Source organism: Orbicella franksi, chromosome 6, assembly GCF_964199315.1.
Source record: "Orbicella franksi chromosome 6, jaOrbFran1.1, whole genome shotgun sequence".
NCBI lineage: Eukaryota > Metazoa > Cnidaria > Anthozoa > Scleractinia > Merulinidae > Orbicella > Orbicella franksi.
Window position 1 is genome coordinate 7,367,875 of NC_138150.1, and position 68,781 is coordinate 7,436,655.

Sequence of the window (68,781 nt, forward strand, 5' to 3'; positions counted from 1 at the left end):
CAGGTATCCACGGCAACCCTGAGAGCGGCAACTATTAGGTACCGTCACACTGACAGAGTCAGCAGAGATCCTTACCATCCCATATACTTACCATAACCAGCGAAAGGGAGGGAGGTGAGGGAGCAAAAGCACTCGACAGGCAAGAATGGCACTCAAAGGCAAACTGCGTGATCTTGCACAGCTGGAGAGCAAAACACGCAAGCTCTGCAGAACCCCGTATGAGACCCCACCGAGCGTGATTGCCCTGAGAGACCGCTGACTAGTATTGGCTCGACTCAAACTTTGCTTAAATTACATTTAGCCCCATTATATATTTATTAGGTTTTTTATATTATTTGAATGTTATATTTTGATGTTGACAGGCTTGTTATTTATAGAAGTCACATGTTCTAATTATACAGGACCCCTATTGATACCTGCCTAGTGTTGAAAGGGCCACCCAGCACAATCAAAGATGGCGTGAATTGACTTGAAACAAGAAAGAAAGGAACGTGTTCTTTCAGCCCAGAACAAATGTCACACCCTCAAAAGACTGTTGAGATACTGAAGGATAATATATCACTGAACTTGTTTGAATTCATATTTACTGTTTATCCATCATAACGCCCCCACCCCACCCCCTTCCCGGGAAATATGGGGTCTATATATTTCAAGTACATTATTGTGATGGGCAGGGCTTAGTATAAATAATAAATGATTCTTACTGTGTATGAATTTGTGCCTGGATAGCCTCGGTAAAAAAATGCACAGGTAATACGGTATGACATTTATTGTTTTGGTAGTAAATGAGATTTTTGACGGGGTCTTCAATAAGACAATTAACGTGATAAATTCCTTGCTCTATGAAGGGCGCTGTTGGCTGTCACTTATTTGAGAAGGAGGGTTATATAGTAGATTCATGATTTATGGCATTTGTTTTGGTCAAAGATCATAGCACACAGTATTTGTTAAATCAAACCCCACTATCGCCCCCTGTGATGGCAAAGTTAAACAATGATAAAAAATCGAAACTGAACTGCTTGTCATATCACACACAGGTACTGTATGGAGATTCATGTAAACCTTTCTGAAGGGTACTTTGGATTAAGATGGCAGCTGCTGCACCTTCACCCTTGGCCAGCTCTGTAGAGAAGACAAATGGAGCCAAGCTGAGCAGACTTCTCATTGATGGTGGAACGACAGTTCTGAGGAACGTGTTTGATGGTTTTCATCCTCCTGCAAACCTCGCAGCTGACCTCAACGCCAACCGTCTGATCTTAAACAATCTGTTCAAGAAAAAGGTTTTACATAAACCTCAGTGGGATTTACTGTTCCCACCTGGTGGAGCCACACCAGATTCTAGCACCTTTGATATCACGCTTCTCTTTCTTCTTCTGACCAACATTTGTGGACTATCCCCTCCCCCCTCAGGGTGGCACAAACCACCACCTTCAAGTGACAGCTCTCGTGAGGCTAACCTTGCTCGCATTAAGCTGTATCGTAATGAGCTGTATGGCCACGTGACATCGACCGGCGTCAAAACAGCTGAATTTAACATCAAATGGCAGGAAATCAGTGCTGTTCTTGTTGCTCTTGGACTAAATCCAGCAGAAGTGGACAGATTAAAGGCAGCACCTTGTGGGGAAGATTATATCAGCGCTGTAATCGAGTGGGTTAAAAGTGACGAGGAGATAAAGTCACAACTGGCAGATGTACGCAAGACCCAAGAGGAAGACCACAAAACTCTTCAGGATACACACGAGGCAGTTGAAGATGTACGACAGATCCACCAAGATACGCACCAAGTGGTTAAGGAAATGTGGATAACACAGCAAGAGGTACACCAAAAACAAGAAGAAGATCACAGAACTCTGCTAGATACACACCAGGCAGTTGAAGATGTACGACAGATCCACAAAGATACACACCAGGCAGTTGAAGAAGTGGTAAAAACACAAAAAAAGACTCTTGAAGCACTACAAGAAGTCAACGAGAAGGTTGAAAAAACGAAAGAAAAAAGTAACGAAGACAAAGACGATGAAATTCTCAGACAACTAGCAGAGGTTAACTCCCAGAAAGTTATCGAAGATCACGCAGAAGAATACCAAGAAGGAACACGTGTATTTTTCTTTGAAAGCGTCGAGAAATGGTTAGATGACAGACGTTCTCCAAACCGAGTAATGGTGATCAGTGGAAATGCAGGAATGGGCAAATCTGTGATCGCGGCTGTTATTTGTAAAAGAATGCAGGAGGCTGGCAGACTGTCAGGGAGTCACTTTTGTCAGCATGACAAAGCACGCTACAGAAATCCCAAGGTGATGCTTCAGTCTTTGGCTTGTCAACTGTCTTATTCCTTGCCAGAATACAAGGACGCGCTTGTGAAAACGCTCTCCAGAAATCTGGGCGTAGAGCTCAACAATATGGAAGTCAAGGACCTCTTTGATTTGCTGTTTGACGAAGTTCTAAGCAAGTTGGAAGACCCGGGCAGGAACATTCTCTTGGTAGTAGACGGACTCGACGAAAGTGAATATCAAGGACGTAATGAGCTGCTGGATGTTATTTCCAATCACTTCATAAAGCTTCCAGGTTGGATTCGATTTCTAGTTACAACCCGACCAGAGATAAACATTGCGGACAGTCTTGAAAGTTTCAAACCTCTTCAGCTGGAGCCAAACGATGCAGAGAACTTAATGGACATAAAGCTGTTATTTGAAAAGCAACTAAGCGATGTGATTCCACAGGACCATCAAGAAACCATCATAAATGAACTTGTTAAAAAGTCCGAAGGACTCATTTTGTATGCTTATTTGCTTGTACATTTCATCAAAGAGAATGTCTCACTTCTCACTCCTGAACAGCTGGACAGCACTTTACCCGCGGGTATTTCATCTGTTTACCAAACATATTTTCAACGTCTGGAAACGGAGCTTTGCAAAGAGCTGAAGATCAAAGAAGAACAGTTTTTAATTTTCCTGAGTGCTCTCACAGCTGCAAGAGAACCGTTGTTGCTTGACTTCGTCAGTAAATTGATGCTTCCGGGTACAAGTTCTTCAGCTGATCGGCGGAAAGTGAGGGAGGCGATCGCCTGTATTTCAACACTTTTACCTGTACGAGATGACCGTATTCACTTCTTTCACAAGTCCGTTAAGGACTGGTTGACTGATACCTCTTGTTATGGGCAGCACGACTTCACAGTGGATGAGACAGAAGACCATCGAATCCTTTCCGAACTCTGCACTCACGAACTTGATGATATTAAGCGGAAAGGTGTTCGTAGTACACAGTTCAGTAGCGCTGCAAAGTACGCCCTGCAACATGGCGTACAGCACAAGCTACATGTGGAAGAAGATGCTAGAGCGTGTGAGGTAGTAATGAAGTATGTGGTAGACTTAGAGCTCGTGTATGCAAAACTGTGTGTATCCAATGCAGGAGCATCTGAAGATATTTTATGGATTCAAGACCTAAAAGTATCTCCAGAGCTCTCTGAAGATACTAAGGGTATGTTGAATACCTTAATGTTCTTGTTACGAAAGCACTACAACACATTTAGAAGTCATCCTTGCGTATTTTTCCAAACTGTGCTGAATGAAGGAGGAATAGCACTATCTCCTTTGGCATCGACCCTCTTGCAGACTAAATATCCAGAAATAGCGTACATGGAATTCGTTCACAAGCAGACGCAGCAGGGAGGTCGTATAGCGCAGTTTCAATGTTCATCTGAAGTGGCTTGTTTCGATGTTTCACCACAGTCAGACTACATGGTGTGTGAATGCAGAGACGGAACGATACAGCTGTGGTCGCTTCATACTGGTAAGCAAGTTTGGATACGTCCTGTGATTGTTCTCAAAAACTGCTGGGATGGTAATACGGCGTTTAGGAAGCTTATGTTACCGCTCAGTTGTTTTTCATCCTGAAGAGAATATTGTCTTACCAGGAGTCCTTAGCCATGCCTATACTTTTGACGGAGATCTGAAAGCATTGTTTCCACAAAGCCTCTGCCGTTTCAAGATTTGTTCAATTTCAGGAGACAAGACCACAATGCTGACTGATTGCCCTGACGACACAAAATGCATTATTATGTGGAGTCTTAAGAATGGTACAGAGATTACTCGGACTACCAGAAATGATGATGTTTTATCTTTTGCGTGGTCACCAGATGGAAGGCTGCTGGCTATTTCCCATTCCACGGGTTTAATTTGTTTTGTTGATGTCAGGGATGGATTTAGAACAGTAGCAGAACACTATTCTGAAAACGATCGAGGTTGTGGAATGATTAAGTTCTCACCTGCCTGTCGATCTCTCATTTGTTATCATGGGACAGTGAGAGATTTCACTCTTTCTCAAGATATTTATCGTTTGAATGTCAATATAGCGGAACACCACAGCTGTACCTTAGATGTTTTGAGTGGCTTGCGGTCTTGGGAATTGGAATTACCCGGTGTGGCTGGCTTTTTGTTAGGAGATCCTGTTTTGTCCTTGGATGGTGGGTTTCCTTTTGTGTTACATGTAGATGCGCTAACAGTATTGAAAGGTCATCCCGTCCGTACTGTCTTAGAGATGTGGAATATCAATGAACCACGCAGAACTGTGAGGAAAACAAAAAGTGACGAAGAAATTCATTGTTTGCCCTCTCTGTTTCACCCAATGATGAGAAGGGTCGCACTGTCTTTGACTGGGGAAACCGTTTATGTTCTCAGTGATGGTGGGAGATATGGAAAGGCTACGGCTTGGGACGTTTCAAGTGAGGAACCCCTTGGCCAGGTCGGTATATCCAGGTATTCATGTCTTGAAGCTCGCATGAAAGAAGGTGTCCTACTATCAAAAGTAAGTGGTTGTCTTGAGATGTGGAATTTTGAATTGTCAAACTGTATCCGACGCTGGCCTGACTTGGTTCAAGCCATGGTAATCACACAGATAGTCCCCATATCAGAAGAGCGGGTGGCGTTAAGTACTTGGAACAAAGTGATCATCCTGAATACCAGAACCTCGGAGATCGTGTCGATTCCAGTTGATCATGGAGATTTTGTCACATGTAACAGTAAATGTCAGCTCCGATTCAGTTCAGTTGTTAGATGGACAAAGTACTCTCTGGAAAACCTATCTCCGTCCCCCAAGCCTGAGGATAAATTTACCCCCGAATGATTCCATTGGAGCGTTTTCACTTTCTGAACAGTTTGTCATTTTCGCCAAACCAGAAGAGAGTGACCGAGGAGTGTACGTCCTTGATGCATTTTCAGGAAGAATATTACACATTTTATGCAAAGGCGTTTGTCGTCTGTCTGATTGCCAATTTGTCAGTGAAGAGGAATGTGTTATCCTCTCCGAGGGTGCCATAGAAGGTTCTACTCTTCGAATATTTAACGTTGAGTCTGGTGACCTGCTGAGTGTAATCGACCTGGAAAGACAAGTGTCTCATTTAGCAGTCTGTCCTCGTAAACGTCTGCTCGCCATTGACCAAAGTGGCTCTAAACTCGGAGTTGAACTGATCCAGGTGCATTTGCCCCGGGATAAAGACAGCAGGAAGAACAAAAGGTAAGCTGTTAACGAAAAAATTAGATATTTTACAAGTCAATAACTCAACAAACACTGTTTTATTTTGATACATTGCGTTACCCAGTATCTGATGTTTTACTTCGAGCTCATGTGCAAACCACAAGTTGCATGTAGTCTATATCTTATGATACAATTTTTCGCTGGATTTTAAATTAACCATTTTTAAGATGTGTTATTGTATCACTCCAGTCGATCAACGTGGAATCTTAGTACGATTTTGAGTGTCACTGATTTGGTGTTACGTAAACCATTGTTGCTTGGCAATTGTGTTTTATTGTAGAAATTTTTCACTGTCTCCCCGTCATCGGTAATTGCAACACAGTTGTTAAATACCGCAAAGGTGAGAAGAAGCACAAAACCACAATGAATTAGAACAGTTTGTTTTACGTTTTAAGTGTATTACAAGGGATTTCAGTGTTACTTCAGTAATGGGTTTACTAGAGCGATTTTCACTTGAATTTGTAAACAATATCCTCCATGTGGCGCGAAGATATGCTCGGATATTTTCCGCAGACATTATCTATTCCGAGAAGCGAACAGCTTCCGAGAGCGTAGCTCGAGGAAAACTGTAAGCTTTTAGGAACAGGTAATGTCCATGGACAAATATCCAAGTATATTTTCGCGCTAAATGGAGGCTATTGTGTTTATCATTTTGCACCACGCACGCAGTTTTGAAAACTGGAGAATATCAATCCGATATTCCTCAGTTTTAGTGACTCGTTTAGACCAATCGCACGCGAGCCAAAATATTTGCTGGATTATAACGACAGTTATCAGCATTTCCTTTAATTTAACTCATTTGCACACTTTTTTTCCCGCGCTTCGCATCGGCTACATGTATTTGTTTCGAGTTTTGATTGGTTCACTGGATTACCTGTGTTCTTGGTAATCTGCACAAGTGATTACTTTGGTTTTGGTTTTACGACACTCAATTGAAAACCGTTGTTAACTCTCTTTATACAACTTCACTTAAAACTATTATTCATAGCATGGAATGACAACCTCTTTCTTCTGTTGAAGGCTCTTTGTTATTATTTTTAACAGGATGCTGGCCAACACACCACGGGTCGAAAAGAGCTCAGGAAAAAGGAGACGGTATGCTCGTAGTGTAGATTTTTTAGGGCCATTTTATCCAATCAAGTTTCAAGCTCAAGCCTATTGCTCACCCAGTTTTTTATTAAATTTCATATTTCTTGGTTCTTTCTTGTTGGCTACTTAATGCATCCAAACTGGATTTCCATGGTCTGTTACATGCCCTCCAGGAGAAAAGCTAAAATATTAAACTCACGTCGTAGCGAAATTGCAGATAGTAATCACGTGATTCGTTTAGACCAATCGCACGTGAACAAAAATATTTGTTGGATTATAACGACAGCTATTGGCATTTTCTTTGGTTTCACTCATTTACACACTTATTTTTACCGCTCTTCGCATCGGCTACATGTATTTGTTTTAAGTTTTGATTGGTTGACTAGATTGCCTGTGTTCTTTGTGATCTGTGTGAGTGATTTCTTTGGTTTTGGACACTTAATTGAAAACCGATGTTAACTCTCTTTGTACAACTTGACTTAAAACTATTATTCATAGGATGGAATGGCAACCTCTTTCTTCTGTTAAAGGCTCTTTGTTATTATTTTTAACAGGATGCTGGGTCAATACTCCACAGATCAAAAAGAGCTTAGGAAATAAGAGACGGTATGCTGTTAGTGTAGATTTTTGGGAGCATTTTATCCAATCAAGTTTCAAGCTCAAGCCTATTGTTCACTCAATTTTTTTGTAAATTTTATATTTCGTCGTTCTTTTGTGTTGGCTACATAATATATGCAAACTGAATTTCCATGGTCTGTTACACGCTCTTTAGAAGAAAGCTAAAATATTAAACTCACGTTTTAGTCAAATTGCGGATAGTAAAGTCCATGCTCCAGTCCACACCCAGTCATGGGTATGCTGTCTTCTTTTTAACTTGATGAACTATTTCAAAATGATTTCTTGAATCCTTCAGGAAACGTGGACAATACCAGACAAAGTACGTCATGCCTAAAACATAACCTTTCCTCGTTCCCAGGACTTGGGGACTGTTAACGAGATTGAACATCACCATTGAGGGTAAACGTTTTGATCTTTGTTGCTTGTGCTCAGGTAGATAACTCACGTATGCTAAAAGTGTGTTTGGTGATGTTCTTTAAAAATGCCCTTTATTTTGATAATGTGGATAAAAATTCCACGGGCCTGCCTTTCTCCCACCCCACCCCTTGTTGTTTTTTTAAAAATAGTTTTGTTAGTACTATTTTCATGATTGCCTTCTGTGCTAATGTCTTCAATGTGCATATCTTTTTTCAGATGCGTGCTTGTGTAGTGGTGGCTGAATGACGTCGCTGCTTGACTATTACGACTGTGCACAACCTTTGCATGCTACGTCCGAGCCTGCAGGACAGACTGTTTCCGGTCACAGCGGAGAGCGTATGGAAGGAGTGAGTAGTGGGTACGAACCTCGCGTTTCTTGTTCCAAGAAGAAGTACAGCTAGAGTTTACCGTCTTTATGACCCCAGCAAACCTCACCCTACCCTCCATGGACTTTCCTTACAATTTACCATGTCTGTGATTGTGAAGGAAGAAGCTGGATCAGGCTCAAAAGAAGCATTGGACTACACGGCTTCTTGACGAGGGCTGCCTTATAACTGAACACGTCAAAGATAAAAGTAGAATCTTTTTGTTCTATACTATGACAGAAAACGTTCAAAACAGCAACAAATATGAACCCAGTTGTTGAATAAATCACCGCCTACGTAGTAAACTTTAAAATCAGTTCAGTAACTCGGGAATACAGCTTGCTGGAGGGTAACCTCTCTTCCAAGTCATTGATTCGAGTAGGTCTAAATCAATTCCTTCCCGCGGCCAAAGGCTGACTTTTTATGTTAAACTAAGCGAAACTTTTCACGATGTTCAATTCATGATCGGCACGTTAATATTCAGTAGCAAGAGCAATTAGTATCTTAGTTAAATTAGAGTAGTGTTCAGGGCTATTTTTGTAAGTAGTGGATGCGGCCCAATTCAGTGTCCAGTTGACCTTGAGCGGCATCTCAAGTCAGTTGTATATACTCGGAGAAAACTTGGCACGTTTTTTGACTTCGTAAATTAGGTAAGATTTTGTTCTGCGGGAGGAAGCAGATATAACAATATTTCTTTACAATCGTGATATTTCGTAAAATTGTTTTTTTTTTTATTTCTCTCGGTCAAGAGGAGTTTTGTGAAGTATTCAAATTACTGTAGTGTACATATTGTGAAGATATCAGTGTATTGCATTGTTAAAATTTTTAAAAGAATGCGTTACTGGCAATGATCGTTAACGGAATACGTTGTTGACACGTGTTTTTACTTCGTAAATTAGATAAGATTTTTTTTACTTCTAGAGTTAGCAGTAATGATATAACAATATCTCTTTACAATCGTGATATTTCGCAAAATTGTCTTTTTCTCTCTGTCAAGAGGGATTTTGTGAAGTATTCAAATTACTGTAGTGTACATATCAGGAGGATATCAGCGTACCGCTTTTTTACAATTTTCAAAAGCCAGGATGCGTTACTGTCAGTAACCGTTAATGTAATAGATAAGCAATTACCTAATATTAACTCGTGAACTTCTAAAAAAAGGATTCAAATAAGTTAGTATAGGAACTTAGGGCCAGAGTTAAGTGATGGTCCACTAGATTCCAAATATAGCGTTGTTGGTTATTGTGCGAAAGACGTTTCAAGTTTTCTTTTGTTGTCCATCTTGACCTGCTGAGTGAGATGTAAGCCTTTCTTCATTCCCAAAACAGTCTTTATCATGCTCAAAATATGACAACATTTCTAATTGGCGAGAAAAAAGAAATCATTAACCCATTGTATCGATATTGTGCCAAATTCTTACAACCATTACGATATAAATTTATTATAATTGTTTCAGTGACAAGCTTTAAAATCAAAAGTGATGAGGAGTTGTGATGAGCTGATGTGGTTGAAGTAATAATCCCCATTCAACAGCCATTACATAACTTAAGGTTGAATGCATGTTTCACAACTACTTGGAAAATGGCAACTTATCATGGAACCAAAATTCTTGTTACCTCCAACACTTGTCTTCTGCCCACCCACCTTCATCAGCAAGGTATCAACCTATTTTTCGGGGTCTTCGCTATCCATTCATGCTATCGTGATTTGGCTGGGAATTTACGGGGAAACGCGCGTTTTCCACTGCTTTTCATGTCTCTCAGGTCGTTGGAAGCAGATATTTAACGATTATTGGACGCGTTTGAGCAAATTATCTTGCTTTGTCAGTGGCTAGCAGATCAGCTATTTCGGCTTCGGGAAATAATTGATCCGCGAGACACTGACAAATTACGATACTTTCTGATAACCGAGTTCAATAATTGTTTCACTAAGTCTTTTCATATTTCAGTAACTCTGACAGCTCAAGAAAGCGATCTGCAATTTTTCCCATAATTATGCACGAGGAGACTTATTTGTGGGCAGTTATTTACAGGTCACGTGGTGGTTGCGCTGCCAATGAAAAGGAAGAAAAAAACCATGAAATCGTGACTGTTTTTTCTGGCTAAAGTGAATCGAGTCTGGAATGCAAAAAAATGTTAGTACGTAAAACTGTAATATTTTAATTCCACTACGTAATTGCATATTTTTGCTGGAATAACGCCAATCTTATAACAAACAAAGTGTATCATTAACTGGGTACACACGAGTTCTAACTGCCACATATGCAATAGTTATCATTATGAATAGGCTTCATTGTCTTTTTATTAACCTTTGAATACCAACTACGCATATATGCGTAATTAATGGTCGTGCTCTTTGTACCACTTGTGACGTCATCAATTTAAATGTCATCAGATATTCTTGATAAGCAGATAGTAGTCCTAGGCTAGGCCTTTCCGCACAATGGTCAGGTTTAGATATCGACGACATTCCGACGTCGCAAATCGAAAAACAACGTTATCAGTTTTGGTGCAAAAACGGTGGTAAAATGGTCCACTACGCCTATGATTGATCAAGGTCCATTTCTAGGCTTCGCCCGTAATTAACATCCAACTTTTCACGGCAGCCAGAAAGAACATACATTGCAAAAGGTAGCCAGTGTAAAAGGGCTGAGAAAAACAGAAAGGAAAGGGGCAACAAACAAAATTGAGAACGGTTAATGGCAAAAAAATAAATAAACAAAAAATACAAAAATAATCTTAGGCTTATTTAGCGTCATTGCAGCTAAAAAAACCTGACTAAACGGTTAGAAACGGTATTTTTTGGCGAAAGGGTTAAACCTAGTGTATTGTAGTTTGGAAATGGACATTTTATGTGGACATGCCTAATTATAGTAAAGGCGAAAGTAAGGTTTTGGGAAAATTGGGAAATCTTCTCAAAAGTTTGGCTCTTTCCATTCCACCAAACATTTTGGAGCTTTCAAAACGGGGAACAAATGGTACGGTATAATTTCCTGGGAAAGGTTCCCAATTTTTTTTTTAAAGGATCAACAGTTTCTGGCACGTTGTAATTTCACAATGTCTTTGAATAAGACTAAACGGAAATGAATTGGGTTGGTTGTTGGTTCGCACTGTGTTTAAAATATCAATCTTCATAGTACTTACAGTATAGTGGCGTCAGGTTGCTTATGTGCGCTGCAAAAACCTAGTTGGGTAAAAGGAGGACATTTTACAGTTCCTTTTCGACTGTAAGCGGCTGAATAATATTGTTTTCCTGCAAGACCCTGAAGCACAATTTCCTACTCAGCTTCTCTTCTGATCGTCTAGATTCTTGGACTAAGATTTTCACTAATTAAACGTTGTTTTCCTCTCCAACAATTTCCAGTGGATTATCTGTTTCCAAGCATAGTCGATTACGGCATATACAGACCGAAAAAAGATTTTAACAAAGGAAATTTCAGCAGGAGTAAGATTTTGACCGGAAGTGGTATTCACGCGTTTCTTTGTGAAGAGAGTTTCACTGAAAGTTCTCCCCGTAAGCCAGTTTCTAACTTCTTGAAGATCTTTGGGTGCTGTGATCGAACGGAGATCACTGAACCTGCGATACGTTCTGAAAGGAAGCCAGCATTAAATTATGAAATATCTCTTACTAACCGAGCTTTTCCCCTTCGATTTATGGCCCGCGCGCTTCACGTTTGGGCCATAAATCGAAGGGGAAAAAACGAGGATCCGTAACTTACAGTACGGACCGAGAAAACGAGGTTAGTAAGATATTTATTATATCTGTACTGTGTGTCTGACGGGCTCAGGAACGATTTTTATTCACGCGGAACGGCTTCAAATTTCTGACGCACTTCGAAAGCAAAACGAGTCAATTTGAAATGTTTTTTAAGTCGTTAGCACGCTTTAAGACACAATTTAGAGTAAAAGAAAGTTTTAAACTTTTACTTGCTATAAAAGTTAAGAACACTTGGCGATATATCACAAAACAGTTTTTCAACAAAACTAACTTCAAATTTGAGCGCGCCGTACAGGGGAGTACAGCCTGCTAAATTGACCAATCACGGCGCGCGTACTAACTAAGAGATATAATAAAAGAATCTTAGTTCAAGAGTCTAGCCTATCAAATAATGTCTCCAGACTTATCTTTTTCCTCGTATTGAGGCTCCGAAGGCTAAACGGGAAAGGCGGCTCAGAGGATGACAACGTTGTTTTCTCGGGGAATCCCATTAGGCCTTGGGAGAGACGCATGGCGCCTCCAGTTCAATTTTTGTTTTCCTGGTTCTATGTTTACTTAGCAAAGACTGAAGGGGCGTCAACCACGCAGGACTCCTCTTAGATTGCGAGAAAGCTCTCTCGGCAGTTGAAAAGTGGATGTCTATTCGCCCATTATTCAAACTGGCACTTCCCAACATGCCTTTCGTGACTAACACCTTTAAGGATTTGGCTTCCTCTAGAAGATGTCCGTCACAGATGAAGGCACGACGTGTAATAAAAGAAATAAAAGATAAGAAACAACACCGCTGTGAAATACAATAAAATGCAATCGTAAGACAATACTATTCATTTGTATCCGGTTCTTGGAGTAAAGATAAAGGGTTTGAAGATAAAAGGACAGTGACTGTAAATTGCAAACCACAAACTACAACAAAACAGTCCCCAATTTTAATGAACAAAAAATATATATTATGGAACTAAACCAAAATATTCAATTTTCGGCCCGATTGTGCTTCCTGGAAAAATTCAGACAAAATTAAAGAAAAAAACAATGTTTCTCGAGACTTACGGCATATACTGTAGACCAAACTCCCATTTTCCACGGTTTACACTGCGTGAAAAATGACGTGATACGGACCCGTATTCTCCGAGAGGACGGGCAATTCCGGGAGTATCGTGTTCCATAAAACGCAACTTGCCCGCCGCTTGTCAGGAACTTTATTTTTTGCCATGCATTGGGACTTTATCCGTGGCAAGGAAAATCCGTTCCCCGGACACCTCATTGAAACGCAGCGTGTCAAGGCCCGGAAATTGTCTTATTCATCCTGATTTGCTAGGAATACCGGCGTACCGCAGGCAAGCACAACCGATCAAGTTCAGAGTATTCTTACTCTCATCACGTATTATTAGTTTGGGTTTCGACCGAAGTTCCACGGTACTGCAAGTCACGGTAAGTGAAGTGTCAGTATCGGATATTTCACGGTACGTTAAGTTTCACTCGAGATTCCCCTATCGGGTATTCCATGGTACGTAAAGTTTCACTCGAGATTCCCCTATCGGGTATTCCATGGTACGTAAAGTTTCACTCGAGATTCCCCTATTGGGTATTTCATAATACGTGAAGAGTCACTCGAAATTCCCCAATCGGATATTCCACGCGGTACGAGAAGTGTCACTCGAGATTCCCCTATCGGGTATTCCATGGTACGCGAAGTGTCACTCGAGATTCCCCTATCAGGTATTCCATGGTACGTGAAGTGTCACTCGAGATTCCCCTATCGGGTATTCCATGGTACGTGAAGTTTCACTCGAGATTCCCCTATTGGGTATTTCATAACACGTGAAGAGTCACTCGAGATTCCCCTATCGGATATTCCACGCGGTACGTGAAATGTCATTTGGGATTCCCCTATCGGATATTTCACGGTACGTGAAGTGTCACTCGAGATTCCCTTATCGGATATTCCACGGTACGTGAAGTGTGGAGTGTCACTCGAGATTCCCTTATCGGATATTCCACGGTACGCGAGGCGTCACCCGGGATATCCTATTGGATATTTCTCGAAACGAAATGTAGTTTAATGAAATTCCCAAAGTCAATGTCTCCTGAAAAGGTACTCTTCATCCGATGCATTCTTCTCCAAATTCCCTTCTCAAACCATTGATAACCATGTGACAAAAAGAGAACAACCAAGCTTAACTTTTGTATCTAATTAGACCTTTTATTAAACAAATAAAGAGGCCTAAGCCGTGTATTACACTGTGATAAAACACGACGGGCATTTGAGAACACGAGGAAAATGTAGAAAACACGAGCAGCAGGCGAGTGTTTTCTACATTTCTCGAGTGCTCTCAAATGTCCGGAGTGTTTTATCGCAGTGTAATACACGGCTTAGGCTTCTTCATTTGCTTTGTGATATAGAAATTTTCAAAAATAATACGACTTTTTACATTTTCACAAACATGTTTCGACGGTACATCCGTCATCGTCAGTGTGACGGTTATGAAAGTTTACAGTGATTTAAAACGTGCCTGTTACAAATCACACGTTCCTTTGCGTTGGAAAACAATACGCTAGATAAATTTCGAAGTTAACGGAATTAAAAGATGCGCGCGCGCGTGCAGCTATAGGGAAAGCGTCAAATTGATGTGTTTGACCTGTTGACTAAGGTCAGGCTTTTCCCACTTGATGTACATAGACTCCTTAAGTTTAACTTGGTACTTGGTAGGTGCAGAGTCTAAGATCTCGAAGCAGTCTAAGTTGCAAGAGGTACGGCACGATTCTGAAGCCTGCAAATGCTTATAAACGTGAGAAGATCTGTCCGATGACAAGTGCTCGTGCACGCGCGTGGAGAAATGTCGGCTTGTTTCGCCAACGTAACAAGCATTACAGCTTGCACAAGAAAATTTGTACACGATGCGCGTACGGAGCCTGTCAGGGAGAGGATCTTTCACATTGAACAAGTTCTTAATTTTAAAGGTAGAGTAAACAAATTTGATGTCGATGGGTTTGCAGAATCGATTGATTAGCTTGCGCACCCTTTGTTGTGCAACACCCGAAAAATGCCCGATGTAGGGGATCTTGAAATAGTGCTTAGGCAACTCCTGTTTCTCAACACTTGTTGAAGGTCGTGTGTCGTTCCCTACTACTGCTCTCGTGACATAACGGTGGAGTAATACGTCTAATACATGATCGGGATAGAGATTTTTACGCAAAATAGTAAACAAATTCTGAATATCATTGTGAAAACCCAACCACGTGTTGTTGATCTTAAAGGTCCTGTCAATGAGCGTTTTAACCAGCCCCATTTTGTAGCAAAGGGGTGTAAAGCTTAAAAAATTTGTAAGCAAGCCCGTGAAGGTCTTTTTGCGGTATACGGTGGTGACAGGGAATTGTGGGGATTTGTTGTTTAATAGCACATCAAGAAAAGGAAGAACCTGGTTACTCTCCCTATCCATAGTGAAATGAATCTTAGGATGTTGATTGTTGATGAAATTAAAGAAAAGGTCAGCATCCCGTTCCGAGTTGAAAAGGCAAAAAGTGTCGTCCACATAACGACGGTAGAATAAAACCTGGGAATCCCTATACTGTTCCAACCAGATCTTCTCTATAGATATAGATATATATAGGCTTTATGATATAGATTTTACACGCGCAGAACAATAAAACACGCTTTTTCTATGCTTTATACTCTGATAAAACTTGGGTTTTTGATAATGGATAATATAATTATTACATTTGCGGATGTTGAATCCGTGTGCACAACAACGTGACTATTCAAGAGTTAAAAGTTCACATTTTAGTACACTGTAACTAACAATAACTATCATTTTAAAATATTACTCCTTAATAAACAACGAATTATATCTTCGTAAATGTATATGGCTGTCTCACAAGGACTGGGAGCTATCAATTCGCCAATTGGATTGGCTGAAATGGTTTTTGACCGCGGTCTAGATTTTCCATCTAGATCGGCATCTAGACTGATTACAGTTTGCGGTGAAAGAGTTCCAAAGTACAAATATATCGACTATTTTCTTTATAAAATTTTTATGGAAGTGTCAAATAGCCTGATGAGAAAAAAAAAAAAGGAAAGAGGACGAGCAAGGCTGTTGTTGTTGATCGTAGTAGATGCGATAATAAAGTGTATTATTGTTTGTCGCACGATGTAGTCCCTTGAGATGTAGATCGAGACGTTTCGACTGCTTCCTGCTGGTCTTCTTCAGGCGATAAGGTCGACTGATTACGCGGCACCATTTATATAACGAAGGTCGGCTGTGAATAGCGCATTTCGATCCTCCTATTGTTCCATAGTTTCAGCGAGTAGCTGTTCCCTCAGCGGCCCGCTGTTGTACCGTTTTCTGTTATGTTTTTTGATCGTGGACATCTATGCTTCGGGAATTTCAATTTCACTATCCCTGTTGATGTTATTAGGTTGATGTCTTATGTGGATAGCTTCCTTGACCCTACGTGTGTACCAGTTAGGATCTCGATCAACAAACTTGACCTTGTTTAGAAACGGCGAAGGTCCAGGTATGGGTGAGTCGCATATTCCTGTCGTGTTCTTTGATCCTCTCCTGCATAGGTCTCCCTGTTTCCCCGATGTAGACTTTGCCGCACTCGCAGGGAATCCTGTAGACTACGCCATCTTGTTTAGCTGTGTCGACGGTGTCCTTTGGTCGCACTAAGTGTGACCGAAAAGGCGTGTCAGACTTGAAAACGATACGAATGCCTTGTTGTTCTAGGCAGCGGCGGAGAGGCTCCGATAATCCTTGGACATAAAGTAAAACAGCAGTGGATTTAAATTCTGCTACGGGCTCTCTTCTTGGGGCTGTTCTCGTGTTTGCGATCTTCTGCACAAAAGAGGAGGGATATCCGTTAGAAACAAGTACAGATGGCAGGTGTTTCTTCTCTCCAGCGATTACTGATGGTTTAGTAAGGAGACGTTTAACCCGGTCATACAGACACTTCACAATACCGCGCTTTACTGACTGAGTGTGGTGTGAATCTTACGCTAGGAACTGATGAATAGGCGTTCACTTCCTGTAGACACCGGTGGTAAGGCGACCATCTGTTTCTTTGTAAACTGACGTGTAGAGAAAGGCAATCTTGCTGTTATTCTCGATCTCCATGGTGAAACGAGTTGATGGTTTTTCACCTGTTTAGGTGTTGTAGGAAGACGTCAACTCTATCCCGATCCAGGATGGTGAAGGTATCGTGAACGTAGCGCTTCCAGATCTTAGGCTTGCAAAGTGCAGACTCTATTGCTTGTTCTTCAAATGTCTCCAGGCTCCCCATGGCTGCGCCGTCTCGTTCGTAAACCGATCCGTTATACTTTCTTCTTCTGACCAACATTTGTCGACTAACCCCTCCTCTCTCAGGGTGGCACAAACCACCCCCTTTATCTGACACCTCTCGTGAGGCTAACCTTGCTCGCATTAAGCGGTATCGTAATGAGCTGTATGGTCACGTGATATCGACCGGCGTCAAAACAGCTGAATTTAACATCAAATGGCAGGAAATCAGTGCTGTTCTTGTTACTCTTGGGTTGGATCCGGCAGAAGTAGCTCGATTAAAGGCAGCACCTTGTGGGGAAGATTATATCAGTGCTGTGATCGGGTGGGTGAAAAGGACGTAATGAGCTGCTGGATGTTATTTCCAATCACTTCATAAAGCTTCCACGTTGGATTCGATTTCTAGTTACAACCCGACCAGAGATAAACATTGCGGACAGTCTTAAAAGTTTCAAACCTCTTCAGCTGGAGCCACACGATGCAGAGAACTTAATGGACATGAAGCTGTTATTTGAAAAGCAATTAAGCGATGTTACTCCACATGATTATCAGGAAGTTATCCTAAATGAACTTGTCAAAAAGTCCGAAGGACTCATTTTGTATGCTTGTTTGCTTGTACATTTCATCAAAGAGAATGTCTCACTTCTCACTTCTGAACAGCTGGACAGCACTTTACCCTCGGGTATTTCTTCTGTTTACGAAACATACTTTCGACGTCTGGAGAGGGAACTTTGCAAAGAACTGAAGATCAAAGAAGAACAGTTTCTGATTTTCCTGAGTGCTCTCACAGCTGCAAGAGAACCGTTGTTGCTTGATTTCGTAAGTAAATTGATGCTTCCGGATACAAGTTCTTCAGCTGATCGGCGGAAAGTGAGGAAGGCGATCACCTGTATTTCAACACTTTTACCTGTACGAGATGACCGTATTCACTTCTTTCACAAGTCCGTTAAGGACTGGTTGACTGATACCTCTTGGTATGGGCAGCACGACTTCACAGTGGATGAGACAGAAGGCCATCGAATCCTTTCCGAACTCTGCACTCACGAACTTGATGATATTAAGCGGATAGGTGTTGATAGTGTACAGCTCGGTGGCGCTGCAAATTACGCCCTGCAACATGGCGTACAACACATGCTACATTTGGAAGAGCATGTTAGAGCGTGTGAGGTAGTAATGAAGTATGTAGTAGACTTAGAGCTCGTGTATGCAAAACTGTGTGTATCCTGTGCAGGAGCATCCGAAGATATTTTATGGATTCAAAAGCAGAAAATATTTCAAGTGCTCGCTGAAGATACTAAGGGTATGTTGAATACCTTAATGTTCCTATTACGAAAGTACTACGACAAATTTAGAAATCATCCTGACCAATTTTTCCAAACTGTGCTGAATGAGGGAGGAACAGCACTATCTCCTTTGGCATCGAACCTGTTGCACACCAAATATCCAGAAAAAGCGTACATGGAATTCATTCACAAGCAGACGCAGCGGGGAGCTCTCATAGCGCATTTTCAATGTTCATCTGAAGTGGCTTGTTTCGATGTTTCACCACAGTCAGACTACATGGTGTGTGAATGCAGAGACGGAACGATACAGCTGTAGTCGCTTCGTACTGGTAAGCAAGTTTGGGTACGTCCTGTGATTGTTGAAAAACACTGCCGGATTCCTTTCGGAGGATTTAAGGTGTCGTCATCTTCACATGTCTATTCATTTTACCGCTCAGTTGTTTTCCATCCTGAAGAAAACATTGTCTTACCAGGAGTCCTTAGCCATGCCTATACTTTTGACGGAGATCTGAAAGCATTGTTTCCGCAAAGCCTCTGCCGTTTCACAGTTTGTTCAATTTCAGGAGACAAGATCTCGATGCTGACCGATTGCCCTGACGACGCAAAATGCATTATTATGTGGAGTCTGAAGAATGGTACAGAGATTACTCGGACTACCAGAAATGATGATGTTTTATCTTTTGCGTGGTCACCAGATGGAAGGCTGCTGGCTATTTCCCATTTAACGGGTTTAACCTGTTTTGTTGATGTCAGGGATGGATTTAGAACAGTAGGAGAACACCATTTTGAAAACTATGAAGTTTGTGGAATGATTACGTTCTCACCTGACTGTCGATCTGTCTTTTGTTTTTGTAGGGCAACTGGTCAGTTTTTTCGATCGTATCGTTTGAATGTCAATATAGCGGAACACCCCAGCTGTACTCAGTTAGATGATTTTCGTAGCTTGTCGGCTTTGCAATTGGAATCACCCAGTGTGGCTGGCTTTTTGTTAGGAGATCCTCTTACGTGCTGGGATTGGTCGTTTCATTTTGTGTTAGATACGCTATCAGTATTAAGAGGTAATCCCTTTCGTACTTTCGTAGAGATGTTGAATATAAGTGGACCACGGAGAAATGGTTCTTACGAAGTACTTCCTCCTTTCCGGGCTCCGCCCCTACCGTCGATTATACCAGAACCACGTTTAAGCAAGACGAGAAACGTCGCATTTTCCTTGACTGGAGAGACCATTTATGTTGTCAGTGATGATGAAAGGTACAGAACAGCTACGGCTTGGGACGTTTTAAGGGAGAAACCCGTTGGCCAGGTCGGTGTATTCATGTATTCATGTCTTGAAGCTCGCATGAAAGAAGGTGTCATACTATCAACAGCAAATGGTTGTCTTGAGATGTGGAATTTTGAATTGTCAAACTGCATCCGACGCTGGCCTTACTTGGTTCAACCCAGGATATTCACACAGATACATGTAGTCCCCATATCAGAAGAGCGGATGGCGTTAAGTAGTGGAAACATAGTGATCATCCTGAATACCACAACCTCAGAGATCGTGTCGATTCCAGTTGATCGTGGATATTTTGTCACATGTAACAGCAAATGTCAGCTGTTAACCTGCAGCTCCGATTCATTTCAGTTGTTAGATGGACAAATTACTCTCTGGAAAACCCATTTCCGTACCCACGGGAGAAGTTTTCTCCGTCCCCTAAGCGGAGATTTTCTCCAGGTAGATTCCATCGGAGCGTTTTCACTTTCTGAACAGTTTGTTGTCATTTTTGCCGAAACAGAAGAGGGTGACCGAGGAATGCACGTCCTTGATGCATTTTCAGGAGGGGTATTACGTATTTTATGCCAAGGCGTTAATTTTTGTGATTTCCAATTTGTCAGTGACGAAGAATGTGTTATCCTCTCCAAGGCTGTCTCAGGTTCTACTCTTCAACTACTTAACGTTGAGTCTGGTGACCTGTTGAGTGTAATCGACCTGGAAGGAGAAATGTTTCATTTCGCAGTCTGTCCTCGTAAACGCCTGGTCGCCATTCACCGAATTGACTCTTACCGCGGACTTAAACTTATCCAGGTGCATTTGCCCCGAGATAAAGACAGCAGGAAGAACAAAAGGTAAGCTGTGAACGAGCATATTGGAATTCAATAACTCATACATTGAATTACCCAGTATCTGTTGTTTTACTTCGAGCTCATGTGCAGACCACAAGTTGCGTGTATTTTATATCTTATGATACATTTTTCACTGGATTTTAAATTAAACATTTTTAAGAAAGGTGTGTTATTTTATCACTCCAGTCGATCAACGTGGAATCTTAGTGCGATTTTGAGTATCACTGATTTGGTGTTACGTAAACCATTGTTGCTTGGCAATTGTGTTTTGTCGTTGAAATTTTCACTCTCAGCCCGTCATCGATAATTGCAACAGAATAGGTTAAATGTCGCGAAGGAGAGAGATTTTGAAGAAGCACAAAATCACTTGGAAACAGGCCTGTTTGTTTGTCAGTTTGTTTTTGGGATTTCAGTGTTACTTCAGTTATGGGTTACTAGAGCGGTTTTCACTTGAATACCGCAAGTTTTTGGGATTTTCTTTGGTTTAACTCATTTGCACATTTTTCTTACCGCGCTTCGTATCGGCTACATCTATCTTCGTATCTGATTGGAGTTTTGATTGGTTCACTGGATTGTCTGTGTTCTTTGTGATCTGTGTGAGTGATCACTTTCGTTTTGGTTTTACGACACTCAATTGATAAGCCGCTCTAAACTCTCTTTATACAACTTGACTTAAAACTATTATTCATAGGATACAATGACAAATGCTTTCTTGTGTTGAAGGCTCTTTGTTATTATTTTTAACAGGATGCTGGCCAACGCGCCACAGATCAAAAAGAGCTCAGGAAATAAGAGACGGTATGCTGTTAGTGTAGAATTTTTAGGGGCTTTTCATCCAATCAAGTTTCAAGCTCAAGCCTATTGTTCGCTCAATTATTTATTAAATTTTATATTTCTTGGTTCTTTTTTGTTGGCTACTTAATGCGTGCAAGCTGGATTTTCATAGTCTGTTACATGCTCTCTAGCAGAAAACTAAAATATTAAACTTACGTCTTAGCGAAATTGCAATTAGTAATCACGTGACTCGTTTAGACCAATCGCACGCGAGCGAAAATATTTGCTGGATTATAACGACAGTTATTGGCATTTCCTTTCGTTTGTCTCATTTGCATACTTACTTCTACCGCTCTTCGCATCGGCTACATGCATACAAAAAGGGACTGAAACAACAAAATTATCCAAAAAAAAAAAACCTGACAGAATATTGATTACGTGAAAGCCAGATTTAAACGAAAAGAATGCAATGATGACGGAAAGAATGTGCGCACAAACGGAAAAAGTAACAAAAGAATTAAATGCAGCCATGCGGCGGCAACACAAGTTTCAAGCGCAACCCTGTTGTTCATTCAATTTTTATTTGAAATTTTATATTTCTCGGTTCTTTCTTGTTGACTACATAATGCATGCGAACTGGATTTCCTTGGTCTGTTACATGCTCTCTAAGAGAAAGTTAAAATATTAAACTCACGTCTTGGCGAAATTGCAGCTAGTAATCACGTCACTCATTTAGACCAATCGCACGGGAGCGATAATATTTGATGGATTATAACGACAGTTATTGACATTTGCGTTGGTTTAAGGTGGCTGGTACCAGTTTTCTCGCGCGGGGAGTAGATCACCATCGTGCGTCACGCGTGAGTAACACGCACGATAGAGGCACGAGATTTAAAACCCGAAAGACCAAACAAATATGGCGTAGCGCGGCTTTTTCATGCAAGGTCACTTTTGTAGTGTTGGAGACGAAATTCGCACATAACGGAGGCTTTACCTGCTAGAACAACTTGAGTCAATTGTGTATATTTAAGGAAAACTGTTTCGGGAATTCAAAGTTTCCCAAATTTCAAAGGCAACTCGATCGATCGTGACAGCCACCGGGAGCTTATAAAGGACTCGCAAAACATAGCAAATCTACCCAGAATTTGTATAGAAATCTTACAGAGTATGCCCAGGAGGTTGTCTTTAACGACAACTACAACTGTAAATGATGTTTTAGCAGCAAACAAAACAAAACTCTTGTTCCGAGCCCGCTCGCCCGCACGGGCAGACGAAGCAGTCAGCGGTAGTCAAAACAGCTCATGAGCAACTGTTGATCTTATAAAGTCTGGATTTTCGAATGCGTGTCTACGCGCGTGGGAATAACGGAACTCGCGAGGGCTTTTACATAAAAAGAAGCCCGGTGACCCCTTCTTTTTATTGTTTTAATATAATATTATCATCGAGAAGAAACGTCAGAAAAAAAAAATTCTACGGAAGGAAATTTGCACTTTGTGCAAATTGTCGTTTTTCGAAGTTTACAAGAAATCGGCTGCGTAAAACTATTTTAAAATTGTTGTGCATTTTCATTTTCAGATGCCAAAAGTTATTGATTTCAAAAAAAACTCGGGGTCACCGGGTTAATTTTTTAGTTATTAGTGACGTAAGCGAAAAATCAGGTCTGGAAAATCCTTTTGGAATGTTGCCATGGTAACTGCTGACCACAAAATAACAGCTGGTTTAGGTCAAGTATAAATTATGTAATCCAAACCTACAAAAATATTACAGTGGCCTTGGTCTGCCTTTTTGTTCTATTCTTACAAAGTTATGAGCCGTCAAAAACCTGAAAACTGGTACGGGCCACCTTAACTCATTTGCACAATTTTTTTTTACCGCTCTTCGCATCGGCTACATGTATTTGTTTCGAGTTTTGATTGGTTCACTGGATTGTCTGTCTCCTTTGTGATCTGTGTGAGTGATTACTTTGGATTTGGACACTCAATTTAGAACTGCTCTTAACTCTCTTTATACAACTTGACTTAAAACTATTATTCATAGGATGGAGTGACAACCTCTTTCTGCTGTTAAAGGCTCTTTGTTATTATTTTTAACAGGATGCCGGCCAACACACCACAGGTCGAAAAGAGCCCAGGAAAAAGGAGACGGTATGCTGTTAGTGTAGACTATTTAGGGGCATTTTATCCAATCAAGTTTCAAGCTCAAGCCTATTGTTCACTCAAGGTTTTTTTTTTAGATTAATTATTTCTTGGTTCTTTCTTTTTGACTACTTAATGCATGCAAGCTGGATTTTCATGGTCTCTTACATGCTTTCTAGCAGAAAGCTAAAATATTAAACTCACGTTTTAGCGAAATTGCGGATGGTAAAGTCCATGCCCCTATCCACACCCTGCCATGGGTATAATGCCCTTTTTGTTTTGATTTCTTGAATGCTTCAGGAAACGTGGACAATACCAGACAAGGTACGTCATGCCTAAAACATAACCTTTCCTCGTTCCCAGGACTTGGGGACTGTTAACGAGATTGAACATCACCATTGAGCGTAAACGTTTTGATCTTTGTTGCTTGTGCTCAGGTAGATAACTCACGTGTGCTAAAGCTGTTTTTGAGTGATGTTCTTTAAAAATGCCCTTTATTTTGATAATTTGGATAAAAATTGCACGGGCCTGCCTCTCCCCCACCCCACCCCTTGTTGTTGTTTTTTATCAAATAGTTTTGTGAGTACTATTTTCATGATTGCCTCTTGTGCTAATGTCTTCAATGTGCGTATCTTTTTTCAGATGCGTGCTTGTGTAGTGATGGCTGAATGACGTCGCTGCTTGAATATTACGACTGTGCACAACCTTTGCATGTTACGTCCGAGCCTGCGGGACAGACTTTTTCCGGTCACAGCGGAGAGCGTATGGAAGGAGTGAGTAGTGGGTACGAACCTCGCGTTTCTTGTTTCAAGAAGAAGTACACCTAGAGTTTACCGTCGTTATGACCCCAGCAAACCTCACCCTACGTTCCATGGACTCTCCTCACAATTTACCATGTCATTGATTTTAAAGGAAGACGCTGGAGCAGGCTCAAAACAAGCATTGGACTACACGGCTTCCTAACGAGGGCTGCATTATAACTGAACACGTCAAAGATAAAACTAGAATCTTTTCTCGATACTATGACAGAAAACGTTCAAAACAGCAACAAATATGAACACAGTTGTAGAATAAATCACCCCCTACTTAGTAAACTTTAAAATAAGTTCAATAACTCGGGAACACAGCTTGCTGGAAGTAACCTCTCTTCCAAGTCATTGCTTCAAATAGGTCTAAAACAATTCGTTCCCGTTGGGGCTGACTCTTTTGTTAAACTATGCGATATATTTTACGATGTTAAACTCAGTAGCAAGAGCAATTATTATCTTAGTTAAATTTGAGTAGTGTTCAAGGCTATCTTTGTAAATAGTGGATGCGACCCAATTTAGTGTCCAGTTTACCTTGAGCAGCATCTCAAGTCAGTTGTATATACTCGGAGAAAACTTGGCACGTTTTTTGACTTCGTAAATTAGATAAGATTTTTTTACTTCTAGAGTTAGCAGTAAAGACGTAATCAGCATGTGAACCACCATGCTTTGCGATCTTTTCTATGCAGTTCCCGCCATGTTGTTTAGATATTAAAAGTAAGTAAGAAGCGACATCGCCTCCTTTATAGCTCGCGGCTATTACAATTTGATGGTTTGAAATTATCATTCTACCCTGCTACGGTTGCAAATTGGGTAACGATTCGCCTTACAGCCCTTTTAGGGCCTTGAAGTTTGTTTTTTGTCCTATGTTCACGCGTGACTATTGGCTCATTAAACATCGCAGGTATCACGACTTGGAAATTGCACTGGATGCACGAAATATCCTCGAATTGATTACTAGATGTGTTTTATATAATTAACGTGGTTTTTAGGTTTACGGGTGCTTTGTGAAGGCATCAACTGAACCTTGGAAACGATTGGGGTTATATGTATCTAATCGTATTCTTTTGGTACGCTTCGGCTCGAGGTTCCTATTTTGGCGAGACGTAGTCGAGCCAAAATACCCTTGGCGAGACCAAACAAGCTTGACATGCCACCAAAACGTACCAAAAGGATACGAAAAGGGTACGATTAGGTATTTACCGCACCCAAATTGAGCTAAATGTCCGTCATAGTGTAGCCATATCAGGTCAGTGACTTGATAGATAGTAGCCACGGCTACTGATTGGCTAATTGCGAATTTGGGTACAAACCAAAATTTAGATCCTTCTGATCTGATATCATTAGCGACTATCTAGCGTAAACGACCGCACAGGCTTGCCGTTTGGGTGGTCGGTTCACGTGAGGGTACACTTCAGTTGTTTAGACAAATGTCCCACAAAAGCACAAAAGCGTACGAGACAATGCCGATTGGTATTATGGGTATTGCATAGTTGATCATTGCTTGGTTGAGGTTCACGGTGTTTCGGAAAGAAGGACAGAGAAAGCATGAATACTCGTGTTCATGCTGTTTCGTTCTATCACGCTGAAACACCTCGAACTTCAATCAAGCAACAGTAAACCACCATTACCCATAATACCTTTCGACATTGTTACATAAGCTTTGCAGAACAAACTTTCTCAAAACGGCTGATATATGAAATGGTCACAAAATAATTGCCCATAATTTTGCAAGTTAATCACTAGTGCATGGCTTGCTGTAACAATTGATTTTATTTTCTGCTCTGATCTCGGATATACTTTTCTCAGGGGAATGTGCAGCTAAAACACAAAAAATGACAGTGATACAAATACAGTCTTATGCGAATAAATTGAAAAATGTCCTTATCATTTCTTAAAATTTACTTCTAAAAAAATTACTTTTTCTCGCGATATCAGTTGTTAAACATCACGTAACGGTAAGTTAAGTCAAGGAACGTTCACGTGTTTAGTCTAAACAGTAACGCCTTATCTTAGAAACGCTTCGTTTTAAATTTGACTTCTTCATGAATGCTACGACCACTTTCGTTTGGCGGTTGGCCCAAAGAGAGTCTCAATCAATCATCTGCGTTATGGAAACCCCATTTAATCAGGAGCCAATTTCATGCAATACCGGTACCACCACCCCGCTACTTTGACAGGAGTGCAGATTTTTTGATAGTCTGTTGTTGGTCGGATTAACGTGGCTTACGTGGCCTCGGAAGTAGGCGCTCTGTAGGGGAGGTTGAACGAGCAAAGTCGGCGGGTCGCGCGAATATTGGGGCGACAGCAAAAAGTCGACGTAGCCGACGCTCGGCCAATCCACCGTCCCCCGCTTCGATGAATTTTTTTGCTCTCGCCCCGATTTTGTACGCGGCCAGAATGCGGAGAAAGCTCTGGCTAGGATTGACGGAGTTCCACGGTATATCAAACACAACTATTCTGAGTCATCAAATCTTATTCTCTGTCCTTTGAATTCGACCTTCAAAGTCTCTTGTAATCTTCTCCTTTTTGTAGCTTCCCAAGATGGATGCAGTGATTCATCGTCACTTTTCCTCTTGAGAGAATGCTGAATTTTGGCATTTTTCCGTTCCTTTGTTCCTTTGGTTTCTTTTGAACTCAGTTCTACTTTCTTCTTAGTTAAATGCTTTGCGCTCTTCCCATGAACCTTTTCCCATTTCTGCTGTCTTGCACGCTGTCCTTTACGGTTCTTTTTTCCCTTCTTATTGACTACTTTTCCCTTTTCTTTGCCCTGTTTGCTTTTCACCTTCATGGACTCCGTCTCTAGGCCAGACATTGTTTGGACAAAGCAAGACTCTAAACCTTTTGGTTTAAGCTCTAATGAAGATATATCGTCAGCATCTTCCTCAAAATCACTTTCGCTGCAGTCTGAGCCAGGCCAAGAGACATAATTTTCATCTTCTTCAAGCTCTGGCTTTATGTCAGATGTAGGGCTTTTACTCATCGTACCTTTTCGTTGTTTAGCTTTCTTTTGTTTCAGCTTTTTTCTTATCCCAGTATCGATGCTGCCATCGTCGTCATATTCTTCGTTCCGTCGTGACTTTCCGGCTGGAACACTTTTAGCCGAACTTCTTTTTAGTTTCACTTTCATTAGCTGTATCTTTGTTGGTCTTGCTGCATCATCCACAGAATCTTTCTCGCCGGCAGAAGCCTTTTCTAAAAATCTCTTTAGTGTTGACGAGTTAATGATCCTGTCTAAAGCTCTCTTGTGAAGGTCAATGTCTGTGTGCGTTGAGTCTTCAATCACTTCATCAATTTTATACCCATCTTTGTCTTCCTTGTTGGTGATTTTGCGAATGATTTCAGCCACCTCAGCGTCCTTTAGAAACTCCAGCTCCTTTTCGAACCGCTCGATCTTTCTTTGGTTCTTCTTCAATTGAGCTTCGGTCCCTTTCTTGTGAGCTAATTGTCTGATTCTCCGCACAAGTCGTTGTATTTCAAATAATTTGGCGCGTTTCACCTCGCGTAACAAGCCACTGATTTCTTTCTCCATTGCTCCTACTGGCGTAATGCAAACTTTCATAATACTTCGCCTTATCACAATCGAATTACTACAAAAACGTACTAAAATTTACGAGTGTTTGGCCAAAAAAGTCATGTATACCAACTAAACACGCCGTGTCCGCCATCTTGTTTTCAAACTGTCCCCCAGGCCGACTCGTAAAAATAACAATACCACCATCCTTTGCGAGTTATTCTTGTCTTTCAATATGGTGGACAGAACGTACAGTTTTGTGCTCTTTCTTCTCCTTTTGTTTCATCGTTTATCCTTGGAAAAGGTAACGTATTCTTTGATCCTGAGATTTAAGGGATGCGGTGCAATTTACCTTCAGCATTTCTAGTGATTTAGTGTCAAAAAAATTTGTTGTCTTGTCAAGTAAGTGGATGTACATGTTTTTTGTCGCCTGACTTGTCTGCCAGGTTGGTTGCTTGGAACCTCGCGGAGAGGAGTTAGTTTTCAACATAGATCACTGCCTAACGGAAGGTAAGCTTCATTTACCTCAAATTATAAATTAAATACTGTATTTGCTGCAAACGTAGTTCCCAGGAATAGGGAATTACCACTTTAAGAATGAGCATGTTTATAGACTCTGTTGTCACGATTTCCCAGTCAGTTAAAATATTTTGACTACTTTTCAGCGTCAAGAAGTGATCAGCATTTAATTTCTCCTTAAAAAAAATCAATATCACTTTTGTTACGAGGAAGGAGTTAAAGGCCTTTTTGGTGTGCAAGGAATGCCCTGTCTGATAACCCAGTGCTAGTACAATGTAGATTTTCCAGTGGGCTGGTGCATTCTGCCAATGTAGGGGTTTCATTAACCTTTTCAGCAGAAGAACAACTGGTTTTCACAGGCGGGCAAAACTGCATGTATTTTATCTGAACTTCTTTATTGGAAAAACTTTCTGCTTGTTGGTCAAACCAGGAGGGCAAAATCGTCCTCACAGCTGGTGCCTGGCCCTTATTAGAACCCCTGCAATGGGCAAGTGAAGTTTCTTGACAAAATATTTGAGAAAATTCAAGTTATTAAAGTGCTGTAAGACGCAAGCTTTGAGGGCTAGTGAGAAGGTTTTTTTGGCTAGTACATCAGTGCTGGAACATGCCTAATGGGCAAGTGAAAAAAAAATAGTTTTCAAGGCACCCAGCCTTTGCGTGACCTGGTCACATGGTACACAATAGGTCATTTTGGGCTCTTTGTTATGCAGTGTGACATCAAAAACAAAGTCCAGTGAAGTTTAGCTGGTATGAGTTACTCTGTTTTACATGTTTCAGTACAAAACTTGCAACCCAGCATAGCTGAATTTTAGCATGTTACCTGGTCATGTAAAGGGCCTGCAATTGATCAGGACTTCTAACCCTCCAAGTTAACTTTTCTTCAGTCTAAATTTCAGCAGATTAAGGTGGCAGAATAATTTATTTTACAAGTGAACTCATAACGCTCCAAAATTCTAGTCACCATGGAGACTAAAATGCTTCCAACTTGGAGGGTTGACTTCTCAAACTACTTTTCTGAAAAATAAAAAAAAAAGTAAATAAAGGAAATCTTGAACCTCATAGTGTTTGGATACCTGGTCTTGATAAGCATAGATGTTTTACGATTATATTTTTCCATTTTCTCCTTAGTGTTAGTTTTGATTGACAAGATTGACTGTACAATGTACATATATCTAGCACTCAAGACCATGTTTGACTACATTTCCAATTAACTCAAAGTTGGTCAAAAATACTGTGATATGTGTCATTTTTTCAACTCTCTTCTAAGTGTTTGGAAATGTGGTCAAGCATGGTCTTTCATCTTTGATAACCAGGAGATCATACAAGTCAAGTCTCATTGTGCCATGAGATGTATAAGGTTTCTTTAGTTTCTATAGTCAAATTGCCGTAGCCCTTTATTTGCAGGCTTACTCAGGGTTCTAGCCAGGGCTTCACAATTGCTGTTGGTTGTGGTCCCGGAACCAAAGTCCTGAGTATACTTAACCTTGAGAGGGTAGTTTTCTGCCAAACTGTTGCCTACCTCCCAAGAACAATGATAGTTTTTTTTTTCTTTTTCACACTATGGAAAAATTAATTGTATCCTGTAAACCCCAAGTTTTGGATTTCTGATACAATGTAGTTACAGTAATAAGAGTACATGTATGTTGTTAAAAGATAATTATTCTATTTTGATATGTAGATGTGTTCAGACTGTTGATGCAAAAAATATGTTTTTTAAGTTATAAAATATCTTGCTGTTTTTTTCCTTTTCCAGGAGCAAATGCCATTTTTAAGCCAAGGTAAGAACAATTGAATAGTGATTTCAAAGTCATAGCCCTCTTACATTATGATGTTGCTGGTGAACTATGTTACTTTTCTTGCTGGTCCAACTTTGACGTGCTCAAATGGCGTTATGAATGAAAAACTACAAATATGACTGCATGCACAGCACATCCACCACAAGATTTTGTCAGGTGTATATAGTAATTTAAGAGGTTATGAACACAAGTTACCATGGTAACCCACGGCCAAATGATCGCAACATTTCAATGCAGCGTATTGCAACATTGTTGGCACAACATGTTGCAGGTGTTTGGCCACCCTGTTGTGACTTGTTGCGACATCTAGAGTGTTGTTGGCACAATTTGAAAGTGGTCAAATTTTTCATGCAACATTTGTGGATGTTGCATGATGTTGTACAGTCATTTGGCCAGGTTCGTGCAACAATGTTGCACCAGAGGCATGCGCACTAGATAAGAGTTTGTCAGGTGTATACAGTAATTTAAGAGGTTATGAACACAAGTTACCATGGTAACCCACGGCCAAATGATCGCAACATTTCAATGCAATTTATTGCAACATTGTTGGCACAACATGTTGCAGGTGTTTGGCCACCCTGTTGTGATGTGTTGCGACATCTAGAGTGTTGTTGGCACAATTTGAAAGTGGTCAAATTTTTCATGCAACTTTTGTGGATGTTGCATGATGTTGTACAGTCATTTGGCCAGGTTCGTACAACAATGTTGCACCAGGGGCATGCGCACTAGTTCAATTTGCAACACCCAACTTGTTGCAAAAAAGTGGCCAAATGCACACAACATATTGCGCCCAACAATGTTGCAATATGTTGCACTAAAATGTTGCGACTGTTTAGCCGGGCTTGCAAATACTGAGCCAACAATGTTGCGATGGGTTGCATTGAAATGTTGCGATCATTTGGCTGGGGCTTTTTGATACCATTGTGCCAGATGTAGACAAACATGTTGCACTGAAATGCACAAGATATTAAAAGTTAATTCTCATCTTTCATGTTTGTACCCTTTTGAAAGTAGTGGATACAATGTAATTAATGCAACCTGAATAATAATAATTGATCTACTTGTATTGTTGTTCTAAGGGGAACCATTTATGTCAAAAGCCTAAAGATGTCCACTGGAGTATTCTCTCAGCGTGAAGGACTCTCTGTAGAAGATATGGATAGCCTAAAGGTACACTAAACCTAAATTTTCAATCTGTGATCCTCTTTCAGTTTGTAAGACTCATTCAGGAGTAACCACATATTAATATTTAATGTTACCACACTTATAAATACACTTACTTCAGAAATAATAAAAATACATTTTCAGAGTTTCTTGACTCATAAGAAAAAGTTAAAAGTTTGGGAAGGACAAGAAAATGCTATGGGAACACAAGCCATGGGCGAGTGTACTTCCACAACGTTACTTTCAGACTGCACATAGGGAAATTTTGAGCTGCTTCGATTGAGTGGATTGTTTCCCAATAACCTAAATAGTGTATTTTGTTGTCGTAATTAATCCAAGAATAGAGTGTGTTCATTGTCACGCAATAAAAAATAAAATCCGAAACTATTCAGTGGATAAAGTCAAGAAATTGTCATATTACAGGCAATAAACAAAGAAGGCAGTTCTCCAAGTTTAAGGTGTGTGCGTTGTCCCAAAGTTGAGATATTTGTCAAAGTGTTCCATGCAAAAGTATAGAGCCTAGTATGGAGCTGCCATGTTGGAGGACCTACTTAGTCCTCAAATATGGCGGTTGGAAAATAGTGTAAACATCTGGAACTTACTTTGGCTATCTAGACAACTGATTATCTGAACCGAACCAAAAAACATTTACACAAGCACTTTTCCAAATACTTTAACTCCTAAAATGGCTAAAAATCACAAGATAAGTGTATGTTTTTCAACAAACACAATCTTAGCTTCATGTCACACACTGCCATAACTCCAAAATTCCAAATGCGCTGGTTTCCAGACGAAGGACGCTATTGAGCTGGAAAGTTGCACATGTAAACAGATATAAATTTAGTGTCTCTTATGCCTGATGAGGATAAAACCTTTTCAAAGGGGCTCTTTAGTTTTGGATTTGAGAATTTGATGACGTCTTGTGAACACACTCTATTATGCAGTTTATTATATTTCAAATACTGTAATGAATTACAGTAGAGCAGTTTTCACTTGACTGTTGCTACTAATTTGCATTTGCTTTAACGAAACCAATTTTTGCCTTCTAATCAGAAGTAATTCCAAAACTAACTGACTATTTATTGTGACTTGCTTGGAGACATTTCCTTATAAATTTTTGCCTTGAGTTTGGATTCGTTCACTGAATTGGTTTTGTAATTTGTGATTAGCTTGATCGGATACTTTGGTTAAATTGATATTACAACTATTACAGTACTACTCTTAGACTGTTTCTAGTCTTACCGCTCACTTCAATATTTCATTAACCAGCAATAAACTAATTTGACTCGTAATTCTTACCTTTATAGGATTTAGCATCAAATAATGGTTATTATAGAATACGGTTACAACCAAAACCTTCAGAAAACAGTGAAAGCAGTGACACCAGTGTTACCACATTTGTAAAAGCTGTAAGTAGAATATACACCAAGTTTGGAATCAAGAGTTGAGGACAGAATCTCATTCGTAACACAGTAAACAAATCAACAGTAAATAAGCTGGACATTGTGTCTTTAAAGATTGTGGGGCAAATGTGAGCTGCCATGAAGGAGAATCTGGCCAGCATTGTCTCAATTTTAACCTCACTTAAAATACAATTAGGCACATGGAACTAGAAAATTGATAGCCTACAAATTCACACAGTCTAGCAATGTTGCATTTGGAATATGTATACTGTAAAGAAATAGAGGGGGATTCATGTACATGTACATGTATCTAGTCAGAATATATGCAGGATTTGAGTAGATGTTAAAGAACTTTTATATCAATTACAATGTTTGAACATTATATTTTTAGTGTGACTACTCGATCAATTGATTGATTGATCGATCGATCGATCGATCGATCGATCGATCGATTGATCGATTGATTGATTAAACAGGGCCACCTGGAAAAGAGTTAACCAATCAGAACATTAAAAGATAGTGATCTGATCCTTTTCTCAACTAAACCACTAACATTGAAGATTATCAACAATAGTTCTTAGCAAAATTGAAAACCCAACAAAGTGCAAACTGTTGCAAACCTCTCAGGAAAAACTTTGTCATTTGTTGATTGGTCAGTTTTGATCGTAAGTTTTGTACACTTTTCAATGGTCTTGGTTTAGTCGTCGCAAAATGAGTTTTCAAGCTAAATTTTTTGAGCGAGATTTATTATTATGATAATTCACCATCAAGTACTGAATCTCTAAGAATGTTTATAACGTAGAGGAGTCGATAGTACTTATGTCTTCATGTCAAACAGACCCTTATAAGTTGCCATCACAAGAAAGCTACTAGTCCATTGTTCTCAGTTTACATTTTGATTGGTTAGCTCTCTTTTAGGTGGCCTGGTTCGTTTAGTTGCACTGTGATTTGTCCTAATAAAATATAATATTGAATTTCTATTGACAATCCGCTAGTAATGTATTTAGTTATTGATACCTCTAAGTACATTACTATTGTATGTAGGTAGCAACTTGTTGAATGTACATTTTAAAATATTGGGTTTCTTCCCTTTTAATGGCAGTGTGCACTGTTTACCTCAAGACTAACAGAGACAATAACACTGTCAGTGGATAGCTCAGGTAAAAATAAACTTCTGAATTTTTTTTGATGTACCTTTTAATTATTTGAGTCATAATTTTATAATAAATTATTGGCTTGCATTGTAGGCTTACAAGAGCCATGCCTTAAATGCTACTGAGGTCCTATTTGCCCACTGGACTGAAAAGAGTTGATGATCATAGAATGACAAGTGCCATGTGCACCAGTACACAGCTCTCTACATGCATTGCATGCCTATGATGCTAGCCAGTTATTTTATTGCAATATCAGGGCTCTCAAAAATAAACTTGAATTCCAGCTTGCCCTTTGGACAAGCAGCTCTGGCATTTTGCTTGCCCTGGACAAGTCTTCGCTTATTAACCTTTTGTTAGCTTTTATTAAGTTGGCAGACATGACTTGCGTGGGCCCTTGCCCATCAGGCAAGTGCCTGGCCAGAAAATCTACTTGTCCCAGAGGGCACTTTTTTCCAGCCCTGAAAACTAAAATGTACAAGATAGCTACATGTAGTACAGTTGCCATTACAATTAAATAGTAATTAAATGTTATAGTATGTTTTCCATATTGTCTCCTTGAGTTCATTCAGGCTTATTTTTGTGTTCTGGTGTTTCTTTTTACAGGTCACTTATATGGTGTTGGGTTAATCATCCCTGATGGCGGCTGTGATGCAAAGACACTCAATGTGGTTTGTAATTCTGTTTGATGTGTATTCTAAAATTTTAATAGTAGTGTCCAGATTCGATGAATCTTCTGTGGATGCAAGTGCCGTTTTTACATTCTTTTATTTATCTGAAAGTTTTTTTCTTTTTTCTTGTACTTTTATTTTTATTAATGAATACTTCATTATAAAAAGGAAACAGACATTTTTTGGTAGAAGTAAAATCAGGATCTATGAAATTGAACCAGTTTTAAGGGTTAACATTTTGATATATGATGTGTAATTCTACTAGGTTCTAAATCATTAAGTGCTGTAAGTCCTCATCTCCTTGTTGTCCAGTAAGAAAAGTAAATATAATTTTATGCCTGAATGCTTTTAGTGGAAGTATGGATATGAAATGGAGCAATTTCATTTTTTAGTGCCTGAGATAACAACAAAAACAATTTCCCACGGGAACTTGAGAAAATAAATTTTAAAGTGCAGAGAAATTTTGAAACACACTGGTAAAACTTCATCATCAGTTTCATTTCACCATTACTTTCAAGTTTTTCATATGAACATCAAAATTTGTCTTTGACCTTTGGTGTTGTTAGAAATGATTTCTTTTGAGAACGTACTTAACATTGTAGTTAAAACAGTCACACAGAGGTTTGCAATGTGAAGTGAACAGTCTCAGCATAAAGTTTTTTCCACTTGTTACTCAAACTTCTTGTGGATTCCTTCTTAAGCTCTCAGCAAGATTTGAAATCTCTTTTGTTGTCAACTTGTTTGAATTACTTGTGTTTTGTATGTAACCGACACTGTAAACTGTTGTCACTTTAATGCCGATAATTGTTTTTAGGATGCAGCACCACTGCCATCAGAGTTCAACACATCAGTTGTTGTCATGCTCCAGGGAACTGGACAGCTGTAAGTTGATGTGTCACCTATTTAGTACTCAAGGGTGTCATTAACATTTTCAGCAGGAGCCCAAGGGCAACTGGTTTGAGACTACATGCAGGCAAAACCTTTTGGAACTGGACTTCTTTGTAAAAAAATGTGAACCCTAAATTGTCAAACCAGGCAGGCAATTTAATCATCCTCACAGCTGGTCAATATGCTTGGTGCCCAGCCATTAATTAAACCCCTGTATACTACTGACAGCACCTTCATGTAGTCATCATCATTGGCCCTCATTGCACCAGGGGATGCATTATAAGTCCTTGACACTAGTATTGGTACATTAAAGGGGCCAGATCATGCAGTTTTAGGCAAATTCAGCACTGACTGACTGGATGTAGAATTCACTGATATATCACAACAGGGACTTAACATGTACAACTGTAGAAGAATTAAAAAACCTCGGAAAATCCAGAAAGGGGCACGAATGTGCAAAATTGGAGAGGATTAAAACAAATTTCATTGAAAAAATCTTGAAAACTTTCAGCCTGATTTTTTAAAAATTTCTGTTAATTTGTGTGATCGAAAGTCTCATGATCTGTACAGTAATGCTTAGAAACCATTCTTGTTTGTCATGTGGTTATGATTTTACCATGAAAAGACTGTTGCTCTGCCAAATAGTAGTTTAGAGTTCCTAAAATATTTAATTACCTAGCTAGCCCCTTTAAGCATGTTTTACACTGAAGTCTTCTTACTGGTAATGCATCAATTGATCAATACAACATCTTGATGTCATCAGGTGATCAAACTAACTGAGAATCTTACATAACCATCAGGCAAATTCCTTTGGTCAGGACTACACATACCTTATACATACTGTAGATCATTCAAACTGTCATAGCTACTACTATTTAAAACTCACTGGATGTAGGTTTCCTGCTAGTCCACTACCGTTATTGTGCACCAGACATAATATAACATGTACATGTATATTGAAACAGAAAATGTTACACTGTCAGGACCACTAGTCACCAAATAGAGGTGTAGTGGCCAAATGGCTAACTGCTGGACTCCAGTCAAACAACCCAGTATCTATCCCTAGTAGGAGTTAAATTGTGTTCTTCAATGTCTTAGGCAAGCCAAGGTGCATATGACCGGTAATTGATTGAAAACCAGTAAATGAACTGGTGAGGTGTAACCCTGCCATGGGACCAGCATCCCATCCAGGGGGAGAAGAAATACTCCTAGTACTAAGGAAACTAGAGTGTGCACAAAAGTCATGTAATTCACCTAAATGCAACTATGTACCAACTAAAACAATGCATTCTTGTTTGGTAAAAATGATTATTGTGAAAGAACAGACCTGAGCAGTTTTGAAGTGCGTAATCAGGCCATCAAATATTTTCGCTCACATGCAATTGGTCTACACAGGCAATATGTCATGTGACTAAATATGCCCCAGCTAAATATACATGTACAATTAAAACTGGGGAATATCTGGGTGATATTCCCCAATTTTCAGTCCACGTGTGTTACAAAAATATGTGAAGGGTAATAAACACAATTATAGCCCCATTTGCTTGGATATTTTGTCCTTAGACAACACACTGTATCTCTTCCTTGAAGGTCACAGCTTTCCCTGAGCTACGCTCTCAGAAAATTGTTCACTTTTTGGAACAGGTAATGTCTGCAGACAAAAATACGAGCATTTTTCTGTGCCAAATGGAGGCTATTGTTTAATATATTTTCTGACCGGCATAATTATGTTACATCTAGTTGTCACATGTTTGGCATGATAATTATGTGACATCCATTTGTCTGTTTGTCCTCTGTAGTCCTGACACACAGACATACATTCAGAAATTGGAGAAAGAGAAAAGAGACAAGGCAGCTGGGCAGACACAGGATAACAGATCATTTCTGGCAAAATATGTAAGTACATTGTAACATGCACTCTGTACAGTGTCTTGTGTAAAGATTGGATTCAATATAATACTTGTAACCTCTGTTTTTTTTAAAGATAATATTGACGAAAAGTTGTGAGCAGAGCTTGCCTTTGGTTAATTATTTAACAGTTCATGAATGAACTATTTTATTATTAATAATTAACAATTAGACCCGTAGCCCGCAAGGGCTACAGGTCAATAGCCCATTTGGCTTCGCCTCATGGGCTACTGACCCGTGGCCCTTGAGGGCGAAGGGTCTAATTGTTTTAGTATCACCCAACTAGTCGGACAGAAAAGGTAACAATTAAGTTAGCAAATGCAAGTTGAAGAAATATTTATTTGGGAATAAAACGAAAGAAAGCGTCACGCTCGATGGCGCCAATTTCGCTACTCGATGACTATTACTAATAGTCCCCTAGTAGCGTAGCCAATCAAAATGCGGGATTTGCGTTAGTCCACTAGTTGGGTGATACTAATTATCTATATTATGAATGTTGATAATTACTAATTATGTATCATGGAGACTAATATATGGGAATGGGAACCTTATAAGAAATTTATTTTCCCTGAAACAATTTCTTCACAAATTACAAACCAGTATATTTATTAAAGGTAGTCTTAATTTTACGCAGGGCCCCTTTTGATACCAGCCTATGGCTGATGGGGCTACCCTGCCTAAATAAAGATGACTTGACTTGACTTGTATTATGAAAGAGGTTTTTGCTTCCCTCACCTGGTGTAAGTTATTGAAACAAAATTGTGGTTTGGTGAAAAAGATGTTTGGAAAAATTGGGAACTAAATTTTGTCATATAATATTGATATACCAAGTTCATAGGACTTCAAAAAAAAAAAAAAAAACAGATTGAAAAGGTTTAAATTTGTCTATTTCCAAAGAGTTTTGGTGACAGTGACTGTTTTGAAGTAAGTACATATTAACCTTTATTTTAACATGCATGATTAAAAATACTTTGTATTAAGCTAATTAAGTTTGTCACATTCCATGTACTACACCTGTCTATTACAATCATAAAGGGCTCAGGATAGTTGATTTTGTGACTGTTTATTATCTTGCAGTGGATGTACATTGTACCTGTTGTTATATTTATGATGTTAACAGCACAGCAGCCTGATCAACAAGGAGAAGGATCCAGTCAATAAACTACATATTGTGCACTCATGCAAATAAGTGACATTCTGTCATAGCAACTCCTTGTACATGTACTTGTCATACTAATACATGTTATATCTAACAGCTTTATTGTTCAAATAACTCAGCACACAAACTGAACATCTCCTGGTGCCATTGGGGGTAGACCTGCTACTCCCCAGGTAGTTTGTAGCATTCTCACAGCAGACTAGCTCAATTTAGAAATAAAGAAGCTATTTTGTTTCTTTTGTTGCAGTGTGTTGATGAGCACTTTTAGTGATTGTCTAGGTCTCAAAAGAGATCCTTCTGATTTCTAGTCGAAAAATCTCTAGATTTCCAGTTCAGTTTCCTCCATAACAGCTGTCTTTGATTTGTGTTGCCTTCAATGTTATTGTTTTGTGGCATAACATGTAATTGCCTCCTTCAAGCAGTTCTCAACTAATGTTTATACAAAAAATCATCTAATTTTATTCATTTGGCCACTTTGCTTGTTGAGAAATAGTTGTTGTGAAGGTGTCAGAGCTGGACTTTCTGTTTTAGAGCCACTTGCAATACTCTAAAGATTTCCACACTGCAAACAAGACCCCTCATCTTCCTGGCCTTTGTACTCCAGAAAACAACATGGAGCAAAATTCCAGGATGTCTTAAGTAAGGTAAACACCTTTTCAGTCACTCTCTTTGTTGGGGACGAGGGTTTTGCAAATATATCATTTTGGAGGTTTAACACACCTGAATATAATTATTATATCTGAGTTACATGTACAAATTTATTAGTTATGCAGTTGTTCTGAGTGGTATACTATCCAAAGAGTTACTTCTGTTTTCCCAGTATACACCCAAGCCTTTATTTAATTGTGTATACCAAGAAAATACAAGTGACAAGTGGGATATCCCATGGTGTGCCACCAGATAGTGTTGCATAACTATTGACTAAACAGTATTTTATACTAAACAATTAGATTATGAGCTCGAGATTTCTATCGCGTGATAGTTGACGAGGTCGCAGCCTAAGTCAACTATTGCACATAGAAATCTCGAGCTCATAATCTAATTGTTTTAGTACAAATCTACTAGTCATTCAAAACTTTATCTAAATCCTCTTCACAGACACTTCAAAAACTTCAAGAAGCAGTCGTTATTTTGTTAACAAGGGCACACTGCTATGCTACTCATCTCTCACAGAATAGATAGTGAGTAGTGTAGCCACTCGGAGAACAACACTAGTGATAGAATGCTAGTAGATTTATACTAACATTCGATAGAAAATATAGTGGCCAACAAAATAAATGTAGCAGATGATGGGAAGGTTAAGTGTACTACCAGCAAGTATATAGTGGCTTTCCTGTTTTCGGATTGGCTGTATGACAGAGAGAATCAAGACCCAATTTTATGGTTGAGTTATTTATTATTGGCAGAAATGTACATGACTTGCATGCAAAATTAAATGAAAGTTAATTAAACTACTTTCATGCTATGAATTAATTATTAAAATCATTGATAAATTATGATAACTTTATTATTCATTGGTAATGTATGAATTAATAAAGTAATAAGTAGACAAAAATTGATATCATTTGTACTGTAGGAGCTGCTGTTTATTAATTTCCCTTTCATTCTATACTTGATATGAACGTTTTGGATAGAATTTTAAAATTGTAGTGCTGTACTTATAACCAAGCACAAAAGCTCTACTTGAATAACAACCAACAGCGGGGATTAAATGGGGGAGATCTATAGAAAAAAGATCAAGAGCCATAATAACAAGCTAGAAAAGCTTCAGTATCAAACTCTGTACAGTATACATCAATGATGCCCCCTCATGGTGAACGCAAAGTTAACTTCACTTTACCAGAGAAATTTTAATATTGTTGTCATTCGGATTTCTTTTCACTGGGAATGCTATAAGGTAAGAGATTCGTGCTGCTTTGCATCATTGAGTTAAGAAACACTTAGGAAGTTTGGAGAACACAAAAAACTTTGCTCTTCTTTCATGTTCTCCAAATTTCCAAGGCATCATAACTTGATGATGTACAACAAAAGCATGATTAAATCAGTTGCTGAATATTATATGCAGTCCTGATCAACATTTTCCCCATCAGTAATATGATATTTATGACAATTTGTTGTGAACAGATATCCACTCAATATTTGAAATAACTTTTTTTCTAATAAATAGATAAAAGACTAGCTAATAAAAGTACATTTTGTCACTAATTTCGAGGCTAGTCTTGGATAAAGTCTTATGATTCTTTTATTGCCACTTTCAGTAACTACCGGTAAGTTAACAAAGTATAAAAGCTTGCGGAATAGAGGAAAAAAAAAAACACCACCACAAAAAGGTACTACTTATACTTTCAGTTGAATTGCAACAATGTCTATTAACATAGTGTATGCAGCCAGATGTTAAAACTAGTTACATGTATTGTAAGAATCAGATCTACTGGAGACCATCAGACCAAATGGTCTGATTCCATCTCCTGAACTTTGTAATCATATGGATGTGTAATATGTCATTGATTACAATAAATAATTATTTGGCACTCTTGGTCATGTCCTCGGGTACATGTAGAATGCTTTCTTTCCCTGCTCTACAAGTGCTGCTCTGAGTTCTTGTCCATTAATTATCATACTGCAGTGCCAAAAACTCATCTTTTCTTCTGAAGTACTCATTGAAGCGGGTTATTCCATACCTGATTGAGCCAAAAACATTATAAAAAGAAACATCTTTTACAGATTAAAATGATTTTAAAAGAGCATCTTCACAGAAATGAGACTGATTAGCAGGTTCCATCTCTCACATACACCAACTCTAATTAGGCTTAACGGATTCTTCAGAAACAAGCTTCCACTTGTGTTTCATAACTTGATATAAAGAAACAAAAATTAATGCCTTTCTTAATAATGAACCAGTAGTGCTCATTGATGTAATATTTATAATACAGTGTATAATTATATTGAATCTTGCAGAATTTCATTGATTATTTTTCGCTGTGGAACATAGGGCCCTGACTACTAGCTTCCATCTTTCTTGGTCTTTAGCTACCCTCTTCCCCTCCTTTTATATAATTTTGTCAAATACTTCTCCACCTACTACTTGTATGTAGCAGGGGACTTGTAACGTTCTAATGGTTATAGTACACTGGACCCTGGGGTCATTCCATTGTGTTTTTGGGCAAGACACTACTTTTGCAGTGTCTCTCCCATCTCAAGCCAGGTGTATAAATGGGTACTGGCAAATTTAATCCTGGGAGTTAGCCCCTTGATGGACTAGCATCTCTTCAAGAAGGAGTAGAGAATTATACTCCTAGTTGGTTAATTAATGCTTTGGAAACAAGGATAAGCTCTCACAGTATGGACCACTTGGCCTGATGTATACATTATCTTACATGACTGTAATGAGAGTCCATGATTATGAGATCCTCAAGAGCTCAAATTAGGCCTATGGTAATGTCATGAGTCACTGCTTTGCAATACTTACCCAAGAAAATCAAAGTCAATGGCAGAGAAATGCGCTTGAACCAAAGCCCACATAGACCAATAGAAATGAGCTGCCTGTATGATGATGAAACAATAAGGAAATATGATTGTCGAAGCAGATAAGTCTTCAGTGACTCAGGGTCATTAGACTAGAGTCATTAGGCAACCTTTTACAACTGTACCCAACTCATTGCAGTCATTTGCAAAAACAAAAACTAGGATCACAGCAAGGAATAAGGAGTCCTATCTTCCTATCCATTGTAAGTTGTAATACAGATGTCAGACCTTCCTTTTCAAGGACAACTCAGCAACACTCATGGACTTGTTTTCTTGAGAATCATTATTTAAAAATATTTTGTTTAGCAGGGGCACAGAGAAGAATCTTGTGCACAATGTAAGATCTCACATTCCACTATTTGACTAAGTTGTGATATCATTGGTAATAATTATGTAGTTGATCAGGACCACGAACTTACCAAGGCAAAATGATTGGCTTGTACATACAATTTTTCTATTTCTGCATCAGCAATTTTAGGATTCACCTCACCTTTGGAACAGAACACAATACTAATATTCAGTTTTACATGGAGAGGAAACTTTTCAGTGCATTATAATAACCATTATGTACATGACAATTAGGTGGTCTACAACTTCATACTTGATTTAGTAAATGCAATTAGTACCCTGCCCTAAGCCAAACTTTGTGTGTACCTTACACTGAACTCATGAATTGGTGGGTAGTACAGTGCTGTAGAAAAACGTGGGAACTTAGTTTGTCAGAAAATAAATTTTTGTCAACCAGTCAAGGAAAATAATTGATCAGCTTTGGTGAAAATTTAAAAAAAAAATGGTGAAAATTGGAAAAAAAAAATGCAATCATCTGCTAATGGCCCATCTTGTCAAGCTTCTGGAAGTTGCCATTTGAAGGCCTACACTACATGAAGATTTATCCAATTGATGATGTCACTCTGAAGACAACATGACGATAAAGCTGTTACCATGAAGTATTATATAAGGAAATTAAACAGTCAAGCTATTAATAACTATTTTTCCGAACGTGTTTGAAGCTCTTTGAACCAATCATCACAGCCTCTGATTATGTCAACATGGGAGTCTCCCAGATAATAATTGAACAGGTGAGTGCAAAACCATGCTAAGTGACGATTTGGGTGAAAAAAAAAATTTCGCGAAAGGGCTTGAATTTTTGCATGTGGTCTTCAATGTAATAGAAAAACGCGGCCCTGTATTTTAGTCGCTGGTTTTTGCTTCGTTTTCGAGTTATAACGTATGCAAAAATACTTGGCTTTTCCTAGCCATGTCTTTAGGAGTTTATTTGTTGAACAGCAAACAGGCAGACTGTTTATAGTGTATGAAGTCAAAATCAAATCTCACAGCATATACAGAGCGGAAATCTGGGAACAGATTGTTTACATCGGCTATTGTGACGTGAGTACAACACGTGAATCGATCGAGCGACAAACGAAATACCATCGAACTAAAAAGAGATGTGCCGCATTAGAGCTCTGTCAACTAATATCTTAAGCATTGTGTTAAAGTACCTTGTGTGCCTGCCTGGTGGTTGAGAGGCATCATAAAGCCTCGATAAACCCGTAAGTCATCAGCACGTTTTAAAGAATCAAAATGTGTTCTGAAACTTCGAAGGTAGCTGATATACCGTAATCGTGTTATCGGCGTTCGAAGTCAGATCGAGCCAGGCAGCAAAGTCCAAGAGCAGTTCTTGCCCAAGAAAAATACCCTCTCGTGAGTTGTGGCCCATTTGCCAAGCGTTGCTAGTGTCAAAGTTTGGAAAGCGAGAACTGGTTTTTGAGTGATAAAATTTGTCTTGTATCGACCGCCATGTTTTCCCGCGCACGAGGTGTAAAGACCCTTCCCGGCATGCATTGCGATCACGTTCTGCTCGCGTTTCTCGAACTGGTAACTAGATTGTTTCGGCTTTTTTCATTTAAAGATAATAATGGCCAACAAGTAGCGATCGATTGTAACATAGATCTGTGATCCAGGTTACTTTGATTTTATTTCATATCGGCATGATTTGTAGTGTTTTGAACTTCTGGGATCAGCGGACATGCAGATGTATGGAGACCCGTACGTTGCGCAGAAGGGTTAATTTGTTAAACTGTTAGGCGGTGCGTGACATAAAGCTACGATCGCGTTTGTCGAAAAATATGTATTTATCTCGTGATTTTTAGCCATTTAAGACGTTGCTGTATTTGGAAAAGTGCTTATTTGATGTTTATTTGTTCAGTGCAGATAGTCATTGTCCCAGATAACCAAAGTAAGTTCCAGATGTTAACACTATTTTCCGGCCGCCATATTTTACCTATTTAAACCTGAAATCAACATTTTTGAGCTTATACGTTGCGTGAAATTAACATTTTGCTGTTTTCTAAGTGAAATCAACATCCTTGCCGTCACGCGTTGCGTGAAATCAACATTTTCACCTATTTAGACCTGAAATCAACATTTTTGAGCTTATACGCTGCGTTAAATCAACATTTTTCTGTTTTCTAAGTGAAATCAACATCCTTGCCGTCAAGCGCTAACGTGAAATCAGCATTTTGACCTATTTAGACCTGAAATCAACATTTTTGAGCTTATACGCTGCGTGAAATCAACATTTTGCTGTTTTCTAAGCGAAATCAACATCCTTGCCGTCAAGCGCTAACGTGAAATCAGCATTTTGACCTATTTGGACCTGAAATCAACATTTTTGAGCTTATACGCTGCGTGAAATCAACATTTTGCTGTTTTCTAAGCGAAATCAACATCCTTGCCGTCAAGCGCTAACGTGAAATCAGCATTTTGACCTATTTAGACCTGAAATCAACATTTTTGAGCTTATACGCTGCGTGAAATCAACATTTTGCTGTTTTCTAAGTGAAATCAACATCCTTGCCGTCACGCGTTAACGTGAAATCAACATTTTGACCTAGACGTCCTGAAATCAACATTTTTGAGCTTATACGCTGCGTTAAATCAACATTTTGCTGTTTTCTAAGTGAAATCAACATCCTTGCCGTCACGCGTTAACGTGAAATCAGCATTTTTACCTATTTAGACCTGAAATCAACATTTTTGAGCGTATACGTTGCGTGAAATCAACATTTTGCTGTTTTCTAAGTGAAATCAACAACCTTCCCGTCACGGGTTAACATGAAATCAACATTTAAACCTTTTTTGTCCTGAAATCGACATTTTTGAGCTTTTACGTTGCGTGAAATTGACATTTTGCTGCTCTCTAAGAGAAATCAACATCCTTGCCGTCGCGCGTTAACATGAGTCAACGTTTTAACCACTTTTGACCTGAAATCAATAAATTTGAGCTTCTATAAGTTGCGTGAAATTGACATTTTGCTGGTTTCTAAGTAAAATCAAAGTCCTTGCGGTCGCGGCGGGCCGATCCTTTGTTATAATAAACCGAGGCGAGACTTCGACTTATAACAAAGGCTTGGCTTGGCTATTATAACAAAGGGTCGGCTCTGTTTATCATAACAAAGGCCCGGCTTCGTTTATTTGAAGACCTCGGCGGGAAAAGGGCGCTAGGTATTTTAATCAAAAGTGAACTTTGTCGAAAACGCTCCAAATTTCCCATACAGTTTTGTTTAGGTATGTTTAACAATGTCCCGTAGTTTTTCCGCTAAGCTTCGCTTCGTTTTCGAGATATTGCGTATGCAGAAAAACCACTCGGTTTTCCTAGCGGCGTCTTTATAAACGAAGCAAAAACCAGCGACAAAAATACAGGACCACGTTTTTCTATTACATTGAAGACCGCATGCAAAAATTCAAGCCCTTTCGCGAAAATTTTTTTTTTCACCCAAATCGTCACTTAGCATGGTTTTGCACTCACCCCTTCAATTATAAAGACAGAATCACCTGGTCTCCCGCACGGGTCAAATCTCACAGACAATACAAAGGGAAGCACGTTAGATAAATGTTTCAGACATATTTTGGCACATTTTTGGGATTAAATGATTGGATTTGTGATGCATTTTTGTGGTTGAATTGGTGGAGCTCTCCTTTGAGCAACTTTTTCTTTGGGTCAAAAAGGTAAAATTGGCAATCTTTTTATATTGGCATCTCTGTGATTTCAACATTTAGTGTGTCATGCATGCATGTACCTCTCAACCTGGCAGTTTCTTCAAGGTAAACAGCAATCCATTTTAACTGATGTTCCCTTTTAGGATATAAATTGTAGTCCACTTCATCTACACCTAAGGAAAACAAATACATTTAACTCTCAGCCTCTCCTGACTAAGGACACATTTTTAAACAATATTATTGATTGAATTAATTTATGTTATCTGCTGACCGCAAGGTCCATATTGGGAAGAACTGTGTTCAAGGCCTTGAGCATGGCCCTAAGCCTGCTACTCAAGACCAGAGGGCACTGTCTTTCCCAATATGGACTGACCAAGGCCAGCAACAACTTTTGTTTTGAATTTTACTTGAAGCTGTTCGATACAAATCACTACAAATCTGATGTTTGCGTGTGTTTCACATTTTGGGCACAAAAAGTGATGCCATTTGCATCATTATTGCTTGGCTCTGTACTGTGTTGAATGCTTACATTTTACATTGTTTGAGATCTCAGTCTCTTGAGCAAGACCTTGCTCTCCAGCAACTTTTTCCATACAAATCTTTTTCTTTTAAAAATTCAGACCATCATAAAATCTCCTTCTTATAAATGATGGGGACCTCAAACTTGGCCATGTTGATATTTCCAAAATGCTTAAATTCCATTTCTGGCATTCATTAAGTTATAGCCCATAATTTTATGAAAAATAGGTCATGTGATGGCTTAGCTGCAAAGGGCCTATTATATGGACAAGTTAAGACCCATGCCATGGAAAGAGTCTGTATAATTTCATTTAATTTAAAATATTGCAGCTTTAACTCTTGCCTACAGTTAAAAAAATCATTAATATATGGATACCTGCATATTCGCAGAAGTGGTTTCCAATGTCATGAGGGAGGAAGTTCATACTGGCGTACTCGTAGTCAATACTTAGAACAATGTCTGGAAAAACACAAATTACAGTTCGCCCGAGTTAACACTGCACAGTCACATACAATTCAATATTAATAAATATTTTCAAAAGTTACTAAGCATGAGGTCAAATTGGCTGGATATTGCACAAGTTCTTTTTTTGTTTGCTATAATGGACAAAGGCATTCAGTAAATAATAAAAATAATGTGTAAACGCTACATCATAAAATTATATGACCTACCTTTAGTTTTATCATAGACTATATTCTTACAGAGCATGTCATTATGACAGAAGACCACTGGACAGTTATGTTTTAAGAGGACCATCTTGAGGTGATCAATCTCTTCCTTTAGCTTAGCTTTACTAGGAGCTTGCTTTTCAAACCTTGTGTGTAAAAGCAATATAAATTAATGAATCTTTCAATTAAAATATTGTGGTCTTAAAAACACACTTTACTTTAACTTTTAAATGGAAAATCACAATATCTTATAAGAAGCTGTTATTTCTGGACAGGTTACGAGTGGAACATAATATTTGTGAAAAATAAACTCAGTCATGCAGTCCATAAATAATCAGTGAAGAATTATAAAATATTAGTTGTCAAGCCAAGACAGACAAACTGTCTGTATATGTAATAAGCCAGTATCGATATTAACTGGCTCTCCATAGAGAGGGTTCCACTTTCCAACAGCTCCCCAACCACTAAAGTGTAAGTCATTTAGCCCCCAAGTTGACTAGCCCCTAGCTGGTTAGCACCTTACCAGAAGTCAATTAGCCACCAGTCACACTTAAAGAACAAGAGAAAGACAGTGTTTTCAACTTCTGGTTGGGTGCTAAATGACTTCTGGTTGGGGGTTAAACAGTTAGGGACTAAACGACTGGTAACCCAACCACCACCCCCAGCCCCACCCCCTCCACAACTCACAACACAATCAATGATTGCAATCTAAAAATAATAATAAAAAAAAACATTGTGGACAAATCAGTCGCCTTTTAATATAATTGACTGATTGATTGAATCAATATAAACAGTGTCTTAATAAACAACTTCTATGTCACCCCCTGCTCACACTCTCCCCCACCCCCTCCCCCTTCCACGTCTCACCTTTCGTTTTTTACCGGGTCTTCGAATTTTTCCGGTAGAAGATTAAAATACTTCATCATTCCATTGAACAACATCGGCTCTGCTTTATGTCGTGAGTTCTCGTGATTGATTTTGATCGCGTGCAATTGAGCCATGTGCCGGGCACAAAGAGAAGAAATATGCGAGTCCGCTATCGTATCCGTGTCGAGAACATCTCCAGCTAGGAATCCGTAAGCTAGGCCATTCTCCAATGTGCCGTAAACTGGAGGTCCGTAGCCCTTGGAATGCAGAATCTGAAAGGTTTCCAGCTCCTTTTCGCGATCTATAAAGAGCTCGGTTTTATTTCCGAAAACTCGGAAGAGAATCATTTCGCCGGCATCCAATCCCGGCATGTTGCAACCCACCAACATGTTGCTGATGCCCTCATCAAACTGCTTAAATTTGACTTCGTTCAGGTTCCATTCTGGTCTGATCTGATTCAGAACTGGTTTGATACTTTCCTCGATATTTTCCGGGTCCAATCTGTGCTTGAAATGAGGAATTTCCATTTTTTTCACAGGGATGCAAGATCACAGGAAAATCAATCTCCGACTTTCACCGATTACTTTAAACCGCTGACCAAGGTGCGAAGCACGAGGTCGAGGGAGATTGGGCCATACTCGACACATCCCGTGACCGCATGGACGGACGTCAACAAAGCGAGGAACATGGAACATCCCGGAACATCCCAGAACATCAAAAAATATATATATAATTAAATAAAGAAATAACCTAGAAAGACAAAAAGGTAAAAAATAAATAAATAAATAAATAAATAAATAAATAAAATAAGAATTAACTGGTTTCAGCTCCGAATATGTAAGAAAAAAAGAAGAAAGAAACGCGAATGACTGCAATGAGCGAAGGCTTGCAACTTTAACCTTTTAAGTAGTGATGTCGGGAGGGAACACACAAGGTATCCCCTCGAATCCATTCCTGCCAATTGTTATCACGTGACGGTCCCTTATTTTACAGTGTCAGGGTTGAAGAGGTTGATTACCACCTTAATGTTTTTTTGTTTTTTGTTTTTTGTTTTTTTTTCAATGGCGAGCGAAAACTGGGAGAGTACCTGTCCCTGGGGTAGGGCCTTCTTTTCTCTTCTCAAATTTTTTTTCCATTCATAGAAAACCAAGATAGTGGCGTTCAAACTCTTCGTGTAGACCGAAAAATATGGAACTGTAAAAAGTCTACATAAGTTTCTGATTTCTTTATTCAATTCATTGCGTGAAAGACAAGCGTACTGACACGATTTCCCATGGTTAAACATGGCATATAGTTTCTTGTCTAAACTAATTCGAACTACTCGATCAAGTACTGATGATTTATTGACTTGCCAGACGGAAATTGTTTGTTTTGCAACAGCTCTACACCATTAATTTACTTGCATCGCAAACCTTCAGATCGTGTCCAAGGAGCGATTTAAAGAAATAGAAAGGCTTATTTTCTCCTACTCGAATCATCAATTAAAACACGCTGAACGACAAGTTATCGCACATGAGGGGGCATTCACACTAGGCCGGGAGCACTATTTCATATATTTTTTCCTAATCATACAAATTACAATTTCCTCGATTGTGATTGGTTTAAAAAACTCCTATTTTCCAATAATTCACTTGCGAAGTTGTTATCAGACAGTTTGTAATCGGACAGTTTGTTACTGGACGGTTTGTTATTGGACAGTTCAATAAGCCAATCACATTCAAAGTTTTAGTTTAAATCAACCAATCACATTTAAAGTTGTAGTTTAAATCAACCAATCTCAATTTCAGAGCAGCATTAAACAATTTACCCCTCCTTTGTCAGTCTTTTAATGCAAATTTTCCCTTTATTTCACAACTTGCCTATTCTTCTTTTCTTGGAAATTCTAATTTTTATGATTTATTGATAATAAGACGTCGTGTCGTCAATTCGGTCTGTAATCATACTCGTGATAAACAAATCAGACTCCCGCTGCGCGGTCGTCCGATTTTGTTATCACTCGTATGATTACAGACCGAATTGGATTCCTCTCGGTCCTATTACCATTACTTATTTTGTATATTAAACGTGTTGGATGTTATTATTATTATTATTATTATTATTATTATTATTATTATTATTATTATTATTATTATTATTATTAATATAATAATTATGAGTAAAATGTGTAAAATTAAATTAAAAAATGACTAAAAAAGTTAAATAAAGGAAAAATAATAACACACGGAAGATAACTCGTTAAGAAGAATGTCAAAAATTTAAAAATAAAAGTAACAATTTACATCATCAAATATCTTCTTTTCATATTAAGTTTGTGTTAAAATTATGTTCTTGGTTCCCTAGATCGGGGGAAATTCGGGATAAAAGAATAACAATAATAATAATAATAATAATAATAATAATAGTAATTATAATAATAATGATAATAATAATAATACTAAAATACTAAAATCTTGCTAGTTCCTCAGTTATCGATGTCAAAGGCCCTACTAATCCTAAACATGAAGAATATTAAAAGTTATATTCCTAAAATCTTGCTAGTTTCCTACCGATTCAAAGCCGCTACTAATCCTAGATGTGAAGAATATTAAACGTTCTAATCCTAAAATCTCGCTAGTTCCTCGTGGATTTCAAAGTCGTTATTTGTAATGTTCAGCGGGATTCTTCACGTACAACGTGAGTCTCTCAAGCATAGCAGCGCAGACCTCAAGAGGGCGAATGAGACTGGCGCGAATCCATGACTTTGTAGTACTATAAACCTCTCCCTTTTTGGTTGATAAGATTTCAGCCAGTCTACTGTGACACCTCTTGCATTCATCTGCCATTCCTCCGGTGGTAGTAAATAACAGTGGAGTAAAGGAGCCTTGTTCGACTTCGAACACCCTGCTAGCGTACATTCTCTTCTACTTACTCTCATTCTGGCGGTAGATTTGTTTTGTGGCGAAGCCTCTATAAGACTCTGCATTCGGGTAACAAACCCTAACATCAAAAAAGGCAGAGCCTTGCCGATCCCAGAAGCCACGAGCATGAATGTCAAGCCGGGCATCCGCTGCTCTGTTCGCACTGGGTGTCAGCACTGCTCCGTTTATCTCCAGAAGTACCGGCTCAGTTTGGACGTCATTGCATACCACCTTTAGCATTTTGGCTTCCAACTTGAAATCACGCAGCTCATTATGTATTTGAATGATGAAGCCTCTACGCGTGCACACCATGGCGTGGTGTACATCAAAAACATCTCCACACGCACAGGTAGACGGGGTGTCGCTTATTTGCCAATCATATCTCAAATGAATGGCGTGCTTGAATTCCCTCTTATTTAGAGTGATGTCCACATCTTTAACTGGAATGACTGTACGCCAGCTAGATGCCCCTTTCTCCGCAGCAAGGTCGGCAGCTCTCTTAGTTTGTTCAGGAAGGGCATTCTTCACTTCCTGCAGGTTTTCTCTAAGGCGTTCATCCTTAACTCTACGGTTACATTGCTGCAGTGTTCTAATTGTATGCTCGTCCCAGAGCTCGTGCGTCTGCGCGACTAGTGGTTCAGTTATCGCGGTTGAAGCTTCGTATTCCGAGGCTGCAATATGACATGGGTTTGTGATCCTAAGACCACCCATCCTTACCGGTAATGGTAACAAACCACGCTCAGCTGGCGTGCCGGTGTGTCCTGTGACAGCATGAATAAGGGCGTGGCTTGTGGCACGTTCTAGCGGCTCTAGAAGATCTAAATAATAATAGTAATAATAATAATAATAATAATATTAATCATCATCATCATCATCATCATCATCTTTATTTATCTTCGGCAGTGTTCATAGCACAAAGGCTAGTGGGGCCGAGCAAACAACTGAAACAAATAATTCAAACTGAACATAACATGTCTAGAGACACCCGACTTAGGCTTAATTACCAGCCGCAATTTCGGCGTCACGAGATACTACTAAACACTGACTAGAGTCTGCTCGAAATCCACCCCAAAACACCAAAACCTTCGTATTCTCGGTAGCAGACCGGAACTAGATTGCAATGGATGTGGGGGAGGGGGTCAATGTCATTTGCATTTGACTGCATTAGCCTCACTTGCAAGCTAGTTCCAGTTCCAGTCCGATACCGAGAACATGAAAATGAGACAAAATGGTGTATTCATGTATTCTTTCTTTCTTTCTTTCTTTCTTTCTTTCTGTCCGTCTGTCTGTCTGTCTGTCTGTCTTTCTTTCTTTCTTTCTTTCTTTCTTTCTTTCTGTCTTTCTTTCTTTCTTTTTTCGGCTTGAATAGTGTCGCTTCTGCTGTCACTTTTTACCATCTACATACCTTTTGGTTTTTTTTAAACTAGTACTAACTGATACCCACGCTCCAAGAGGGATTATTTTACTATTTTTTCCTTTAAAAATGCTTTTTACGACAAGTATACCCCACACAGTTTTTTTAAAAGGAATCCCCGCCTGGAAAAGAAAACCCAATGAAACGTGACTCACTTCACGATGCAAAAACTTACACGTACATACATGACGATATTTTGTTATGAATACTGAAAAGGAAAACATATTGAAGTAGAAAGTTCTTGAGTGATTCAGAACCTCCTGCTCAGAGCTTAAACGTATACCAGATGGATATGATATGGAGATTCTATGGAGACCCGCCGAATAGCGAGGTTTCTCTAGACACTGAGCTTTTCCAGCTGCGCATTTCCGCTTGGGAGTGATAAGATCATAAAACTATTCAGCTCAGCATGCAGTTGACTCCCAATAAACGGAAAAGTGAATGATGCGTGGGAGAGGAACCCTACCACAAAAAGGCCCCATACCAGATTTCCATCCATAGACAGGAAGGAGGGGCCGGGGGGGGGGGTATACTCAACAAAGTAGCACCACCTCGAGAAACAAACGCTTTCCCTATTTTCAGTCACCGACAAGGTAACCATTTCTGACATCGTCCATAAGCCGGAAATGGTACCCCTTTTGCCTACCTACAGCATAATTTTACCGACTGCTGAAAAGGTCCATCAGAGTATTACTGAGGCTACCCTAGAAAATCTCCAAATCGTTCGGTTCAAACCCCAAAGCCTCCTCGTCATCAATAAACCTCAGCGAGATATTTCAAATACCCTTTTAACTGTCTCAGAATAACAATTTTTCATACGCCCTTTTATACTTCAACTAGGAAAAACCCTACGCTTTAATTAATGTACCTACAAACTGAAAAACTTCTTTTGGGCAGGGCATAGCCATATACTCGATTATTGGGAGGTACCATCCTCCCGGATTTCCATTTGAGAATGCGACGAGGCTATTCCGCATGGAACCCGCCTTTCCAGTGGCACACCACCCCTGTTGTTATTGCGTAGTTTTGAAAAAGAGTATAGAAACCAGTATATATCTGCTGATATCAGATGGTAGCGCTGTGAATCTTTATAACCGAACTGGCGAAAAATAACGTAAATGTTCGTTTTATCGATAGTTCGTATTTGTTTTGAACGGTGCTACGTTAATTGGCTCACCCAACATCAGTCTGTGTATATCACAAAACTTAAAGAAAACAGTTAGATGCTAGAAAATTGAAAATTGTCGAGTCCAAGGTATATTACCTCCTTTCTTGGCTTGCATCCGCAAAAATGTGTGCTCTATTATGGGGAGGGAATACATGAATTATCTTTCTTTCACCCCATGGCTTGTGGGACATTTATTCGCTATATTGGGGCGTAGATTTTAGTACGTTTAGGGCTCCGAAAACAAGAATTTCGGTATAGACGGGTTCTGTTCCGTACCGTTTACGTGTAGAGGTTCGTTAAACCAAGTTTCATTGACTGCAGCGCTAGTTCTGTTTTCGATTTTTATCGCTTAATTATCTTCTTTTGGCTGGTTTTCTTTGTATCATTACGGTAACTAAAATTATCGACAATTTTTAAACCACGTTTTTTTTTTTTTGTTTTCATTATTATTTGTTAGCTTGCCTTGCGTAAGAGAAACATTAATATATCAATATCAGACACATCAGTTTCAAAACTCTCCCTTAACACGCAGACCGGATACTGATAAAATATAATTATGTTTTACTAAATAGGTTTAAAGTGATAAACAAGTGATAAGCTATATTTTCCTTGCGAAATTAGTGGTAACGCTTTTGTCGACCGACTGACCCGCAGAGGAGCATTATGTCGTGCTTTGTGAAATATCGCGCTTTTTGTGGGTACTTACAAAATTAATCGTAGCAATAATTGAGTCGAAAACACTCAAGTTATCAAATATTTAGCAGTCCAGCTCCCGATATGGCCGATTATTCTTCTTTTTCGTGTAAACTTGCTATTGTAGCGGCAGATGAATTTAACTGCAGCGCAAAGTGTAAAATCCCCCCTTGCAGTCACAGAATGTTGCTTGCAAACAAGGGTTTCCCTCCCCGCGCAATATACGCCTGTCACAGCAACCAGAGGGCTCTTTGTTTACTAGCCTGCTCATGCAACTGAAAACGGGCAAGACTGAAAGGAATTTTTGGTTTTGGCCAATATACACCAGCCGTAGCGCTTTCCTTACACAATGAAAGCATATGGCACGAAAATGAGAGCAGAAGAAAAAAAAAACTTGAACGGTTTACAATGGTACACAACTACCCGTTTCACAACCTGCGCGTAAACACACAACCGATTACATTTTATGCACGCTTCTTCCTAGGTGGTCAAACTGTTGCAGGAAATTGTGAAATTTCTAATATTCCGACCTTTTCTTCCAGCATGGCTGCTGTCAAAGCGACAAATTATACCTGTCTCATTTGATATACGTCTGACAAACGCGTCAACTAGCAAAGAGTTTGTTTTCTTCACATGAAAGGAGATAGCAAGACCACTTCCGAAGGGCCGTAATGGGACGAAATCATTGGCTCGGCCGGCAAACCTCCCGCCAAATTAATAACCTTGTGTTGACTAAGAACTCAGCAGTTGACAGCTTGCCTCCCGGGGCGATAATTTATTCCCAAGGCAAAGGTGTAAACAAAACGCAATATCGCTCTAAGCGGGAGATGAGAATTTTGGCTCTGCCTGTTGAGTTCACAGTATCCCTGTGCCTTATTCGAGGTAATTTTTAGCTAAAAAAACCCTTTAGACTCGCCCCGTGACCGACGGAATTACGATAAAATCTCTCCGCGTCGACAAATAGAGGTTGCCCGTCGCGCGTTTGGTGGGCGGTAAAGCCCGGAAGCCGACAACTCGTAATATCATATTCCCCTATAATGTACCCCCATTGGTGAAGTGTTTTGCGTGTGTCGCGACAATGACTCGCGAGTCACGCGATCTCTTCGCGATAGCCAAACATCCATTACTATGGCTTAAAGAGTCATTAAATTTCTCTCCATCATTGGCAGAAATCTCGTTTAGCCTAAGGCAAAACGCAGAGCTGACCGAACGCGCCGGATAAAGTGCCCTCGATACTTAGGTATTGTTTGCCGATTAATTTAGTTGCTTTGACACGAATCATCCCAGGTTATTTTCAAAATAAAATTAAGAAAAGGACAAAAAGTGTTCTTTGAAGTAAAATAGCTCTTTCTGATTCTCACGTTTATCCAAATAAGTCAGTAATTTCCCTCTTGTTTCCGAATGAGGTCACTGATTCTGGCTGATACACTAAAGGACTTTGGCCAAGAACAGAAAGAAACCAATTGCGATTTTACTCGGGAAATTACTTCTATCTAAACAAGTTATTCGATAAAAGAGAAATTAAATGACGAAATTCGAATAATCGCCATCGATTTTGTCATGTTTTCCACACTAGCCAAAACCTTGCCTAGTTTTTTTGTGATGTATTTTCACTCTAGAAGTTCAGCCTCTACATACATTTAGCTTAGACCAGGGCCAATTTTCTAATGTCAAATCAGTTGATGAAATTTTCTTTTCTCAAAAGAGCTCTTTAAACTTCCTCTAATGCAAATTGTTCTGATTAAAGAATTCTGTAAGGCCCAGTACTTACACCTTACATCTTTGTCTTACTTTAGCCAGCACAACGTTGATTTTTTTGTTTGGTATCATTAAACGGTGTAAATCGCAGAAGGCATACATGTACAGTGTAAAATGCGTTATTGCATTCATTTTATTAATTACTTTCTTCAGAGAACGTTTTGAAATATAGAGCCCATTTCGTGACATTATTTTCATATATAATAATATTTCACGTGATAAGGCGAAGAGTAACTTGATGTTATGGCTGATAACCAACTTAAGTCAGTTACAATCAATTTCAAGGCTATTAGTTCTTAAGTTTTGCTTCTTTTAAAACTGTAAGAGACACTTCCATACTCTCTCTTAACCGAAACCTGTTAATAATCTTCCTTATAAAAAATGTTTGTTGTGATCAAAGAGGCCAATTCAGTTGAGTTTCAGGGCTTTTATGGAAACGAAACAAAACGCGGGTGTCTTCGCTTAAATATATCTCAGAACGACGCGACGGAATTAAATTTGCAAGGCTTTATCAATACATGAGCCAGATCAGGCCAAAACAGCATTAAACCCACTGTAGGAAATTGGTCAAATTGGTGGCGTTCAGCAAGACTTAAATCGGTCTATTTTGTAGAATCAGTTCTTGCAGTTATAATATTTCATAGATCACGTTATAAACAAGTAACTTCCAATTACGAGTTTATATTCAGACTGAGCCAAAACGAAGCAAATGGAACATGTACCAATTGTTTTGAATTTTTCACATTGAGAGAAAGCCATTCAAGGCGATACCTGTCGGATTTCAATGTCTGAAAAATTTTATTACAAAAATTCCTTTCTTTTTCTCTTGAACAAGCATGAATCCAGAAATTTGCGAAATTTTTAAAGCACTTGATCTCCAAATGTCATGAAATTTAGGAATAAATTTTTGAGTTCATATGTCGGTTCTCTGTCGAAAGATACCTGGAGGGGCTCCTAAAGCAAGTCCATGAACAACCTTAAAATGTTCCTCAGATCTCAAGCCATGAACTTTCATGTGCTTTCTAAGAGAACTCGGGTGCGTGTAACTTTTGTCGCAACCAATGTACTTACAGCGATACGGTTTTTCCAGCGTGTGAACGTGAATGTGTTTCCGGCGATCGCTGGAGTTCGCGAATCTTTTGTCGCAGCCTTTGAATTCGCACGCGAACGGCCTCTCGCCCGTATGCGTGCGAACGTGGATTTTCAGGTTCTCCGCTCGTGCGAAGCTCTTCCTGCAGCCCGGCTGATTGCACGTAAAGGGCTTTTCACCCGTGTGAACTCTGATGTGATTGATTAGTTTGTACTTTGCCTTGAAGGGCAATCCATTTCTCATGCACTCTTTCCAACAACAAACGAACCCCACGGGCGTGGCAGAGATCAGGTGTACATCAGTGATATGCGCTACAAGATCCTCTATTCTATAAAAACCTATTCCACAGACCTGGTTAACCATCTTCTCTAACTGGATCCATTCACAAATTAAAACAGATGAACGCAACGTTGGGCTTTTTGCATCGTAGTTTGACAAACGAGATTCCTGAACATCAAGATGGCTGCAAACGCCATTCAAACTCTGTGGCTCTGTTTGCGTGGAGAACACGAGCGAAGGAGGTAAGTCTTGCGCGTATCTCTCCACGCGAGTTAGATATCCTTCGCTCGGGGAGTACGCTTCCCTGCCGTACAGTTTTCCAGGAGTGTCCATATTCAGATTGCAGTGCTTGTGGAAGACTATATTTATCCCGTTGTGCGTGTTTGACGGTATTCCAGGGATGACAATGTCCTGTCTGTCTCGACTAACATTCCCGCTCGAGTTATGATCGCGAGGCGCAGAGCTCGTCGAGTAAGTCTGTCGAGAATCATTGCTTTGCGGTGATTTGCGCACCTCCTCTGAAGCGCTGCTGTCCTCTTCCATGTGGTCGCACTCGTTTTCACCGTCTTCTGAATCTTCCTCGTCCGCGCCGGACGTGTTTGGTTTCCAATCTGCCCGATAAGCCGGGAACGAGAAGTATTCGCTTTTCACCTCATTGCACGGACTCGGCTCGTTCGACCGTTCACTCTTATCAGTCGGCGCGCTTACATCTTGTTCACTCTCACTTTCACTGTGCAGCGACTCCACGGAGCTCGTCCTTTCCATGATGTTCCCGTCCGTGTGTACCTCATAATAATTTCGAAACACAACCCTAGACTCTGTCTCAGACAGGCTGGTATATTCGAACGGGCCACTGTCGAGAGGTTCCGCTTTCACGACGATTGACGGACGAAAGTGGTTGAACTCTTCGCTCCCCATGTTGGGAATCGAAACGCCTGTTCCGTCAGGGAGCGCTCCTGTAACGGAAGAAAACTAAAGAGACAGCGTATACCCTCCGTTCTCTGGAGCCACTACAAGGTTCTGAATGTTGTCACTTGTGCGCCGCCTGAGAACATTTACGGGCCCGGCGGCGCATGCTCCATGCCACCTCACTGGGTGTCTCATTCATCACGTAGTATTTTTGCCCCCACCGTCAAAGCGCCCCACAGAGCGCTTTCAATCTTTGCGGCTGTTTCAATAAAACTTGTATTCAAACAATTTTAGTCGCAGCAAGCCGTCGTAACAGAGGTTGACACCCATGAGAACATCTGGGTCACATAAAATTTTCTGTTTCTTCCCATTGACACTTCCAACTCCCCCGAGTTCAAGATTATGCGAGAAATCTACGGAAGCAGGGTCCACACCGCAAGTGCCTTTGTTTTGGGGTATCAAGGACCTTGGACGGCGAAAATAACAAATTGATTTCAGGGGTTTTTTTGGCCCGAGTCTCCAATAAATGAGAAGGAAGAACGAGTCACCAATAACATGATTTTTTCAATTTTTTTTTTTATATGACCAGCTGAGTCCACTCGCTATGAGCTTTGCGTTCATTGAGTAGACCGCCCTCCAGGAATACCAGAAGTTTATCTCCCACAGAAAACACACGGAAATTATTTTAGCGCCTCGCACGCAGGAGACTGGATTGAATATACAGTGTCGGAAAAGCTCCGTCGACTTTGCTTTCTTTCCTGACGGCCCCATGGATCAGCGTAGAGTTAAATGAAAGGGTTTGGAAATCAACTGAGCAGTTTCTCGCACGATTATAGAAGAGAATTTCATTGCGTGACGGTGGTGTTCGACCTTGACAAAGAATAGACGATAATACGCGTTGGCTCCCCAGGAGTGACACAAAGTCAATAATCGAGGTTTGTGCTTTGTGCGTCATAGAATATAGCGCGCGCGAACGCGTCTTTCGACCACGCGTACACGCGACTCTTGTTTCTCTATGAAAGCTACACGTTCTCGGCGAATTTTTGCTTTTCTTTGTTAAAGATGCTGATTTTAGGTTCTGGTAGAAATGGCGAGAAGTATTGAAAAAGACGTGAACTGCGCGCCGGAACAAACATATTTTTCGAAAATCACAATTTAGACGCAGTCATGTTTGCGGTGCTTTTCTTCTCTCGCTTTCGCTCGTGGCTGTTATAAGCGTTGATTTTTCATCGCGCTTTAATGTTGTAAAACTATAGTTTTAACCAATATTCAGTTACCAGCTCAAAGACCTTATTTTCGAAGCCTTGTTTTGAGTAAAAATAGATCCACCTTGTTAAGAACTTTCCGCCCTCAAGTAGAATCAACAAAAAACACGATGTATTTTTAATATAGAAGCTTAACCTTTGGGGAAAATAAACCATACGAATTTTTTTCAAAGCGTTCAACTGACGTTTTAAAGCTGGCGAAGTGAATATTTGCGATAGAGGATTCCTATTGAACTGAGATGATAGTTAAATTTACGAGACTTGTATCTCTAGAGTCTCTTATACCGTAATTATTTTTTGTGCGCCGTTCGTGAATACTTAACTTGAATTCCAAGGGCCACAATAGCTTCGATTTCATATGCGACAATTCATTTGGGCGATGTGTAGAATTTTTTTTCTGTATTAAGAACTAAATGATCTCTTTAGCACATGTACGAGAAATAAGAGGAAAAATGGTGTCAGTCCTTCTGGAACAAAGACTTTCCGCGCATAAGCGTGGCTCTCTATTGACTAGACATACAGGTCTTTAAAATAACGGCATCAGCACAAATACGATTTCTCGCGGCGGCAAATCAAGCACACAATATCACCAGAGTGGTTTATACAAGTGCTGTATTCGTCCAGGTTTGTAAGAAACAAAAATGGTACACGACCGTTGTTCCGGTCATAATATGGAGGCGGTTTAATGGCCTATTGATGCATTCAAGACTCGACAGTTAATACTGAAGACACTTCAATCGTCACGGCTCTAGATTTCATCGATCTATAGCGAGAGAAGTGTTAACTCGCCGAAAGTAAAACTGCTTCAGATCGGATCGTGCGGGTGAACCCTTGAATGACTCGCCTCTAAACCTGAATTGGGTAAACGTAGTCTCTTGTAAATATACAATGGGACATCCAGGAGACATATAGTAAAAGATTTTCCCCTGAATTGGCATTTTCAAAGTTGCTGAATCCTTATTTTCCCAGTTTATTAACTGTCTGTTTTTTTCTTAGTTATCTTTATTGCGTTGTTCAAGAGAGAAGGAGCCGAAGTGTATGAGCTGAATGCAACCATACCGTACAGGGTTGTGTCTGACATAAAACTGAGTTGTAGTCACTTAGTCTAGAGGCTTCTACTTACCTAAACCTGAGCCATAGGTAGAGTTCAGGCACATGTATGAGAAGAAACTGCTAAATTTTTACATCACGACAAAATTTAATTGATCATAAAAATGCGTTGCGTTGTCTGACCTAACGTGAAATAAAATTACAAATATCAGGAAAGCGTTCAAACTGCAAGTACAATTGTCAACTCTCCTGTAAAATTGTTTATACAAGTGTTATTTTACCTGGAAGAAGATTGTGTCCGTTTCTCTGCTTGACTTGACTTAAATTATCTGTTCCAATATCTAATGTTTGGGCATGTTTGATATTGGGCTGACTGTTGCATACATCAATACGACCCTAAGTGTTTTGTTGACGCAAGAATGGGTTAGACGCTTTTAAACTACTGTATTCCGCAATGAAAGAAGAAATTAACGAAGAATGAAACGGAAACATGCGGTTTTATAATTAATAGCCTGTCTAAAGTGAGATATTACTGTCTCAATATTTGCGGAGTGGATGTCTCGCACGAGATTAGTCGGCCATTTTATTCTTGTATCGATCAGCCCCGGTCTCAGCCTGTAGATGAACTAAAAAAGACATGGAGTGAATAATTTCAGTGTTTTACCTCGGACAAGTAAAGCAAAAAATTACCAACACCACACTTTGTGCTTGGGCAAGGATTTAAGATAACGAATCAGGGCTATTCACTTAAGTTATACCAAGTTGTTTGAAGATACTGTTGTAAAGTGTTATTCAAGGTCTGGCGATGAGAATATACAATGAATTAGAAATGACAAATCTACACACGTAGCAAACTTTCAATCATCTTTCCATAACAGCCACACGTCACAAGTTTTCACCGAGATTTAAGGCAATACAAAACCTGGTTTCATTGGCCGTGCAATTTATATTAATCGAAGAATCGACAAAGAAAAGTTGTCGCTATCACCAGATTTGTGGCGGAGTATTTCGGAGAGTTTCTGCTAATGACAAGAAATATGAACGACGATTTTTTCACGATCGTGTTTTACATACAACAAACTTGTAAAAGGCTCAGTTTAATGAATCCTTTTAGAAGGCAGTCGCTAATACCGAAATTTGTTTGTTGACAAGCATGCACCGTTTCACAACACATGCACGAACTTTAATTAAAGGCTTAAAGAGACTTAGCTTTTGTTTTCCACGATTACTCTGCTTAAGCAATAAATCCCTCTTTTCCTACCAATTTTCTTCTCCTAATATCTGCCGTCATTATCAAAAAACTTCTTACCTTTACTTAATCCGTTTGGATCTGAAAAAGTACTTCTATTCTTTACAGATTCTCCTTTAGCATCTACGACCGAACGAATACAGCTCCGTGCACTAAATTGAGACCAAAGGAGTTCGGTCAATCCCGATTTAGTTTGTTCGTGGGTGGCGAATTGAAGTTCCAATTCAATGGAACACAACATGGTTCGGTAATCCCTTTATTATTTTTCGCTTTTTAATAAACTCGAGCTTATAGCTTAGCACAACATGCTACAAATGTAGCACTTTTAGGACCCTAATGTACTTTGAGCTTAAGTTGGCCCAAGGTAACAAGGTAACTGACAGTAACCGGAACCAGCTGAAGAATAATTGATTGTTGTTCGTCTCTTCCATTCTTTTTCAAGCACTCCATAGACGTCTATATTTGTCGAGTCCCAAGGTGTTTAAAAAGCTCTACCTGTGTTGGCTTAAGTGTAGCGACAAAGGACAGACCTTTTTGATGCAAACAAACGACTCTAAAAATAGCTAAAGGAAGACAAAAAACCTATGGCGGAACAAATTTGAATTGTTAGTCCAAAGGCTGGTTGTTTCTTGTCCGGCTGTCTTGTAACAAACTTGGATGTTCCACGTTCATCGGTAGGACAGTACGGTATGTGAAGATAACAACATGTGATAACATCAAACATTTGTACAATCTTGGCATCTTTTAACAGGCGCCTGATTATTGATCAACAACATTCAATGCAACTAAACTGATTAATTGAGTATAGAGTTTGCAGTTCAATGGTAGACAGAACTGGCCTAATTTTTAACAAATCCCAAAGTTATCATTCAGCTCATTCACCGAACCTTATGGACAAATACAGTTTGTGTTGAGTTGTAGACTTTATATTTCACTTTGTAATATGTTTTTAAGGAGTAGAAGTAGTTACTAATGTATTTTTCGCCCAGTAGAGGGTAACATTTACTAAAATCGTTCTTTTCTTTCGTTGCGACACTATAAACATCCATGTGAAGATAGTTTGCTTTATATGCATCGTGTGTTTTTATGCGCGTTTTAAGCTAATTTTAGTCGGCATCTACGGATTCAGTGATTATCCGGGTTGATTATTTTAACTGTTTTTCTTGCTTTAATTGCCAATGGAAAAAATACGAGGAGCTAAAAGCTGGTAGATTGTATCCTAACAATTGTCTAGACACTGCTTCAAGCACACGATCTGACCTAATCCTACAATGCTTTGATAACAAAACTCACGAAAGCCTTATAACATCTGAGCTGAGAACTCTCTATTTATTTTAGCCGGAGAAGGTCTTTGCCGAAATGTCTTCTACTATCCGGGAGTATTCCTACATTTACTCAGTCTCGTTGTCTTGGGTTGAAGGTTTTTGGTAATTCGTTAACTTCATTTCTCTTTCTTTTTTCTTTTTTGATAGAAGTTATAGTTCGCACATATTTACTTCGTTTTAAATCATAGAGGGATACACTACTTGCCAGTGATTATTTTTGGAAAAACCAAAGACGTCCCGAAAGAACTGATGAGTTTTCAATGAAAAGTACGGATTGTTTTGATCTATTTTGTCACAAATACATTCTTAAATTTGACATATAACTGCCACTGATTAAGATTGCTGAATCGACGCTGACTTTAACAAGTCTAATTATAAGGAAAAAAAAGAGGAACGAGTAAGCATGTATGGCCTCTTGCTCTAATTGATGATATTTCCTCCTGAAAGACATCCCTGGTGAGGCAAAATTTGGAAAATTTTGCCTGTGACAATCATGTGCTGGTGTTTATATGGAATTGCTTTCAGTAAATCAGATGATGCCATTATTTACATGTGATTATTACAAATACTGACCAAAGGAAAAAAAAACAACTGATTTACACATAGACTTTGATTGCCATAATATCGATAACTTGTTGAACATAAATGATGAAAATTCCACGAACATGGTAATGAGCCCTGGTAAAATTTTCCTTCGGCTGTACTTGATGTTTCCAAAATGTTACAAAAAGCATTTCTCTTTTGTGTAAGTCGCCGCACTTTGAGGGAGGTTAAATCTTAGGAGGCTTTACGTGAAGTGAAAATTGAAAGTTTTAAGAAACGCAGTTCCTCAGTTTCTATATATGGCTTGAGGTTCATTGTCTTGTTTATTCCGCGACTGATGGAGCCCGTTTGTCTTATCTTTTACAAGGCCGTAACGAGAAAGAAAATTATGGCTGAGCCAATGTCAATGAAAAAGTTAGGACTGAGGCAATGTTCATGGTTAATTTCTTTCCATACGTATTTAGAGTGTTTATGATGACTGCAAACAACAAAAAAGAAAAAAAATGACGGAGGCAAGTTCCTTGGTTTGCCTAAATTTAACACTGAAGAGCCTCAGCTGTAATCGATTGTTACGGCGACATGGTCAAGTGTAGTACAGTATTAAAGGCAATGGTTTAATCAAGGACTAAAGCATAGATGCGCTGTTTTGTAGCCCACTTCCTCGCTTACTTGTTCGTCTCTATCTTCCTGTTCTGTGGCAATGTTCCACTGTTTCGCCGGTATTCACTCAGTCTTAAGAAATAGTAAAATATCTGTACATAACTACGCAATCAGTAGATTTATTTATAATAATGTCAATATTCAGTATTTAAATTGACCACTTTCGGTTTGAAACTGCAGAACTATATATGACATTGAGAGATTGTCTTCCTTCTTCAGTTGGGGTACTCTTCGGTGATAAACCTCTAACATGGCGGACGTAAACCGGCAACGTGTAAATTAATAGAGATTTCGTCAGAATGATAATCATTTTGCTTTAGACTCTTTATATTTACACTTCTAAATTTTAGCGGCAAAAATCTGCGGATAGAAGATTCAAATCACTTTTATTATCGACTCCGTGAGGATAGCACGGTATCGACACGGAATGTCTCGCAGGCCTCGTCCACACTACGTCGTAGGAATTTGAAAACGCAGCTTTATTTCTACGGTTAGGCCTAACACACTAATCCGTCACGAAAACAGAGCTTTTCGGAAACACGCCTCAAACCGGAGGTATTTGAAAACGCCGGCTTTTCGTTTTAATGTGAACTGAAAACATTTTAAAAACGCAGTTTTTAGAAACGATGACCTCGCGATAATCGTGTGACTTCCCTGTCCAAGATTTTCTCAATCACAAATCCAAAATTAAATGACCGGCGATTGTTGCGTTTTTAAATTCCTCCGGCGTAGTGTGAACGGAAAACATTTGATGCGTTTCCAGAGCTTGAAACCTCCGTTTTCAAATTTCTCTCGCGTAGTGTGGAGTTCGCAGAAGGTGAACTTTTAAGAGTTTTTAAAAGTTCGGAGAAGGTGAACTTTTAAGTTGAAGTGGAGGATATACCGAATAAGAAAATAATTGTGTGGAAATTACATTTATATCAAGTGCTATTTCTAATCCCTTAAATCTCCATAGAAACATAATAACTGGAGGCTGACTAGAAAACCTTTGGTTACTTCAGTCTCCAGACTCACATGACTCATAAAGTACACTTTTTTTGATGAACTTGATACGATTTGATAGCTCCATCCATTATTTCAAAATCTACCTTCGTTGTCTTTATATGGCTGCTTAAGTAAATCTCCTGCCCTCCAAAACACGAAACCACATAAAACACCTAACTGAAGCAGCAAAGAATAAAGCAAATAAAGCACTCGCTAACATGCGATTACTTGAACTGAGATATAAAGATAAACTGGATGATCGAGATCGATCTACACTCTGCGAGCGCGCTTGCAACAAACAACATTAATCTCGATGTATGATTTCATGTAAGATATACAGGCGAAAAGGAACAGTTTTATGTTACCAAGGCATCGAGTTGATTCGGTTTTAAAATAGTCCTGCACGGCTGAACCATCCGAGCATTTTTAAAAATGTCATCAACGTTTGCAACTGTTTGGCCGATAGAATGAAACGGCATGCATTTCAATTTCATAGTGTGGTGTATATATGGTATAACCAACGTGAAAGAAACAGAGCAGCTTGGTACTTTTAGAACGATTTTGCAGAGAACAGATTTGAACTGCATTGCTACGAATTCATGTTCCTATCTTTATTTTTTGTCTTTATTTAAATGCCAGCATTTTATATGGTTTTAACCTCTCTGAGAGACACAAGCCAGCTTAAATGAAGGAATATTGACTGTAGATAACTAGAGTAGAAATATTGATATATAGAGTTGTTTTCGGTTGCATATTTCCTCATTAGAACAAAGAAAATTTATATTCATAAGTTATTAAAACACAGCAATATTAATTCAAAACTGTATGCGGTGAGACGAGGTTGATTTCAATATATGTTGTTTTCGTTAAAATCAGTATCGACATAAAATTTGAAGCAATGATGATTTCATTACGAATCATGTAGGGTTGAACTTGGCAAGGCTGTATTCGCGTTCCATCATTAAACATTTCACTTTTAACTCGTAATCAACGTTTGTTTTCGTTAACCCCTGGTACGTTCTCCGCTCGTAAATCGACAAGCATACTTAATTGAATACCATCTATTGTCTACAGATACAACCAGAGTAGAAATATTGATATATAGAGATATATGTTTGCATATTTTCACTTTGGAACAAAGGAATTTTTTATATGACAAAAATAAAACAAAACCACATGTACTAACAACATAAATTACGGTGTAAGGGATGGTTTTCGCTAAAAGTGGTACCGATATTTGAAACTAGCTTAAATATAATTTCCCAATGGAAAGAATTCAACCGAGTCGCGAAGCTGAAGCTCAAATGATTTCTGAACATTATTATACAAAATTGTGGGAAGGCTTTTTTGTTTAATCGACTCCCCCAAGAGATTCAAGCCTACTTAATTGAAAACTTTTGTCTTCAGGTACAATGTAGAAATATTGATATATAGAGAGTATTTTCACACTGGAACAAAAGGACATTTATTTTTACATGCCACAAATAAACAAAGCCACACGTAGCTTGTCAGAGGAACATGTCAAAGAGTTGTCTTTCGCTAACGCCGGTTTGAATTTTAATTTAAAACACTAACTCAAATATTTCCTTGTTGGGTTCGCTTTTCTGTCGTAAAATAGCATCACTAATTTAGTTTCTAATTTTCTTTTTAAGACAGCAGCTGAAAGAAAAGTATCGTATTGCACCAGCTGGTCACACTTTAAACCAGACAAAACAACTTGACTGAGACAGCACAAAGTTGACAATTCTATAAACTCTAGTAACAATTTCCCTCCTTATTAGCAGTGCAATGTTTTCAACACTGTTTGCAATCTCCTGATACACTGCATGTATTTTTCTCAGTTTTCCAGTAAATTTTTGGGTTTTTTTTTTCCAATTCTTCATATTCCAAGGAAAGTTTTGCAGTTTTCAACTGATTCCCCAACGCTCCTTTTTCTTTTTTCCAGTCTTTGCTGTAAATCCCCTACCGAAGATAAAGTGTTGGAAAAAGCTGCTTTTTGCGCTGACAGAGAACGTAGTGAAGAGACCTGTAGTCTTTTCAAGGCGAACAGAATTAGAACAAGGCGATGCCGGTTTAAGGCCGAATTTCACGATGTGGTCAGATCTTCGTCCCAACATATCATTTTACTCGGTCTGACTAACACTCCAAGAGAATTCTTCCCCTATTATGGATCAGTAAATGTAGAGCTAGAACTAGATTTTAGTTATATGACGTGCCGAATTGCCTGAAAAAGGGTCTCTAAAGGCGAGTACGTTCTCACAATTCGTACAAGTCATAAGCCAATGAACTGAATAGATTTGCCGGGACCATACAAGTATCTCGAATCACTGCATCTCCAAACTGCTTGCTAATCTTTTGGGAGTCAGTTAAATGCTAAGTAACATAGCATATAAGCCATTTCTTTTCTCCAGTAATTGGAAAATGTAAAGTCTGCCTTTTGTCTTGAAGTGGGACTGGAATTCACAGCTGACGATGGATCGAATTCGAAATTTGTTTCAGCATAAGGAACTCTGAACCCTGTTCTTTGCTTCTCAAACGCGCCATCTCTATTTTTGCACTAAATGAGCTGCACAGTAATCTCAGTACATTGTTTTGGTCTTTAACAAAGAGCCTTCTAACAAAAGCTCTTCATTTTCCACGCGGGATGAGAGACACAAGTGAATTATTTAACCTTGACTAGTGCGGTTTATAACTTCAACCTGCAATTGTCTTCCCAGCAACACGGGTTGCAAATAAGTTCTTGTTTGTTTATCTAGCGAACAGATCCTGTATTCATCTTTCCATGTGGCCAAGATAATGAAAAGACTTTGTTTGGTTCCATGGAGCTAGTTCAGGGGCGCTTTCCATTCGACAAAATATTCCGCTTTGAAATTCCGGGTATTCCATGTTACGAATGGAACAGTTATTTTCCGGTTGCTGTGGTTGGACTGACCCGTCCCAGGTCATCACGTTCCAAGATTCGCGTGAAAATACGAAATAAACAAAAAGAAAACAAACGGTGGGCTCTTTGCCTTTTGACCTTTTTTATACTTGCCTTGGAGTTGCTCTAAGACTCTGATGTTGAAACAAACCATGTATTAGGTGAGGATGATATAACTTCAGTGTAGCAAGCTCTTACAGGCGTAGGAATTTAAAAGGAGTCAGCGGCTACATTAAGGGTACGATACCTCTTTGTTTTTCTGACGAGTTCAAGAGTCACTTTCGAGTGAGGAGGCAAGCTGTTCACACGCGCGGTCATGCCCACATTACTCGTAGCTCACATGTATTTTCGCACTTCTCACCAAAACTTATTGTGGCCAATCCACTGACATAATGTTGAAGTAAGAGATTTAAGCCGTCTGTCAGATAGAAAACATGACAAGCACTGATATTAAGAAGCTTGAGGATCAGCCATGTTGAACGGTTCGATTTCCGGGCTCGGAGAAACTGGGCCCGAGCAGGAATGGTCCAATGGAACGAAATTTTCCGGTTATTCCGATTTTCCGGAATTTTAGGCCAAGCTCGCGAGGCACTCCCAAAATTTCGAAATGACATTCCGGAAAAGGTCTATTCCATTCGCTCCCCCTCCCGAAATCTCCGAAGCTTTTGGCCGAATGGAAAGCGCCCCTGCCCATATGATCTCACGGA

The 68,781-nt window shown here is 39.3% G+C and overlaps 5 protein-coding genes across 26 annotated transcripts in view; 2 read left to right on the forward strand and 3 right to left on the reverse strand.

The window, feature by feature from the left end:
- The window catches only part of LOC145491447 (uncharacterized), a 178,866-nt gene extending 155,205 nt beyond the window's left edge, over nucleotides 1-23,661 (forward strand). For 21 of the 22 annotated variants that reach the window (XM_081470640.1, XM_081470645.1, XM_081470648.1 and 18 more), the window contains 3 exons: nucleotides 21,148-21,198; nucleotides 23,268-23,318; nucleotides 23,610-23,661. In XM_081470640.1, coding sequence (XP_081326766.1) covers nucleotides 21,148-21,198; nucleotides 23,268-23,318; nucleotides 23,610-23,655 — 148 coding nt within the window. In that variant the 3' untranslated portion in view covers nucleotides 23,656-23,661. The remainder of the gene's footprint in view (nucleotides 1-21,147; nucleotides 21,199-23,267; nucleotides 23,319-23,609) is intronic. The other variant, XM_081470670.1, reaches the window with a different exon arrangement.
- Nucleotides 23,662-25,869: 2,208 nt separating this feature from the next.
- On the reverse strand, nucleotides 25,870-27,767 carry LOC145491466 (uncharacterized). Its single transcript, XM_081470708.1, has one exon. The coding sequence runs from the start codon at nucleotides 27,675-27,677 to the stop codon at nucleotides 26,571-26,573; it is 1,107 nt and encodes a 368-aa protein (XP_081326834.1). The 5' UTR covers nucleotides 27,678-27,767; the 3' UTR covers nucleotides 25,870-26,570.
- Nucleotides 27,768-27,792: 25 nt separating this feature from the next.
- Nucleotides 27,793-40,493, forward strand: LOC145491476 (ER membrane protein complex subunit 10-like). The gene is made up of 10 exons (XM_081470718.1): nucleotides 27,793-27,933; nucleotides 28,076-28,139; nucleotides 29,902-29,926; nucleotides 31,024-31,114; nucleotides 32,416-32,517; nucleotides 33,614-33,671; nucleotides 34,269-34,333; nucleotides 35,148-35,215; nucleotides 37,021-37,117; nucleotides 38,207-40,493. The coding sequence occupies exons 1-10, from the start codon at nucleotides 27,865-27,867 to the stop codon at nucleotides 38,288-38,290; spliced, it is 723 nt and encodes a 240-aa protein (XP_081326844.1). The 5' UTR covers nucleotides 27,793-27,864; the 3' UTR covers nucleotides 38,291-40,493.
- Nucleotides 40,494-40,605: 112 nt separating this feature from the next.
- On the reverse strand, nucleotides 40,606-48,946 carry LOC145491467 (putative ethanolamine kinase). Its single transcript, XM_081470709.1, has 7 exons — nucleotides 47,871-48,946; nucleotides 47,007-47,149; nucleotides 46,711-46,794; nucleotides 45,896-45,988; nucleotides 42,233-42,303; nucleotides 41,758-41,831; nucleotides 40,606-40,969 (listed from the first exon to the last, which is right to left on the reverse strand). The coding sequence occupies exons 1-7, from the start codon at nucleotides 48,395-48,397 to the stop codon at nucleotides 40,897-40,899; spliced, it is 1,065 nt and encodes a 354-aa protein (XP_081326835.1). The 5' UTR covers nucleotides 48,398-48,946; the 3' UTR covers nucleotides 40,606-40,896.
- Nucleotides 48,947-53,898: 4,952 nt separating this feature from the next.
- On the reverse strand, nucleotides 53,899-59,422 carry LOC145490730 (uncharacterized). The gene has a single exon (XM_081469821.1). The coding sequence runs from the start codon at nucleotides 58,085-58,087 to the stop codon at nucleotides 56,714-56,716; it is 1,374 nt and encodes a 457-aa protein (XP_081325947.1). The 5' UTR covers nucleotides 58,088-59,422; the 3' UTR covers nucleotides 53,899-56,713.
- Nucleotides 59,423-68,781: the final 9,359 nt, after the last annotated feature.

Excerpts from the sequence above, each read along its gene's own strand:
- LOC145491466 (XM_081470708.1), bottom strand. The coding sequence starts at position 27,677 with ATGAAAGTTTGCATTACGCCAGTAGGAGCAATGGAGAAAGAAATCAGT.
- LOC145491476 (XM_081470718.1), top strand. The coding sequence starts at position 27,865 with ATGGTGGACAGAACGTACAGTTTTGTGCTCTTTCTTCTCCTTTTGTTT. Across the intron at positions 28,140-29,901 it reads AGATCACTGCCTAACGGAAG|GAGCAAATGCCATTTTTAAG; the intron begins GTAAGCTTCATT and ends TTCCTTTTCCAG. Across the intron at positions 34,334-35,147 it reads ATGCAAAGACACTCAATGTG|GATGCAGCACCACTGCCATC; the intron begins GTTTGTAATTCT and ends AATTGTTTTTAG.
- LOC145491467 (XM_081470709.1), bottom strand. The coding sequence starts at position 48,397 with ATGGAAATTCCTCATTTCAAGCACAGATTGGACCCGGAAAATATCGAG. Across the intron at positions 46,795-47,006 it reads AGTCTATGATAAAACTAAAG|ACATTGTTCTAAGTATTGAC; the intron begins GTAGGTCATATA and ends GTGTTTTTCCAG. Across the intron at positions 42,304-45,895 it reads AGAAACTGCCAGGTTGAGAG|GTGAGGTGAATCCTAAAATT; the intron begins GTACATGCATGC and ends TCTGTTCCAAAG.
- LOC145490730 (XM_081469821.1), bottom strand. The coding sequence starts at position 58,087 with ATGGGGAGCGAAGAGTTCAACCACTTTCGTCCGTCAATCGTCGTGAAA.